Raw genomic sequence first — 70,212 nt, 5'->3', positions numbered from 1 at the left:
AACGAAATTTCGAGTTGGAAGTAATGGATTGGAAACGTTTCTAACATCCACTGGATTGTTAGAGTAGAGCCTTCTAGGGCACGAATCGTCAAGGAAAGTTAACAGCTTATACACGTCAGCTTTACATATTCTTCTGAAAATATATAGTATATTACAGTTACGCTTCATTCTCACCTCTAACAAATTAATTGTCAATTTAATTATAAGAAAATTCTCTCTTTTTTTTTAATTCAGTATTTACCCATTTTTTAAAAGCAATGAATTCTAAAAAATACTTTAAATATTACATTAAATTCTAATATAAAATATTAAATATAATTTTACCAAGTAGTATCTGTAATTTACTCTGCTTATTTTTTTTCAGAAAAAAAATATTTTAAAAGAAGGGGTATTTCTGACCTGTGCATCGAACATGTTGGTGTAAAGCAAGCCGTTGCTCCGATCGGTCCGACCCGAGTTTGGTTGGAACAGGCAGAATGCCAATGTTTCGGGTCCTGGGTTGCTCTGGTACGCGAAGTATGGGTACGGGTTGATCATCAACGGCGATTTGTTATCCTTCAGGAACGCCAGCATCGGCTTCAGCGCGCCCTGCAGTGTTGGGTTGAACAATCCGGACGATGGAGGATCCGACTGTGTCAGCACGGCCATGGAATGTACGGTGGAGACTTTGACTTTACCGCCCAGTGAGGCCGAGCTGAGGGCACTCTGGACATTTCGCATTGCCGGAACAAGCTGCGAGATCAGGTTCTGGTCGCCTGAGGTCATCACCTCGTTCCCGACGGAGATGATGGTGATGTTGGTGGCTGGGTAGTAAGGACGCACATTTGCATTGATCCATTGGGTGGCCGCGGCAGCACCGGAGGCGAGACTCGGAATTTCGCCGTTGGCGGCGGCGATCACGACGCCGATGCCGGAGTTTGCGAGGGCTCTGAGGATCACCGGATCAGCACCGTAAAGCCGGACTTTTGCGATGGTGGTGGACTGCAGGAGCTTGACCGTCGCCTCCGGCGGGGGAAGATTGTCGGCGGCCTGGCCGTAATTCACGCCGACGAAGGATTGCGACTCTGTAAGACGGGAAAACAGAGAGAAGGACCCATGAAATAGAATCGATTTCAACATGGAAAATTGAAGAGAAACGAAGCCGTTTATGAAAGTTGAAACAATTAAAGCATAAGGTTGTGCTTTTTCTCAGTTGCACAGGCTACTTCTAAATTTCAATATTGGATTCCGATCACGTTGTCAGAAATCAGTTCAAAATCCACAATTCACAAGAAATGGAGCTGTTTCCTTAGTGTATGAGAGGTAAACTTGAACAAAAACACGCAGTTGTTGCTAGTTTCAAAAGTTAGAAAAGACCAGCAAATTCAATTTTCATTTGCAAAGCGAAAAGGCTCAAACAAACTTTTAATTATCTTTCCCTAGAAAATTCACAAAGACGGATCCTACAAAGTACTAACATTAGTAGCTTTACAGGTATTCTTAACTTGGCCGAAAACCAATGAAAGCCCAAAAAAGTGATGAGAGAGGGAAATGAAGAACTGACCAGCAAAGGAAAGAGCGAATAGGATGATAAGGGAAAGGCAGAGGAAGACGGAAGATGGAGAAGGAGAAGAAGCCATGGCTGGCTTGAAGTAAATTTGGAAAGTATTGTAGCAGCAAGTCGTTAGAGTTCAAACTTGGAAGTAGATGTGGATTTATAAGGGAAATGTGAAAGCTAAGAAAACAAGGTGGAAGGAAAATAAAAGAGGGATGAGTCGGATGGCGTGAGGAAGGTGGAAAATAGAATAATAGGCAACGGTAGAAAGACTTTGTGAATGAGTGAGACCGTGGAATTGAGTGAAAATAACTTCCAGCTTAGCTGGATTCCTGTCACGGAGTCATGAAATGCCGTATGGGCCCTCTTTCCTCAAATCATACCTCTATACCCATCCAATTCATCAAATTCAAGCAAAATCTAGCCCAAAAAAAAAACAAAAAGAAAAAGAAAAACACTAGCTAGTGGAGTGGAGAAGATTGGACTGTAATGCTAACAGCTGATCCAACAACCAATCAATAAGTTTCTTAAGTTAACCTGAGGAGTTAGTACAAGGATAACAATCAATCAGCCAACTTCTACAACAAAGGTTTTTGGCCCAAAAAAAAAAACTTCTACAACAAAGGGAGTAATTGAATGATCCAGTGTGATAAGAACACTACAATTAACTGGGATTGAATGAATAAATTCTTCAATTTTGGGAGTGAGAGTTAAATGTTTCTCCAATCCCATGTGATACCGAGGCAGAAGCAGAAGCCACTTTATTCCTCTTCTTTTTCGGTGCTGGAAAAGGGGTTCAGCTACATAAAAGCAAACCAGCACGCCATGACTTTCATGCATACATAATTGGGTTTATTTTGTCATTTTTGAAACCCCCTAAACAAGGCAGATCCTATATTTAAACTGTACACTCAAACCCAACCACAAGCCGTTTTTCTTACTCCACCTTTTTATTCTTCCCTATTTTCTACTTGTAAATTGTCCGGATTAAGTCTCACCTCTCAACCATCGAACTTACCTTTAAAAGAGCACAATTGAAATATTTAATAATGGGTAATACCACTTTACACACGATCATTAGGATGAGTGATGATAGACTCGAGTAAAAGAAGTGATCATGAATTCATCCCGGCCTATATGTGAATAAAAGAATATGTGAAGGAGCTTAATCATAAAATAGATAACCCCTCAAATTTTTTTAAATTTCACTGCAAGACTCGATATTGAATTGAAGTTAAATTCACAATAAAAATGATAAAATTGTCTTCATTTAAATAAACGACATATCATAGGTAAGATAACTTGTTGATTTCTATACTATATATTATTTATTTACTTACGGAATGTTGTTCATTTTTTTACTTCACTTATTTAGAGCTCTTGAAATGAAATCAAATGACAGTCGAATTATAAACAAATGAAGTAAAAAAATGAATAACATTCCGTAAGTGAATAAACAATATATAATATGAAAATGAACAAGTTAATGAAATTAAGTAAAATCAGGACTATAAACAAGTGACGTTAGATAATTAATAATATTTTATAAGTAAATGAACAATATACAATATAAGAACGAACAAATTGTTTTACCTACAATATGTTATTTATTTAAATAAAGATAATTTTATCATTTTCGTCACAAATTTAATTTCAATTCAGTATCGAGTCTTGCAATAAAATTTCAAAAATTTTAAAACTTTATTTTTTAATATGTTTGATCAAGGATCTCCACCTAAAATTTTTTCCTTATGTAAAGTCCTAGATGAAATCTAGGCAAGTTGGCAGTGAGATGGTTTGTCAATTAAAAAAAAAAAAAATAGAGAGGGGAGAGGGAATAAAATTTTAAGAATATCCTCAAGATTTGAACTCATAGGGACAAATGATCAAACACATTTCATGCATACGCACTGCTGACCAAAAACACATGAATTCCGGAGTCGCACGGAGTTTCATATTTCAGCACGAGCATTACAAGGAGGAAACAAGAACCATAAGAATTCATGAGCTATTCTAAATGTCTTGTGAGAAAATCTTTGAATCCCCCATTTTCACACTGCAAACTGTTGTGTTGCAAGTGACATTACAGTAACTAAACAAGAATTCATTGCAGAAAGTGAATCAGTAAATCTCGGCAATTCTTTGTGTACCCAATTACTTTAAATGATGGCGAAGGTAAGAGTGAAGGCCTCTAGCCCCAGCGACAGTGAACAATCACATGCGAATTAAGTTTCTTCCTACCTCCATAACTCCATTGATTGACATGCTTCATGGGTACACATTAATCATAACCATTACTCCATCTTCATTCGAACATGACTTGACGGGGTCAAGTCAACTCAAAAGTTTTATTGATATTCATGATTAAATAAATTCAAAAATTCTTAAGGCAAAGTCTTATACTCCCTCTGTTAAAAAAATATAAGATATTTTTTGAGAAGTTATATATTTAAAAATATAAGATATTTTTAGTTTTTAAAGTATAATTATTACTTTTTTTTTTCAAAAGTGTCCTTATTGATAATAATTTTATATTTATTGTATAGTATTTAATAGGGATAAATATAAAAAAATAAAATTAGTTGAAAAGTAGATAATTATTTTATTGAGAATAAAATTTGATTAAAAATGCTTTATATTTTTTAACGAAGGGAGTATGAAATAATTTTTTCATATTCATTGGATCATATTGATATATTCTCAACTACTTCAAGAATTTATGCGATTTAAAGCATCGATAGATTACTAATAAGTACAATTAATTAATTACTCTCTCAGGTCCAAACTATAAGCATTTACAAGCAATTTAATGCATGTTAAAAAAATTTCCATTTTATCTCTTATATCTATTAACCTAAATATTTATTTTTTTATAAAAATTAACCTAGATATTTATGTAAATGTATTTCTCATTAATTATAAAATACATTAGTAATTAGGACTAGGGGTAAAAAAACAATATACATTTTTATAAGAATAAAGACTTTATTGATACACAATTTTTTTCCTAAAACTGCTTCTATTTTGAATTGGAGAGAGTATTTATCAAGGTTAATAGTTGATACATCTTTTGTATTCTTAAATTTACTTTTTTTTATGCTAAATTTTCTGTTTTTATTTATAAGTTACTAGTATTTTATTAGAATTAAAAAAATTAAAACTGGTTAAATTTATCTAAAAATTCAATAAGTTTTTAATTTTATCATTGTCAACTATACAAATTTTAATAACATATTTTCTTATATTAATATTTTAAAAATTTAATACAAATCTAATAATAGATTTATAAATAGAATTAAAAAATATTTTTTCTTTGTCCCAGACAGAGAGAGGACAAAATAAATCGAGAACCTGAGCGTACCTGGAGGCTTGAGTGTACAAAAGATGAAAATGAAAAGTTATGACTCTTAACTAGAGTCCAAGTTTGTTGGAGTTCTCTAGGCCCGAAAAGGGGGGGAGGTGTTTTCAGCCCGAGGCTTGATAAGTTTATTAAACTTTGATTATCTCAAATATCATACAAAACATGAAAAAAAAAAAAACGGGAACAAGTTAATATCTTTATTTTGTTTTATATGTATTAGCAAAATAAACTTCTACTTTAAAGTAAGAGTGTTCATGAGATAAGACATGAAAAAAAAAATGAATGAGACTAAACTTTTTGTCTCATGTCTCATTCTATTTCGAAAGTCGAGATATCCCAATTAAAAAAAAAATAAAACATGAAAGAGAAATTTAGATAATAATATTTATTAAATTACATAGCTTGCTAAGTCAAAAACTAAAATAATATAAGTTTAAAAATTTAATCATCAAGTTATAATAACTACAATTTAAAATAAAAGAACACAATCATAACAACCACAACTTAAATTCAAATGTACGATAACTATAAATGACCTCTAAACTACAAATACTATAACAATAACAAAATTATTGAATTATATAACTTAAGTGAGCAAATGATTTTTTAAAAATAACATTAAATAAATAAACAAAAAATATATACTTTGAATCTAATTAAATAAATAAAGCATTAAATATTAATAAAAATAAAAAACATATAATAATATATTTGGGACAAGATATCCCAATAATAATCCCATATTCCATCCTAAACACATTTTTATCTTATCTTGCAAAGTCCCATATTCCAATCCTGTTTTAATTCAGGACAGAACAGACCCATCCCAAATGATAGGAACGAACCAGGTTGATCGAGAAGAAACAAGTACAAACACTCCTACTTCAAAGCTTCCATATATTTATTTCATACTGGTTTTTAATCACATATTTTAACGGATACAAAATATTTTCAATTATAGTCAGTGAATTATTCTATTTAATTATTCACACATCCATATGAATTTTATCATGAAATATATAAAATATTCTTTTCTTTTGTTGCAACAAAAATATAAAATATTCTAACGCAGGATACTTAAGAAGTCCACAAGTTGTACAATTCTATATCAGTCCAGCCCAGAGAAGCTTTCGTCTCTTCCAAGAAAGAAGGCATTAAAATTAAATGCCTCAAATGGCAACACTGCGAGACGGAAAAAAGAGCCTCATGGAACTTGCTTGAGAAGGAATTCATCTGGACGAGCGTCTAGCGATCTTGAGAAGGATTTCAACCATACTCAAAATATGCAAACCCGAGTATAGAATACATGAAAAATACAAAAATAACTCCGTCGACCCTCTTAAAGCTCAAAACCAGCTGCACAATGCACACTGCAACTCCGGAGTTAAAGACACACTAAAGCAGAAGCCAACTCCGCACCCAAAAACTCACAAAAAGAAAATAAAAATCGCCGGGATGTTTCCAATGGATCAATAAGCCAATGGAAAAACCGACCAGGAATGAATAATATTACACCTCTATGTGATTGAAATGAATCAAAGAAAAAAGCCAGATGAAGCCACACAAATAGCAATCCGTTGAACTGGACTAAGATATACAATCTCTGAATCGCCAGTCAAATTAACCTACAGAGTGGGAAGCTGGAGTAGTTTCAAATCGTCCGTCCTTGAACGCATGAATATATTGTTGTGGCAACGAATGCTCCACCTGAAACAGATGGTACGGTTGTAATCCAGTTTTACTCACACAAGTTTTAGCAATTATATTTGACTAACGTTAATGCATCTAGTTAACACTTTTAGAACAGCCATTCATAATTTCATAATCACCAGAACAATGAATTAACTCCATGTCATAATCTTCAACTTTCAAGTTTTAACGGAAAGCAGACCCATTCAAACTACATCATTAACCACCAAAAACTGCCCTCTTGCTAGAGTAAAGATCGTCATTTGATGTTGTTAATATTTATTTACTCCATCCCTTAGCATACAAGATGAAGTTCCCTTTAACTCTTTTAAGAGAGATAATTTTGCAGCAGAAGCTTTGTGCGAAATATTTTTTAGCCATTAAATAAGTCACATGAATAATTGAATTTGTAGATTGTTCTTGCATTAACAAGAAGGAGAGAATTTCACTACCTATTAAAACGCCAGAGCTAAATAATATTGCCACGTGTTGCAGCATTTTCACTAACTAGTAAAAGGCTGGGGCTAATATTCCGGTTAGACAATTGCGTATCTTATTGCTTCCAAAATATGTCATGCCATTCTAGCGTAACAAGAATACAGGGTAACATACGACTTTGATGATTTCAATAAGCGTCTTATTTGTTCCACACCAGCGACCCAAGCTTTTCAATGCTAAAACACAAAATAGACCAAAAGACAAGATATATATAAGAACATACCCAATCGCTATCGGGCTCAGCACCAGGAACCAGCACATTGATCTCACTTGACTTGGCTGTAGATATGGATGCATCTAAAGAATCTTTGCTCAGATAAAGCTGGCAGCCAGAAGTGTTGTCCACCAAAATTGTTGGAGCTGAACCCTACATTAGTTGAAGGAGCCGTAATTGCAACTAAATCCATATTCGATGAACCAAGTTTTAATCATAGAAGAGTAAGCCCTCAAAAACCACGACAATCATAACAAGAGAAAGCAGGAGAGGGTTACCTGACACTGCACCTCAACCCCATTAGAGTTTACTATCTCAAAAGCTGCCACAACATCCTACATTTCAAGCATATAACACAATGAGCTTAAAATGGCCCTAAATATGGATTGCTTTGTATAACTCTAATGTAAAACTCCCAATCAAGCCATTACTTATTGTGTTTCCATACATACCTTGAATACAACTCCCATTTTTGTGCAGTTGTCAATTGTTATATTGTTAACCTTGCCTGCAAATTGTTTAAAAGTCAACAAGTCAGTGGCCTTTTCATCAAGCATCCATAGTTAGGCAGCATAACATTTTAAAAACCATGGAAAGAAATTTGTCACGTATTTCTAAGTACCTTGAATCTGTAAAACAGAATCTTTGCACCCATAAATGTATACAGACTGCCTTGAATCACAATCATCAATGACTAAACCTTTCTGCCCAATTTGGTTCTCAACAACCCACCTGAAATGGAAAAAGAATAGTCAGGATGATGTTGATGGGATACAGACGAATTGAAATCACACACTTGCTTAGACCTACTTGCGACCCATTTGAAGTTCTAATTTTGGAGGTCCTGCTTTAGAAAATGCTTGTGATCTCACACGGGTGTCTTTTTCACTAGCACCAACAATTCCAGTTCTATCTGCACGATTCTTTGCTTTCATATCATCTGTAACCTTTCTCAAACCTAGCAGAAAAATTTTTGGTTCATACATGCCAAAAAAACAATCAGTAACTGAAAAGATGCGAATGCTACCTGCAGTGACATTCCCTGTGTTAATTTGTTGAAAAACAGCTGACATTCCATCCTTTGGCTTGGAGGATGAAGCTTGAGATGATTCAGAACTGAGGAGAGATGCAGGCGGTGGAGGTGGTGGAGCAGGTGCACTCGGTGCAGGAGCTTTGGGTGGAGCAATTGTTTTTCCTGTTGAACTCCATACAGGGCCTAAAGGATAGAAACTCTTGACATAATCTCTCAGACCAGGTAGATATAACTCTTTCAAAGCTTTGGCCCACTCAACATGATTTGGATCTTTATTTCTATATTCTACAAGTACCTAATTATTACCCAAAAACAAAAGCATGACACAACAACCAAAATGAAATGTCTAGGAGGTTAATACAAGAACAGTAAACACGATTCTGCACCTCATGCATTGCCAAATAAATACAATATAATATTTAAAATCAAATACATTAAATCTATGCACCAAAATATGAGCTTACTGACCACCATTTATTTCTGACCACAGCCACTATGCAGATATAAACTGGTGGCTCAAGCAGAGAGTGGACAAATGTATTGGAATTGATAAAATGTTCAGCAGAATATTTGCTAAACATGTAACAAACAAACAAAAGTACCAAAGCCATTTCACTCAAAAGAGAACTCCTATATCGGTTCCTCCTTGGTGTTAACAATCAAAGACCAAACAACCAGCAAGTCATGAAATTTATTTAGTCTCACAAATCAGCAGGCTTCTGGCATGCGAGGAGAATACCTTGTTGCAATAAAACTCAGCCATTTGCCAACTTTCTTCCACATGTGCAATGGGCATACTCATACCTTGAAACAAAAGAAGTTAAATAAGAAACCCGCAGATAAGAATTCCTGATAGAAACAACTGTGCACACTAACCGCAATCCTTCCCCATATATGCAATCCATGCTAGAGCAGAGAGACTGTCAGCAGCAGCCTTCAAGTGGTTAAAATAATCAAATCTTCGTCCTTCTGTCATTGCATTAGCTTTTACGATCACTTCATTCAATGGTTTCAGAAATTCAGACAATCCAGCAACATCAGGCTTCTGTGCAATGAAGATATGTCAATTATTACTATTTCATGCATATCACCAGGACAGATATTGTAATTAAAAACTTACAACACGAAGAATTATTCATGCATTCCCTTCTACAAATGAAATTCAAATCTCATTCTGTTCATAGTATTCAGAATTCAGATTAACCAACACGGTTACAACATGAAAGAAGAAATCGTTTGCTTCCAGAAAAATTGTAATCTCTACTGTTTCAGGCTCTACACTACAATACTGATCGGCTTATTTCAAGTGATAACCAGTAACAAGGCTCTTTTCCGTCCTCTTTCATTCTTCTAAAACCACCCGTCAAACTTTCACCATGTAAGGGTAAATCCAGGAATTCCATGAAACATGGAGTTTCACTATTATGTCTGGAGGAAAGAAGTTTAAATATTCAGCTAATGCACACGGTCTGTAAATCTTTGCATCCATATTAACATTCTCAGCAAGCTAACTAAGCATGCCATTGCATTTAATTCACTCGCCACTAAACTGTCCAGGGTTAATAGTATGTTATAAAGGATAATATTAAAAATATAAATAACTTTTTCAAAAATTGACCAGATGATGCAAGCCAAATCCGCCATTCTACACCAAAATCAACCGATTCAGACGAACGTTTCCTCATTGCACATAAGCTTAATATACAGCAATAACTGCTCCCCACAGCAGAGATCCATTTATGAAAGGAAAAAATAAAAAATAGAGAGAAATGTCGCTGAAGAACTAACCTGAGTTTCCTTGACTTTAATCAAAAGCTCTTTCTGAACAGCAAAAGCTTCTTGCACAAACTTGGAGACCTGCAGAACTTGTCCTCCAATCTTCTCTGCAGCAGTCGAAAACCTACCGATATACTGGTCCATCAGATCGCCAAAGGCAATTATCGACGGATCCAGCACCACATCGGCGCCAGAGAGAGCGGCAGCGTCTACCCCACGCGAATGGAACCCGATCGACAGCGCCTCCAGGCGCGACACCGCCGACTCCAACCTCTCTATCAGTTTCTGGTCCATAGCTGATAGCTCAGAGCCAATCACTTTGGCAACCAGTGAAATGAAGATGATGAAATAGAAATAGATCGCCCGGAGAGATGAGGCCGTTAACGTGCGTGCTAGCCCTTTTTTCTTTTCTTTTCTTTTCTTTTTATTTTGCCTTTTTTTTGGCCTTTTCCCCAATTTCTTTACATATTATTTATTTTTTATTTAATTACCCTCATAGTTGGCTAAAAAATGTATTCTTTTAATTATTTTTAAATTAAATTAATATTTTAAATTTTCTCAATTTCATTTGTTTAGTTATATTAATTAAAATAATTAAAACATTTGAGTTAATTAATACTACAATTTATTTGTTAATTTAAGTTAGATTAAAATGTATAAGATGTTTAAAAGTTTAAAATTAAATTCTCTAATTTTTAATTTTATTTTTGAAACTATCTAACGTTAATTAACTTCAATATATTATTAATAGAGTTTTTCAAATAAAATCAATCAAACACATGCCACATTACATGAAAAAATATTTTTATTAATTTTTAACACCATTGAAAGAAGGATAAAATTATAATTTTAACACATATTCTCTCCGTTTAAAAATATAAGATATTTTTTAAGAAGTTGAATGTTAAAAAATATAAGATATTTTTAATCTTTTAAGGTATAATCATTGTCTTTTTTTTTAAGTATCCATATTGATAATGATTTTGTATTTATTGTAGGATATTTAATAAATATAAAAAATAAGGTTAGTTAAAAGGTAGATAACTACTTTATTAGGAATAAGATTCAGTTAAAAAATACGTTATATTAACGAAAGGAGTACTATTCTCTTCTTTTTTTGCAATATATTGATACAAATTAAGAAAAAAATTATAATTTCATTATTCTTAATCAATTAAAACAGATTTTTATATTAAATAAATGAAAAGAAAAATATATAAAAATTATCATTGATAAGAATTATATGAATAAAAATTTATCATTTAATATAATAAAATTACGCATCAATGACAACAAAAAAGGCAATAAAACTTATGCAAAAATAAATATTTAAAACTAATATAATAGTAAATATTTAAAATATATACAATTTGTATCCATTTATTATTTTCTTATATAAAATATCACATAATCTTTCATATGACTTTTTTTAATTTAATATAGAAAACTAATATAATAAATTAATTAATAATAGGGACTTTAAAAAATAAAATTAAATACTAAAAAAATAATTTTAAATGTTTAAAGATGAGTAAAATTATATGTAATTACTTTAAAATTCATAAAATTTTATGTATCTTGGCTTTCAAGTTGTTGAGATCATTCAATTAAAAAAAGAATTTTAATTGTGTCAAATTGGATGGACGAGGACGCCGAAAGGGGAAATGGAAAAGTGCGCGTGGGGTTGGAAGGTGAAAATGGAGATGCTCAAAGCGAATTTTGGGATACCCCACGTGTCACTTTGCTAGAGAATCTTGGTTTTTCCTTCGATTGGGGCCACTAGATGCAGTTTGCCGTGTAGGACACATTTCATCATAAATTTCATACGAGTCTCGCACATCGTTAACTCTTAATGGTAATACTAATTGGCTAACGGTTGATGAACATTCATTAAAATTCAAAAGATAAATGTCTATTTTTATTCTTAAAATATTTCAATAAGAACATCCAATGGCTTAAAAGCTTTTGTCATAGCATTTTTGCCCCTTATGCGACTAAAACGGAGCAGATTTGTCCTCACCCTTAAATGATAAGTCACGTCCATTAATTTGAGATATGGGTCCCACAATCATTGATAAGTGGCAAGTGAACTCACATTAATTTAGTCTTAATTCTATCACTTATTTCTCTCTCCATGCATCTTTTTCTTTTTCTTCATCGCCCTGCCTCTCTCTACAAGTCACATGTTGTCACTGTTGTCTCAATAGCCACAACTACTGGCCTCCACAAATTGCATAGCTTTTGTGAGCGTTTGTTTTTTCTTCGGCAAATTTTTTGCTTCCAAGAAAAGCAATGCTAGCACAGAAGCACTTGTTTGACGCACTAGAAGAGGGTGCTTTACACAGTGAGAGGAATCGCCATGGGAAGCTAGACGATGGATTGGACGCCTATTATTGTGCCTAAAACCCTCAACCAACCTAAAATTTTCATGACATGAATTTTCATTAATTGTGTTGTTTCATGATCTTTTTTCTCGTTGCTATGTATTATTGATTAGAGATCGAAGCCCTTTGGAGAGCACCGGTGCCAAAGAAGAGTATGTTAGCTGATTTGTTATTCTAATTTTCTTTCTTTGTTTACTATCCGTATGATTCTTCTCCTTCACTTCCATCAATTATATATGCTGCTATTTTTTATTCAATGTGGACCGGATTCTAAATCTACATGGTCTTTCTATTTCATTATTTTCTCATCTCATTTTACGGCACTTTCTTCAGGATAAATTATGTGGTTTTAGGAGCACTCAAGAATATTGGGGGTGGTTTGAGCTATTCACCATGAGTTCGTATTTGCGTATGGAAAAATGAAATATTGTTTTGTGCTATAACTTGGATTGTTGTTTTATTTACTCATCTTACAGGGAAAAAAATTCTTGTTTGCAATTGTTGAGAAGGATCAAATCTGCTTAGGTTGTGGTTTATGAGTGTAGATGAAGAAGAAACCCACCAATATGCATAAAATGAAGAGGAAGATGAACATGCAAAAACCCCAATGGCAGAAATTTTAGAGAGAAGACGAACACTCTCATCAGAAGGTAGGAAGTGTCTATTGTTTTCATTTTGTCATTTTAATTTCAGTCACTCTTCCACTCAACTCCATATGTTGGATGACACCTGTCATTGTAAGTCAAACTTCTCCTTCTCTCACCCAACTTAAAAGTCAACATTTGGATATTCAATGGATGAAACAAATTTGTTATGTTTTAATTACATAAAGGAAAAAAATATTGCAATAAAGACTTTAAACCACTATATGCTCCTATTAAAATACTTTAAAGATAAAAATAAACCTTTATCCAAATTCAAAATATCGAAATAAATGACCTCATGTTTTGTTTCCTCCTTTGTTAAATAGGTCATTAACTTTTTTTTGGGGGGGGGGGGGGGGATGTCATATAAGTAAAGAGGACAGAAGTGTTGATGTGGGGAACAGCATCCAAAATTACCCAAGTACATGATCAGTTGGAGTATGGCACAGAGGATAATTCTTATCAATTAAAATTGAATTAGATTCCTCTATAGGGCATCATGCACGTACACGTATTCCTTTCCTTTTTTTCCCCCATTTACTTTCATTGCCTTTCTCTTCTCTTTTGATTTAGGAAGCACGTGCTGTCAACAAAGTCTGTCTCTTTTTCATATACATATACATGAAAAAGATTGTCGATTTTATTTTACGCCATTTTGACGTTTGCATTTATCAATCACGTATGAAACTTCAGGGAGCGAAAAGATGGTTATTCAAACAAGTCAAATCAAAGACTTGGATAGAGCATATCATAAATTAGATAGCTCAAAAGGGAAAAGAAATTGGTGAAAGCAAGCCAGAAGGCAATTATTTATCTTACAGCATCAGGTTTGATGGGATGAAGGATGCTTCAAGTTGCAGGCAAATCATAAAAGTTGAAAGAGTACCTGCTTTAGCTCAATGTCAGGGCCAAGAGCTATCATTGTTGAAAAATGGTAATTGAGGTCACAGCAGGCTCTTGTCATTTACCAAACATGACATCGATAGCAACTGAATTATCAGCCAACCTCGAGTCTTTCCACATCTTGAACAGTTTCACTGGGTCGCAACGGCCCATATTATGATCTTTAGACTACTTATGCATTTCATTATTTAAAATAAGAAGTTTCAACACGATTTTTATTTCAAATATGAGGCCACTGGTATTGAGCCCAATTTTGACTTGAAAAAAAATACACATTGGGTTGAGGGTCTAGGATTCTCAAGCTATTAAAATTGTGTAGCCTGTAGAGATACGTGTCTTTACAAGAAGGCTATCTCTTCACAAAACAATGCAATACAACCTATGCACATGTTGGGGGCAACTTCGCTGTAAAAAGATGTATGCACATGCCGGGGGCGTTGTAAAATGATATATGCACAATGGCTCGCAATTAAAGAAATCAAACAACACTAAATTACACTGTGATTAAAAGAACAAACTACATTGCAACAAATAAAATTGCGGTCGCCAGATCAATTGGCACGAGGAGGAAGAATTACAATCATCTCCATCTTGACTGTTCTATAGAATCCACATTCTTAGGGTGATATGGAATTTTACTGGGAATTGCGGAATTTGAGGAAGGAACAGGCTCTTTCTCTCTTATTGTACGAAGTTCCTATCAAGAGAGTAGTAGTTACTTGTTAGATATCAAGGGAAGCTAAAATCAACACTTTCTCCGTAAAAAACTTGAATATATTTATCAAAGATATGTGCGACAGAGACTAGTGAAATAGTAGCACCCATAATAGGTTTTGTTAATTATTCTGACACAATCCCACAACTAACCATCAACATTTTGTGTTGAAATTTCATTAATCTTAGACTTGTATGCGCCAAGTGAGGTATTAAAATTTGTTTTTATCAAGGCACGTTTATGTGAAAGAGTGATTAGGGAAAAAGACTTACAGAACGGAAGGGGAAATCGTCTGCCTCAAGCATATGAACGATTTGGCCCATCTTTGGTCGTTTACTAACATCCAAATCTATACAGCGCAAGCAAACCAGCAAAGCTCGTTTCAAAGATCTTGGAGAGGGCTGAACCTCAATCAAAGGATCTACCAACTCTTCACCGCGACGACTTGCTACCATTCCCTTGAACCAATCAATCAAATTCATCTGAACCACATCAAAGTACAAAATCAGAGTTAAGGTTACAGTGTTTCATGGAATGCTACAAAAGAAAAGCTCGAGAAATCATGGAATCACCTCTCCAGGTGGTCTAGAGTAATCAATGGGACTTCTTCCTGTAACTATCTCCATGAGTAGAACCCCAAAGCTATACACGTCACTTCCCTCATTAAGCATTCCCGTGCTTGCATACTCAGGTGAAACGTATCTGTGGAAAATTAGTGGGAAAAAATAAAATGAAATAAATTATCCGTGTAAATATTCCACTCTAAAGCTTAATCAGTCAAGATCTATGTATAGTTTCACTATGAATCATGATCTCAGTTGAAGCATTGACTACTTGGTTATAAAGAATCTGATGTCATGTGCAGGAGTCAGAAAAACTTAGGCTGTTGAAAGTTTAATTATAATCTCTAATACTATGTAGGAAAAATCATTATTGCAAATGGCTTATAAGGTTGAGGAAAAAACTAACCCAAATGTCCCCATTACACGTGTGGTCACATAGGTCTTCTCAGAGCCTAATAACTTGGCTAGTCCAAAGTCTGATACTTTAGCATTCCACTTTCTATCCAAAAGAATGTTGCTGGATTTTATATCTCGGTGCACAACTTTGGGTTCTAACCCTTCATGCAGATAGGCCAGCCTGTTTCATGATGAAGAACAAACATCAATTTGGTCAATCAAAAAGCGTGATAGTTTTTTTTTTTTTTTCCTTTTTCATTAACAGAATGTATCTCCTATGAATTGAAATGGAGAAATGAAACAACAGACCCTTTTGCTGTCCCAATGGCAATTTTCATCCGTACATCCCATGTCAAGGGACTAACGGGGCCAACATCACCATGCAACCACTGCTCCAAATTTCCATTATCAACATACTCATAAACAAGCATCCTGGATGATCCGTGAGGGCACAATACACATAATTTTAGAGGAATTTCTGTAATCAAAAGGACCTTTAATTGAAAGAGTAATAGTCATGTAAACTGAATAATACCTTTGAGGACCTTCTGCGCAATATCCAACTAAACCCACCAAATTCTTATGCCTCACTTTTCCAATGGCTTCAACTTCCACCTTAAACTCCTTCTCTGCTTGACCCCTTAGTTACAAAGAAAGTAGGAATATCAGATGGGCAATGCAATAAAAAGTAGAAACAAGAAACCCAAAAAGGATTCTAAACAAGTGATAGAATTGCCGAATAAAGCTGCAACCCTTCAATAAATCGTATGCACAGTTTTTATTAGTTTGGAGATCTTTCAATGCTTGTTAAAGCAGTATAAAGAATTCATGTGCTTAGTCAAAGATGTACCCTTGTTGGATTTGTGTTCTCAGTTTTCTTTGAGAGTAATATGAAGTGGTAATTAGTAGTTTTCTCCCAATTTTCTTCCTAAATGGAAATTTATTAAAAAATTGAGAAAAAGTTTAATGGATTCGGCCAAACAAAAATAAGCAAGCCCACTTGCCGAACTAATCACGACTAAATATTGGAGATGTCCAGGAAGAAATTATTGGCATGATTATACGTCTGTAAATAGATGGCTTGGTTACCGTGTTCCCCTTTTGCAGTCAGTCTCTAGGTTACGAGTCGGAAAGACTGACATGCGTATAAAGCTTCCTAACTTGTAAATCTTGAATCAAGACTAAATATTATTCAAATATATTTTTATGTTTCCAAAGAAGACTAAAGCTTTTTCGGGATCAAGATTTATATCTCATATAAAGGAAAAGATGAGATACAGCAATTATGAACAAAAGGATAAGTAATCAAAAAGTAAAAGTAAAGAGAAAAGAAACAACAATCAGGCCCCAGATGAGTAGTAGAACGAAAAGAACAACAACAGAGTGTCCATTTACTTTTCCTAGTTTTCCACGAAACAATTGGTAACGATCAGAAATATCGGTACCAACCGACAACAACTATTTCTTCTAGACTTTAGATCAACGCAATAACCGTTGGTTTTCCCATGTCAATTCATTCCCGCATGAAGTTTGCATCTGTACAAGTTAAGAACTTGAAATACAATGAATGATTTTCCGTAGAAACAGGGAATGGATTAATTTGTATCGGCAAGTCCAAACAAGCATGCAGTAATGCAGGAAACATTAGCAAGCAAAATGAGGATAAACGGAACCTCAAATAATAAATAGTCAAGTTCGCATTAAATTTGAAAAATTTAAGGCATACTTGTTGTTCAGGAGATTCTTCACAGCCACCACCGACCCATCTTCAAGAACTCCTTTGTACACAACGCCATACCCTCCTTCACCGATCACACTTTCTTCCGCAAACCCGCGTGTCGCATCCTCCAGCTCCCTCAAGCTATACCATCGGCCCCACCCTATGTTTGGAGCGTCCGCCGACACGTCACTGCGGTTCCCCCCGGACACATCACTCTCATCGCTCGTCTTCTTCCCTCTTCTCTCGACCTCAAGCTCAACCTTCTCCTTCTTCGGATCCTCATCTTCGATTTTAATCTCTGCTCGCTCACAATTCTGCTCGAGATCCAAGGCTTTGACTTCCACGATCTCCTTGGAGACCAAGGGAATCGTCCCGGAACTGTGCTTCACGCGCATTTTACGCTTCGACAAGATTCGATTCCGACGAACGCAGAGAAAGATCAGAAGCAAAATTACCAGCACGATTAGAAGGAAAATGCCGATAACGAAGTAGAGCTTTAAACCCAGGAATGGAGTTCTTTTGGAGAGCTGAGGAAGACCATGACCGGGAGAATCGTCGGAGGCCATTGCTTCCGACGAGGTGAGTGCAGACAGAGGGAGGGAGGGGGAGAGTGAAATTTCCCGGGGAAAAGTGATGATAACGAAAGTGAAAGAGAGATAGAGAGAGAGACGTTGGAGAGCGTTTGGTTAACGAGAAAATGGTAGGGAATTGTGAGAGGAGGGTGAAAATAAAGCATCGGCGAGAATGGCCTTTGGGAAAGGGACAGAGTGGAGAGGCTGTTGTTAAGGGTGGGGTTTCAACGGATACAAAGCTTAAAAAAGCCGAGGAACGAAGGAAAAGATTACAAAGGAAAGGAGTTCAGTTGTTGTTTTCTGGGGTTGGACGCTGCATATTATTACGAAAATGCCACTCTCTCTCCAGCGACTTGGTGGGCCAGGGTGGCAGGACTCAATCCTGGGAGAAAATTTAGAAGCATTTGTTTATATATATATATATATATATATATATATTTTTTTTTTTTTCATGTAACATGGCTGCAAAAGTGCAAATGGGATTTGTACATCTTTCGTCAGTGCATGGCCAGTTTGAAAATCCGTTCTCAAAATAATTTTTTATTTTTTAAAATAAAAGAATAAAAATTTTTGTTTGATAATATATTTTTAAAAAGTATTTTGAAAATAAAGAAAATAAAATATTATTTTAAATCATAAAAAAATAAAAATAACTTTTAAATGTTTTAGGATTATTATTCTAGAAAATAAATAAGAATGAAAAAAAAATATTTTTATTTTTTTCAGAACATATTTTATAAAATATCAATTTTTAAATGATAAAATAAAAATAATTTTAAATTCTTCCATCTCCTCATTGGAAGTTACTTTTAATTTCTTCACACCGGAGTTGGGAAATATTTTTTGAATATGTTGCATTCTCTATCATGAAAAACAAGTTTTGATTTGATAAGCCATATAAAAATATTAAATTAAAATTAAATTCTCTTTTTAGTTATTTGCAATGAAGTAAGATCAGAAAATGTTACTTAATAATTTTGCATGTGACTTATATTGAGAATAAAAAAAAATAGAAGATACATAATAATAAGAATAGAAGGGAATAAATAATCAAAATATTCATGCATCTTACACAAATAGACAAAAAATATTCATGCATCTTAGAAGTGGTAAGCAAAAATTTCTAGAAATGGCATCGAAAGAATAAGCATGAATATTCAACTAATCAATATATTTATTTGCTCCCATGAAAGCGAGAGGGCATATTAACTTTAATTTTAATATGAGATTATTTGAAATTTGTCAAGGGATTCACTGTTTTAAATTTAAATATTAGATGAGTTTTAAACTGAGATGTATGGATTGATGAGCATATTATGACCATATATATGGAAAAATAGGTTGTGAAAGAGACAAAGGCAGGGGCTGAGGTGAGATGGAAAGTGTTCGTAAGTAATCCCCATTAGGAATGAGGAGTTGAAGACGATGAGGCAGCAATAAAAGATTAAGAGCTTGTGTTGATCTTGCAACACGCCACCAAACCCCTTGATAAAAAGGGTGGGTCCAATCGGTGTTACATTTTTGCTTCAGCGTTTGATTTCACCTGCCAGAATTGTTCCCTCTTTCTTATCTCTACCAATTTCTCATGATAGCTATTCTTGGATACGTGTGCCCTTTTCCATTATTATTCCCTTCCTTTCAACCTCGCCTGAAAGCTCTCCCCACACTTTCTTGCCCCTCTACAATCAATTCCGCTATTTCATTCCCAACCACGACACTTAATAGCCTGTTTGGTTCAATCCATTATAGGAACGGCATGGTAATCGATGGCAATTAATATTTCATTACAATTGAAAAAGTTGTTTGATTAGCTTTTAGGCGAGTACATGATGCTCTTTCAGTTTAAAAATATAAAATATTTTTTAAAAAAATTAATTTTTTTTTAAGTATCTATATTAAGTCAATTATTTTATATTTATTTTATAGTGTTTAATAGAAATAAATATAAAAATATATAGTTAATTTAAAAATAAATAACTATTTTATTAAAGGATAAAATCTGATTAAAAATATCTTTTATTTTTAACTAGAAAGAATACTCATTATTACATGTCATTACCAAAGCAATGGTGATACTCATTTATAGCTCTTCCATGTGAATTTTCATTACACTTCATTACCATTACCTTGTTCCAAAAATGCACTTCTGTCCTCGCTATCTCTCCCTGCTTCTCCTCCAGCTCTGCTCCCAATCATCTCTTCCGTCATCTTTGTAGCCATTGTCCACCTCTCCCCTCATCTCCACTGCCAGTTGTTCTTGTCATCTCTACCACCACTGTCGCCCCTAATCTGCAACCCCCATTGGCCTCTTCGTTCGTCTTCTCTGCTACTAGCTGCCTCTTCCTTCTTCATCTCTTTCACCATCATTGACCTCTTCATCTTCTCCACTACCAGCCCCTTCCTTCTCCATGTTCAGTGATTCCATTGTCTTTATGTTTAGTGAGGAGGGTTTTAAGGGTAGACATTGAAATTGGAGCTTGGAGGGAAAACCAGCAAGTACTCATTCTTGCCGTTGAGTAGGAAGGTTGTTGACTGCGACCAATGGCAAGTGGATTGTTAAACTAAGGGTTCCTCTTTTTCTTTTTGTTGAAATATTTAAGAAAAATTTATATATATTTTATAGATTTACATTAATTAATTAAATATAAATATATTAATCTTTATAATCTTGTGTGGATTGTGATAAGTGGAGCATATAAGTGAACCCAATGGCAGGGGCCTAACTTATAACTTTGTAACTGTCAATTATTTCCTATCTCATAACTGATTGAGTCAAGAATAATAATGTGAGATTTTATTATTTACTTAATTAATTATTAAGGTGGTTATTTGATGTGATTCATATAATACGATCAGTCAATAACTAATACATACAACTCTTTTACATCCTTTCTATTATCTCTGCACTCACTGAAAAATTACAAGGGCCTAATATGTTGTATGTCTGTCTATACTTGAGGTAATTAAGATATCACAATCAATCATGAATTATTCAAATACGCATATTGCTTTACTCAAATCTTATTTAATTTATATGAATTAAGATATTAACGTTAACATTTTCTTCATTTGAAGAATTAAAAAAGATCCTCATAGTTCCAGGCACCATTCCATAAACTCCAATGGCACTCCATGATTGATGATATGAAAGAAACCCACTACAAGCTTTTGTTACCTGTTTTGTGGCTTTTGATTTGCCATCTCCATCTCCTTGCTTCAAGAAAGTAGAGGGGTCAATGTTGAGAAGGGAGAATGGGAGGCTGATTTTTGTAGTGAATGATCAATGAGGAAGGTGAAGGAAGGAGGAGGGAAGAGGAAAGAAGGAATTTGGTATAGGATAATTTAGTAATTTTATATTTATATTTATTTATTTTGATATAAACATAAATTTTCTACCTACCATATTTAATACTGTACCAAACGTCTCATGGTAATATGGATTGCATTGTATTGGATTGCTTTACAATGCATTGCAATGTCATAGGAACTTACAATTGAAGCAAACGGGCCCTTCAAAATATTCTTCAAGTTCTTGTTTACATTAATCAACTTGAATTTAATTTTTATATTTGAAAAATCATACCTAAAATCTCATATTTAAATTGAAATAGTGCAAATAATCTTTTTAAGAAAATAAATGAGAAGAATTGAGATTTGAAACATAAGTGAAAGATTGAGAATAATAATTAAATTTATCTCTACTCTTCAACAAGCAAAAGATGAAAGTGACAGAAATGGCAAAGAAGAAAAAAGCACTGGCAATTAAATGCGCTAAAAGAGAATGAGAGAATTAAAATAATTGAATAAATGAGTTATAATAAAAAATGTAGCTGGATGAATCTAACTCCATATATTTTTCATATATTCAAATAAAAGCTTAAATCCAAATTCAAGCACTCCTACCATGCCAAATATCAAAATAAGACATTATGACAAAAATAATATTTTATTAATAATGTTCTTCTAATGTTACAATTCACATATATTATCCCTCTTTATTTATTTATTTATAAATAAAGTATCACCAAAAGCATATTTTTAAAATTTTATATTTTTGTTCGAGAAAAATAAAGTTATAAAATATATTTAATGACTTTTATTTAATATATGTAATTTTTTCTAAAAGTGTGGTGGAAATATAAATTTATACTAATTCAAGGCACAACACAAGCTATTAACAACACCCTTATGAGTATGAGTTATTGCATTTTTTTTTTTTTGGATTGGACAAACATTCGTATGGTTATTAATTTCGACCTCGTTTTAATTACTCTACCATATAACTAGATAGTACATCACGTGGAGCCCAAAAAAAAAAAAAAAACCAAATATTGCCATCTGATTTCGTAACTTCATCTGCGGGTCTGGTTTGAGCATGGATATGATTCTACATATTCTGCTGGCCATGACATGTCACTTTCTTATTTCAAATTGTCAACATGTTTGATGCGCAATTACTGAGGGAAGGTGACTATTTTTAAACAGAGTCTCTTCTGACGAATATTTACCAATCACCGACGAGCTTGAAATGTTTTCAGGTCTGGTTTTAGTATTGGCACTGGCATGATGTGTAAAAACTAAAAATGAATATTATACGAAAGTCAGACAAACTTGGATCTCTTTCTCAAAAGCGATAGCGATAAAATTTCATTTCTTTAAAAATATTAATATGTGAACTCAAAGCTCGTGAAACATTATGAGGCGCTGGGGCTGGTGCTGTCGCGGCCTATTTAATGTTTTCATGGAAATTGCATATTTCATTAATATTTCTAAAAAATATTTAAATTCAAATTAAGTGAACAATTATATTTGAATTTAAATTGCAACTACTCTTGTTCAATGCATACAGCACCAGTTTTCCAATGTCAAATGTTTAGTTTAAAATGTCGTCGTTTTAAATTTTAGATCACAGAATTTGTTTTTTGAGGCTATAAAGGTTCTCAGTTTTAACTCAAGTTAATGCAAGTGACGAGTTTCGTGTAATGCGAGAGGTGAGGATCAAGTTTTGGGTGAGATTGTAAGACAATTTAACCCCGGTATTTGTACATGCATGTTAAAAAATCATCAATGGTTGCGCAAAAAGTCAAAACATCTTGAAGGTCACGAATCTTGTAAAGCAATTTACATGAGTAAACTCTTATTTATGCAACTAATAAAATGTCCATAAATTAAATTATGTAAAACATATTTTTTTATGTTAAGTATTTTTTTCAATCATCGATCTTAGTTCCTATTTTTTTATTAAAACACTTCAGTCTCGTACATATATTATAACTTACTGATTATTGATTCATAACTCGAACAAAGATTAAATTGTCGGTCAATCAAGAAAAGAAAGGGAGTTATGGATTTCAAAGCGATATGTTTTTTTTTTTTTATACCAAAGTTGTGCCTATTCAGGTATGATAAAATAAATACGATGATGTAAGTTGATGAACATTTTGACTTTGGAATCCTAGTCATATCTTGAACTACAGCGTCTTGTCTCCCATGTGCCGTAAGATGCCGCGAGTATTTCATTGCGTTTTTGAATTTTGAGGCCAATCAGATTTGCATTGTCATGTAGAAGCATGATTAGGTTAAATTGACCAACAATTAATCGTGCGGATAATTGTGCAAATGAATTATTTAATTTTAAGTTCTATATTATACAATAATAGACACTCAGCCTCCACCGATTTTGTCAAGCAATTAACTGGCTAGATATAAGTATCATACCAAAACAAAAACCAAAAAAAAAAAACGACGGATTGTTTAAAATTTATCAAATAAAAATAAAAGTAGATTAAATTTAGAACATCCAAAACTCAGTAGAAAAGATGACGAGTTCTCACTCTGGGTGTCTTAATATAACTCAACTTAAAATTTCTTCACAGTAATGGCATCAGTAAAGCCGTCTTCTATTGTATTATACGAACTCCAGTTAGATAAATTTTGATTAACTTCCGCATTCAATGTTTTTAGTGATGGTAGTTAAATTTACCATGGAAAAACATACTTCAAAATCTTTAAATGTAACCGCCAAATCTAACTTAGATAGTTTAAATTTTATCACAGTGATAAACACGTTATGCTCATTGCTCTGATGAACATTAATGAACGTGAATCCCCTACATTCTTTGTCATTGCGGGGAAGATAATGAGTTATTTAATTGACGAATTCCCAGTTTAGTGATAAGTTTATCTATTCCTCGCACAAATTCACCTAGTTGCCTCACATTTCTCTGAGTTGTTTTGGACTTCATGTTTGTATGACACGGAATATTGTTTAGATTATTGGCTAAACAAAAAATATTAGACTACTTATATAAATATTACAAGCCGTACCATTCGTGAAACATGAACAATATTAGTATAAGAAAGATGTGAAATTTTTATTGGCTGGGAAATACTTTAAGGCAGAGGTCACTGACAGAAAACGGGATTGAAGCAAAAAGGGTACACGGATGCTGAGTGGAGAAGTGGAGTGCACAGAAAGAAGACATTGAATTCATTTTTTTTAAAAACAATGGGTTGTTTGATAATGGAGGGGTGTAAGTCAAGCAGGTTTGGGTCAGGTTTAGATGCAAATCACTGATCAATACCAAGACACGTTTTGTAGATGCTATAACCATTTTGTCTTCTTTATATAGTAATGATTCAATATTCAGCTTTTGATCGGGATGATTGATATTAAAAGTTACGCAAATCAAACTAAACTTTTTTTTTTATTTTTTACATGGCCAGAGACACCAACCTATTTTCATGTCCCTCAATCTACAGTTGATTTGGACGCAATCTTCTATAGACCCTAGATTCTGGGAGAGTTCTTTGAAATGATTTTTTTTTTTTTTTTAACATGTATGTAGACTTGAACCCCAATATATTATCGTGCATAGGTGAACAATGCCTCTTGGTACAATCCAATCAAACAAACAACCCTGTATTTTTTTGAATATAGGATTATGAATAAATCGTACAAACAAAAGTAACTGCCTCATGTCAAAATCAAAAAGGTTTATGCACTCATGAAGTGGATCATTGAAAATTGTAAGGTTATAATTATCACTACATGTTTGCGGAGCAAGTGAATCAACATATCTATTTATTTCTTTGAACACATAATTGAATGTAATCATCCACGCTCATATGATAAGATAATTGGTTTTGTTGATAGTTTTCATATGGGGGAACATTCCTATATTTTGCTAGGGGCCAATCATTCCCCTGATCTTGAAGGCATCTTATTTTTTAATTGTTTATAGGTTTTTTTTTATTGACAGTAATTACTTACAAGGCAAGAGCGAGTATTAAGTGTGAGTATTTTTTAATAAAAATTTAAATTTAAATTTATCATATTAAAAATTTTACATCTTACTTGTGAACAACAGGCTTGGAGGAGCTTCTCCATCCACTTGCATTCACTCTCCTGGTTGTGCTGCGCGCCCACACTTGCATTTGGGTATCAGTCAATCCTATTTTTTCGGGCCACGTCTTGAAACATGAAGTGGAAGGCCCGTTATCTATCTCTCTCGCAATTCCTTCTGGTCTCGGTCTGTCTAGCATCTTTTTCCACTTCAAGTACCATGGAGAGAGTACATAAGCATTCATTTTAGAGAAAAAAATTATAACCGTTAAAGAAAATGCGAAAAACAACCGTGAAGAGAGCATATGAAATGCGACGTGTATGAGAGCAACTATCCTATCCAGGTTCAATAATAGTATGGTTTACTCCAGATTAATTAATAGAATGCTAACTCAATTTTTTTGCCAGCCGAGCTCAAATAAATACTCCAACAGGCTTTACGAAAAATAATAATAAAATTATAATTATCCTATTAAAACATGGTACTATTCTGTTCTTATTTTCTTCACGATGGCGTCATAATGGATTTCTCTGGTTTTCTCTTTTTTGTCCTGTCTGATGTGGGGACGGTATTGAAAATGAGATGGTTGGTCTCCACACGTGGCATGTTGTGAGTTGTTTGATTCACCGCATGCGGCTAAGGAGGTTGTCAGGTGATTTTTTCTCCCTTGCCTGAGGCTGAGGAGGGATCGAGTGTGGAGGAACCAGATCCTGGAAACATTGAATGAAGGGATGTTCTAGGCCTGCTACACATTAAATTGAGAAATTTAGCAGGAGTCGAGATTAATCGGATCGAGTTGGGATTGTATTTTTAAAATTTGAAGTCGAACTTTTTAATTAAAATAATACGACTCTTTTATTAATTCAAACCAAATGACCAATGACAATGTGTTTTTACTTTTTTATCACGTGTGCAAGTGGCTTGATGTGATGTGGGACGGTTATGAAACTACACCTGAATGGACAAAATCCATTCTCATGCTGGAAAACCAGTGAATTAATCAATACTCTCCTATTTGCGTGCTTTTTTATTTTTTAATTTTTAATTTTTGAACGTACTTATCCACTTCGGGTGCACTACAAGTTTAGATTGGCCGTGTCACCCCACCATGAAAGCATGATGTTGATCATCAATCACTCGGACTCTCTGGATAAAAATCGCTTTTTGGCTTGGCACCAAAAAATTATCAACCAACTTTTTTTTTTTGGTGGAATGCATGAGAAATTAAATCAAATTAAATACATTTCTACTAATGAGAGTTGGATATGATAAAAGTAATTGATCCCTCACAATATACTAAATTAATATTTAAATTTTTATTAAAAAAATGCTCATATATAATATCTAATTGTATTTTGAATATGATTATTTTAGATAATACTTATGGTCAATTAATATTATGCATGCGAATAATCCTCAATAATCATATTTTATAATTTTACTTTTTTAAAATAAAAATATAAATTTTTAAAAATATTTTTTATTTAAATTCACACACTTGATTATTACATTGTAACCATTTCATTTATTGGTGTAATATTGAAAAACATCATTAATAAATTTTTTTTTTTCAATTAACATCTATTTTGGGATAACGAAATATATTCAAAATTTTCTTATAGACTCATATAGTTATACTCCATTTAAATCATAATATAAATCTTTTTTAGAAAATTTTGTTTAATCCAAAATATAGTTAATTAGGTAGTTATTGTAATTTTATTTTCATTACACCCTTACTATTTATTGTACTCAAGAGTATGATTAGGAAAATGAAAAAAAATTTAAAAAATCAAATTTTTAACTAATTTTGTTAAAAATATAAATTAATTAATAATAATTTATAATCTTATGTTGTGACTCGAAGGAGTAATTTGGGACTAAGGGAGTACATTCCTTTACATTTAAATTCCCTAATAAATATGAACAATACATGCAGTTTTCAAATGATTTCCTACAAGATTTTCACTGGAAGAATGATAAAGGTTTTAAAAGGACTAATTAATTTATATTAGATTTTAAGTATTAAATTTTATAAATTTATAATTTAATTTCTTAATTTTATAATTTCGTTATGAAAAATTTATAACTTATATTTTAAATTTCAATATGAAAAATATTTTTTTATTTTTTAATTATATTAAAATTTAAAAAATAAATAAAAAATTCATTATGATATATTTATAAAATTAAAAAATTGAGTTAAAAATTTTTAAAATTCAACACTTAAAACTTAATTTAAATTAATTAATTTTTTTATCATTCTCCCTTGTTACTTGACAACTACTTTGGACTGATCCAGATTCATCACCGGGCCCATTTTCTCAGTAAATGAGTTACGGTTTAACCCAGCACTCATTTAAATATTTAAATATATTTTACAAAGTTTCAAAAAAATGAGCTATGTAATTCACGATGATTAAAAAAAAAAAATCAAAACGAGGTTTTATACTCATAAAAAAAGGTTTCATCCAAAAAAAAAAAATCGGAATACTAAGTTTGGAGGGTGGGATTCTGCATAGAAGAGTAGTCCACGTTAAAAATCACAATCTGGAATTCTGGGCGTTCCTGCGTTGAATTTCACGGAGAAGGCCACAAAATCCATCAACGAGAATTGTTCGTTCATCTTTCCAATTCCAGCCAATTCCTCAGGCCGTTACCCTACAACTAAAACTCTGTAATTGACTTTATCTTCAATTCGTTTCTCGTTGATTTTCGTCTACTTCCCTCTCCCAAATGATCACCGGCGGCACAAAGAAGAGGCTTCGCGCCATCCCCACTCGAAAAAGTACTTCCAGCTGTGCCGTCATTGACGGTTCCTTCTCTGATGAATCCCTCTGTGTAGTTTTCCAAAAACCTCGTACCTGTCGTTCTCCCTGCATTGGCGACAGTAGCGCCACCACCCCCTTTTTCAATGACTCTTCCACCGCCGACGTCATCCTCCGCCTTTTCGTCGATAGCGCCTCTCCGCTTGGATCTTCATTTTCCTCCGATTCTGGCTCCGTCGACCCCGCCGTGTCTACCTCCGACCTCCACGTGTACCTTCACTCTGACATTCTTCGCCGCGCTAAATACTTCTCGGTTATTCTATCGGATCGATGGAGTGGCCAGTCTCGTCCTCAAGAATCTGATGGTTTGTTGAAGCTTAATCTTGGTGTCCCACTTGCTTCGGGTGCCATTCAGTCTCATCTGACGGTGCTGGAATTGCTTTACACTGATGATTTTGCTAATACCATCGATAGTGCGTCGACTGCTCTTGATCTTCTTCCAGTTGCCCTAGAATTGCTATTCGAGGAATGCGTTCGTTCGTGCGTTACTTTCCTGGAAGCAGTGCCTTGGTCCGAAGAGGAAGAGAGGAGAGTGTTGAATTTGATCCCTTTCCTTCGTGAGGAAGAGTCAAAAGAGCTTCTTGCTAGGGTTTCTCCTGCGAGGGAAGATTCTTGCGAAGTGATGCTTGAAGGTTTGATTTCCTCTGCTATTCACAATTATCAGAACACGGCATTTGTCAAGGCGTTTGTGGCCAAGATTCTGCGGGATTTCTCTTCGAGGGAATCAGCCAAGAGAGTGCTGGAAAAGGCGTTCAACGCGTCCTTGCAGACAGCGAAGGAGTGCTTGGAGGAGTATTCCAGTCCCGATTTTAGAGGGGGGCATAACGAAACAGAGGCGTTACAGAGATCGAATTTACACGAAGCGATGACGCGTGGGAGGCATTTGCAGTGGTTGCTGGACAGAATGATCGAGCTGAGGGTGGCTGATGCAGCCGTTATAGAGTGGAGTGAGCAAGCGGCGTTCACAGCTGATTTACAGAGGGCGTTCCGGGATGATGCCTGGAGGAATATTGTCCCGGGTCTTCCTGCGGTTTTGCTTCGGTGCACTTACAGGTTAGCGAAGGCTGTCTCTGCGGGCGCTATTTTGGCTGCTAGACAGGTAAATGATTCTCTGCCTTGAAGCTTTTTCATTCTCAGTTTTAATCCTTCTACTCAGAACGTTGCATAGCATGATTTTGAGACAAAATGTTTTATATTATGTGCTGATTAAATTCCTAACGTACTTTCTACTTGCGAGGAATTTATCTGCATTCGGGTCATTGTTTTCATTCAAGGTTGTGTCTATATAAAGTATGGAGTTTCTTCGTTGCTCCTATATGTGAACCTGTTGGGGCTTATGGAATGCAGCCATGGGCCACTGCCCACTGGTACTGATATGAAGTTGCCAATCTTATTGCTTAGATATTCTCTAAAGGTGTTCTTTTGGTCTAGCTATCTCTATGGCTCTGTTCCTTTTCTTTTCTCAAATATCTAATGGTTAAGTGAATGGTCCTCAGATTCTTCTTTGGCAGTGGGTCTCATCTACATGCATTTAGTTAGGTATATTAAGGTTTAAGGATTCTTTTAAAATATCAGCTACTCATTCGGATATTAAGTTTTATTTATGTATAATTGAAATGCCTTGTCTCTCTCTGTTTTTTTTTTTTTTTTTTTTTTTGAAGAGAGGTGAAAGAAGAAATGCCTTAACTCTTGGACTGTTGAACTTGTTGAGTAAAGCAATAATTTATCGCCCTCAATATGCTTAGGTTTACTCCTGAAAATGGAGTGTTGTGTTTGATGCATCAAATTCAAACGAATGATAAGTCAGAAACGCAAATCAAGTAGGCTTCTCTAGATATTATAGCTTGGTGTCCTTACTGTGCGTATATTTTATGTTGTTCATTAGCCATATATTTTGAGAGTCTGATTTTCTGTGATTTGTGAATCAGTTTGAGACTGTATTTGTGTCGGTATTGTCTCTGATTTTTGTTCTTTGTTTAGGAATTAGAGGCAATTCAGCATAACTAGCTGAGTTGTGATAGAAGCAGTACAACTTAGTTGAGTCACATACTCACATTGAGTTTGTATCATTTGTTAGTTGTCACATTATGTTATTGATCACCTAAAAGCTGAGTTGGGTCAATATGAGTGATGATGAATGCTTGTGTTAGATATGAAGATCAGGGGTTGCTTTATACCCCAACCTTCACAAAAAGGATGTCTTCTGCATCTTTGAGGGGGGAAAAAAAAATACAGGCTCAAGGAAGTATCTGTGATCCGGTTTAGCTGCGGAGTTAAACGAACTACATATTATCATGGACTAAGACTTGCATTAGCACATAGTTCCCTTGCATTTGAGGCAGATTGTGAATCCTTGTTTCTCTTTTCACAGCAGCATTCTGACGTATGCTATCGTGTTTTGTCCATTTTAACTCTACTGCACGTTCATGTGCCTAACAGCCTAAGTCTTGAACAATAATACTAGTTCGCATTTAATGTAGACGTGGAAGTGACTAGAACTTTGCAGTTGTGAATGCATTAGAATGCTAATGGCTGCATCTTCATGTTGTGTTTAGGTGAGAAGGAAGCTTGTGGAAGGCTGGCTTCCTGTTCTGGTTGTATGCAAAGACAGTGTTTCACCAATGTCACCCTACAAAGCATTGTATCTGGAGCTCGAGGAAACGTTCTTGAGAATTATCTCCACACTTCCTATGTCAGATGCTCAAGAATTGTTGCCGAAGTGTCTCAGCTTCTCAACCCGAAATGTCGAAGATTGTCCTCACCTGGTCACAGCATTCAATACCTGGTTCCGGCGTGCAGCCCAACCTGTGAAACCAGACTATGCTGATAACCCTGGTGAATGAGTGGCTGCTACCATGCGTCTTTGTTGCCTGCCTTCTGATAAAGTGTTGTGCATTTGGATACCGAGTGATTGGGAGGTGTTTTAACAGCGTATGGCGCGTGTATATATATGTGTAGATATAAACTAACAATCATGTAGGTTAGCTGCTGGCCCCTTTGACATTATCTTTGAGTCTGCTCTTGTATGCTCCTCACTACTTTGGTAATGGTCTGATCTGACTGTTTTCCGGATGGGTGTACGGCTATCAAGTTGCGAACACAGTTTGCCTGTTTGTTCTTTCTTCCTATTTCTAGACAATCACTCCCTATTTATAAAAGGTGATATCATAGTTAGAATCAAGACTAGTGGTTGGGCTTGACATATCACTTGTTTAAGCTTGTTTTTTTAAAGACTCGAGCTTTAAAAAAAAATGGCTTTTTTCAAGAAACTTGGCTTTAAAGTTTGGTTCTAATAATTCTTGAAAAAATGGATTAAGTGGCTTGTTTAGGCTTGTTTTTGTTTTATTCCTAAACAATAAATTTTTTTCAATTTTTAAGTTAAATTGAAACATATATGATTATACTTTAAATAGTTTGTTCTATTGTCTACATGTGAATGTTTGGATCATTTTAATCAAAGGTCAAAGCGAGAAGTTAGATGTTCTAAAATTTGGAATTTGGGACTTGTCATACCCATTGCTATCATGACTTGTTAGCCATAACGGAAAGCCACATCGGCCATGGCGGATGGTGCTTCACGAGTTGGCCACAACATATAGTATGTTTAGCCGCAAGTGGCTTCTGTGTTGCAAGCCATGGTGAACATACTCTTTAGCTGCAATGGATTAGTCTAGTTTTGCAAAAATGAAATTTACCCTGTTTGACTTGTTAAACGAATTCCTATGCTTTTGTAGTTAATTGTACTCTGATTTTAAAGGGCTTAAATACTTGTTTCCATACTTAAGTAATTTTTTTAGGATCCAATTTTTTTAAAGTGTTCTAAAATTAATCTTTGAAATTTTCTAATAGTCAAGTTTGATCCTTTCTTCCTTTAGTACCATTCTTAATCAAATTGTTTGGCTTTAACTACCATTGTTAGTTGGGGTTAATGTCCTAGATATTGCATCTTGTATTGTGCACATGTTCAAAGTCTAAAATGGCACTTATGTGCATCACACTGTTTAAAGCCTAAAAATTGGATTGGCTAATTGTAAGAATAGAAACTTGATATTTATTGCATCTTTGATATTAATAGCAAATTACAAGTTCTCTTTTGCAAATTTTAGTCACTTAAGCCTAACAACTGCATACTAGTGACTATTTTTCTTTTAAAAATGATTAAAATGGAGTAGCAGATTACAAGTTTTCTCTTGCAAATGTTTTAATCATTAAAGTCCAATATATATATATATATATATATATATTTGACTAGAACTGAATAAAAAATGACAAGTTCCTCTGTTCAAATTTTTTTATTAATTAAGTTAAACTACTAAAAGTCAATGACTATTTTGTATAAGAAAGTAACTAAAATTGCATAACAAATAACAAGTTTTGCTTTGCAAATTTTTGTTTATTAGAGGAGATTGAACAAATTGCTTTCGCTTTGACTAACTACAATGATACATTCTTAATCTTAACCACATCATGTATCAGGAATAGGAAAGAACGATTGTGGAGAATATCCACATGTCAATATTTTGCAGGCATTTTTTCGGCAACCAAATTAGGAATGAAAGGAAGCTCGATCGAATTTCAAAATTTAGAGGAATTAGCGAGTAAATAAACATGGCCCAGCTTGAGAAAATCAAGGATTCTAGAGAAAATCAATTGCAAACTTACTGAGAAAAAAAATAAAACTCACCCTACCCACAATTCCGTGGGCGAGTGAAAAGCTTCCTGAGGACAAAGAGCCACGGCGAGACAACGACGACGCTGTTTCCCGAGGTAGCACAAGCGAGGAGAGCAAAAATTGATCAAAAGTTGGAGATTCATACGAAAATGAGTAATCAAACCAGTTATCTTTTTTATTTTATGTTGGGAGCAATACAGTGATATTCATTTCACAAAAAAAAAAAAATCAGAAAGTGTCCGAAAACTTAAGAAGAATTATTATACGTCACAATACTTAATTATCATTTACATATTTTTTTTAAAAAATTCTCCATGATTCTCTTATTTTTCTTTTCATTTAGTATAAGATCAGTCCTCGAGTTCCATGTCCTAATAATTAAGGTTGAGATATTTTAAATTTTTTATATTATTTTCGACTACAAGATAAACATAAGGCCCTCCCCCGCATCTCTCTCAAGCTTACCCCAACCATTGGATAGTTGAAGTTCCCACTGTTATATCTTTATCACTTCATTGAAGATTGATAGATTATCATTATTCACCGCCAAAATCGAAACAAAAATACCCATCGCCTCAAATTTTATCTGATTAAGCATGTTAAACCCAATGGTGATATTGGATGCGTGACAATCATAACTTTGCCAACAATTTATAAAGGCATGAAAGTCCAAAAGTGTCCAAAATCTTCCATACATATCATACTCGAATTTTCGATGAACAGACCTTCAAGCACTCAAAAAAATTAAGACATTCACAACAAACGTCACCCAGAGATTGAATACAAGAGAGGCATGTATCAAGAACATATCGTATCGCCTGGATGGAGATGGAGGTGAAGATACACTGTATATATATCTAATACAAGCAAAACAAGAAAAACAAAACAATTATTTTGAAAACCATTATTGTGTTTGCTGTGGAAAGGGCCAAAAAAGAAGAGCTGAAACAAAAGAGAGTCATTTACAAAAGGCGTCTTCTAAAGTGGCGAGTGGTTCCTTGGTAAGTTTTAATGAGCAGTCCAACTCCAATGCCAATACCAAGGCACACACTGAGGCCAATACCTACACCAACCCTCACACCAGCATTGAACCATGAAAGTTCTCCGTCTTCCACCTCCTCTTGACATCCTCTTCTTGTGTACAGTCCGTTGTAATCCTCTTCTTCTGGTTTCTGCCGCAAATAATCTGGGCCCTGTACAATTGGCATCTCATATTCAAGCATATGTGCTCTTCCTCTTGTTAAAACATCAATGATCTTTTTCAAAATTTCCCTATATATTTATACTTTTTTGTGGATTGGACGGATTATCGGTCATGGATCTGATTTGCTACCCTAATTAGAGGAGCAGTTTCTGTGTGCGCCTAGCAAAAACACCGAACCGTCCAGATTGGCTTTGCTTATGTGCTTTAGCCAGTAAATTGTATGTGCTGTGGGGATGGAAGAAAATTTCCTAGTTATAGAGAAGCCAAGTAATGAACTGAAAGTGCTCAAGGGGGAAGTAAAGTTAACTCATGATCCAAGGGTTCATGAGAGAGAGAAACGCCCTTTAGCTGTCCTACAAAGCCTAAACGCAATGTAACTACTTCAAAGAAACACCCAAAAAAAAAAAATCAAGTATGGCAAACAATGACCGGTGAATCTATAGACTGAGTTTGTACAAGCACACCCAAAAGTAATCCTCAAATACACAAGCGTGGTGTCTAAATACACCATGGTTTCATCAAGTTCCCTTTTCAACTATCCTAAGTTCTGATGTTCATTGATAGCATTTTTTAATTCTTGTGAATGCAGATCATCATTCAAAAATTTCAAATGATTGAATAACAAAAGCCAAAGCAAGGCAATACAAACCATATCACTCAAGGAAAAACGGCCACTATGTCAACTTGGCTAATGGATCAACAAAGCTAAATATAAGGAACACGTCAACATCATAACAGAAATGAAGTTGAAGAATCAATTAGCATTAGTTACCTGCAAATGCAAAGCGAGACTTGAGGGAACATGTTTCTGGTTTACATCAGCTTCATGCTCCGGAATCGCATCCAACACTCCCTTCCTCATGATTTTTTTCTTAGAACTTAGCATCAGTGTCTTTGTTAATATAATTGGAATCCCCAAGAAGGACCCAGCAATGTAGACCTCAATTGTAGGTGAAGCTGAATCAGGCAACATGAATTGCTTCCCCTTGAAGAAGCTAGCGCCTGGAGTTAAATCTGATTCACAGTTCATGATCCACTTTTTTCCATCCAAACTTGAATCCCTTTCAAGACCCTTGCTATCATTACATAGTTCTAAAACCCCAGAAAGCAGAAGGACATCATTATCAAACACCTCATACTTCACACTACCAGTCGTCCTTAATCTATCAGTGCTCACAAATGTCACTTCTTCTGATTTTCTATCCACTCTGTCTCTTCTGAGAAGCGTTGAAACCCCATCGGAATATATACTAGTTCGTACACCGTTAACTTCAAGAAGAGTATCAGGATTCAAAGGAATGTGGTTCAGTGTAAGAACCTCAGGAGTAGTATCATCAAGTTCACATTTGCAAACTCTTACATAGAATACTCTTATGTCAAGCCAAGGTAATGAGCCCTTCATGGATGGTTGATAAGAGTGTCTAGCAACAATGTGTCCATTATCAGTTGCTCCATTTCCATTAGCCTTGTGATAATCCTCCATCATCCGGCAACGTTAATTCTCCTCCTCGATGAGATTCTTACATTTCAATTCCACTAAAACTTGTGCCAACATCAATCCACGGAAATGATCTTGAATCATAAAACGGGTAGCAATATCAGTGATGTGAAATCTGGCCAGTTCCAAGCAAACATTTATAGATTATTGTCAACAGAAAGGGGAAAGTCTGAAATCCAACGTCAATAGAGATATAGGAAATAATTCTGCCAACTTGAGATCATGGATGCAACTGCTAGTGAAAAAATTAATGATACATCAACAAATTAGAAATTATGCAAAGCTCATAGCTATCCAAAGATAGAGAAGAGGCAAGAACCTCAGCTCAATAAGATAAGATAAACATCAAAAGCTATGGTTTTAGAATCAGGAGGCCAAAACCACAGAAAAAAAAAAGAAGTAAAAAAAGAAATAATTTTCAGAGCCAAAAGAAAAGTGATTAAAGAACCCAAAAAAGAAACGAACAAACAAAAGAGGGAACCCAGTAGAAAAGTCTTCTGGTATCAAAGGCTGAACTTGGAGAAAGTGCTCTCCAGATTTTGACCAATTTTCAAATAAACAGAAAAGTGTACCATACTAAGGTCAATTAACCAATTTCCCAACAAGGTAATTGAAACAATCAAAAGAAAAAAAGAAGGGAATTCGAAGAGCCAGAGAGCAGGATAATCGTCACTGAAGAAAAGGTTAGATTTGCGGTGGAATTGTGAATAGGAAAGATTGAAATACAGACTATGACAAACTTGTCGCAATACACGACAGAGACCCAGCGTCAAAGGAGCGGACAAAACGACGAATCGCGAGAATTCGAAGCCACAAATAATAATTTAACAGCAAAACAAACTCACCAAGAAAAATCTTGGGTTTTGAAGGTGCCAAATGATTCGAATATTGATCTTACAGCTAGTTCCGTTTTTGATTCCTCCAATAGAACAAAAATAATCTTTTGGCTCGTAACCAGAATCGCTGCTACCAGAAGAACCTAATCTAACAGTCACTAACACAAGTCTATGGACTATTCTTCTTTCATTTTGAAATCGTCACTTACATCAAAACATGAGGAAAATCCAAATACTCAAATCTTCAGACAACATGGTATATGGATTCTTCTCTCAGTTTTGCAGTTTGCTGTAATTTTTTGAGGCACAGAGAAGTTGTAGAAGATCCGGATCGATTCTAATTGGGATAGAGGACTCGGTTTGCACCAATATTCTTGAGATCTTATCCACAACAGAGAGAAAATGCACTTTCACAGGGACATCGTATTAAAAGCACGGACACGCTAATTATTTTCTGTCTTTTTTTTTTTTTGGTGGCCAACGCTTATTATTTTCTGTCTGTATGATACTAAGTTGACGCCGAATCGCAATGTATATTAAGTATTAACTAAGATTTTTTTCTCAGCCACGTTAAACCCTCAAAATTTGTTTCCTATTTTTTAAATCATTTTATTCATTTATTTAAAAGAAAATTAAGACCTCCGTCCATTGCACGGGCTTCGCTGGTTACTTGCAAAATCGTCCTTATCCTAATCGCAAATATCTTCTCCTTCCTTGCCTGACTTTGCATGCTTAAATAAATCGGGTGTCTGTCTCTGGCAAAGTTTAATATTTCTCAGCTACTATACTTTTAATATATAACTTCAATTTGTATATCCATAGAGAATCATGCGCTATAAACTATGTAATTGATTTTTCAGTCTCTACAGCAAAGAAATCCACATCTATGAACAATTTTAAGCATGCAAATTCAAAGCTTGCCATATTCATTTCCATCAAAAAACTTTGAGAAAATACTATTTTTTATTCTCATAATTCACTCAAGTTTTGATATAGGTCTATGCTTTTTATTTTTAATGTTTCAAATTTTTACACTTTTTTTCGTTTGCAATATTAGTTTTTAAATTTTTAGAGTGACATTGATGTGATACAAATAGTGTTAATAATAATCATATGTCAATTAAGAATATTAATTTTGTGTTTACATGTCAAACTTATATTAATATGAAAATTTTAATAAGATTTAAAAAAAAAAACTTGCATGGAATTTGCACATTTTGCTTATCATTTAAAAAGCTTAGGTTGGGCTTTTTATTTCATCTTATGTAATTTTTTTTAATTTTTCTTATTAAAAAATTTTATATCAATATCAGTTTGACACATAAGTATAAAATTAACGATATTAATTAATATGTTTCTATTATTAACACTGTTTACACCACGTCAACATCCTTATGAAAATGTAGGGACTAATAATGTTATAGATGAAAGAAAGTTTAGGGACCTGAAATACCAAAAATAAAGTGTAGGAATTTATATCAAAGTTCAAATACAGAGCAAGAACCAAAAGTAGTGTTTTTCTAAAAAGTTTTTATATTCAAATTACTTTTATAGGTGAACTTTCTATTAATTAGGTCTCATTTGATTACTAAAGTGAAATAAATTAAAAAAATAAATATAAAAATAAAATGATCAAAATATGAAGAGGGATGGGTGAACCATATATTCATGAGAGATAAAATAATTTATAACATTAGAAGTCATAATTCATGAGATTTTTTAAAGTTGTGATAATTTTACATTTATAGTGTATAACATTGGAGTTTATCATACTTACAATACGATAAGAGTTATTTAGTTTATTTTTTATTTAAATTTTTTTTAATTCATTCTATTTTCATCCTTCTTGGCAAACCAAACACAATCTTAAAGTTTTTTTTTTCCTTCATGGCCAAAAAATAAATAAATAGTTCTTTAAAATAGTTGTATTGTGTAGAGGCTTAAGACTCATAATGTAAAAAAGAAAGAAAAAAAATCTAGTAATGATATAGAAAGTTTACACCAATTACAGATAAAAAGAAACAAAATCTAGTAATGATATAGAGCCTGTTTGGATACCCATTGAGAATCAATTCTGGAATTAAAATCATGATTTTGTAAAAGTTTATTCAAACACCCTCATTTTATAAAACTTCATTTGGTTTGGTAAACTCCATTTTAGAGAAGCTGAAATTTCTTTCATTTGCAAAACTCCATTTGGCTTCTTTTCTCTATATCATTTATTTGCACATTCAAAATTAATTTTCAAAAAATCATCCAAACATATTCAATTTATCAAAATTAATTTCTAAAAATTTATCCAAACATCATCATGTTCTAATAATCAATTTTTTCTATAATTAATTTTTTCTAATTGAAATCCAAACACACCCATAAAAAGTTTACACCAATTACAGATAAAAAGAAACAACTTTGCATGTCGACTTTCTACTAATCAATTTAAGTTGAGGAAAAAAATTGCAATTTATTTTCAGGCTGGAAAATATTGAAATTTATTTGAGTAATGCAATATTATTAATTAATTAGTGATAAATTTAATTAAATTAAAACATCAGAAATTGAGGATAACTCAATTAAGATGATTTAGTTCACAAGTGAACTGAATTGTGATGCTTATCCTTTTAAAACATGCAAGGTCGATGTTTTACATTATACATTATCAGTTTAGCATGAAAAACTGGAGATCATGAGCTAAGCTAAAGCAGCATGCGTAAGAATGTTAAGAAATTAAAGAGGAAATGACACGTGGTAGGCTGTCGGGACGGGAAGGGACGGTGGAGTAGATAGATAGGAATGCCATTTTTAACATCGACAAGTTTATTGATAAATTTAGGAAAGCCCTTCCTAGTATTCTTTCTGATGTTATTTATAAATAATTTTTATTAATTTTATTAATATTAATATAATAAAAATATAATGAATAAAAGTAAGTTAAATTTTAAATATAACTTTAAAATAAAAAATAAATAAATAAATAATATAATATAATATTAATTTTTTATTTTTTCTCTTATTTTTCAAATGTAGTTTAAATATTTTAATTTAAAATAAAATAATTATATCAATTAATAACTTATAAAATAAATTAGATTATACCTTTAGAAGGTGCTTAATGCAGGGCACCGGAGGGAGCACCAGACTACTAGTCAATTAAAAATAGTGGCCACATTAAAGAATTTGAAATACACGTGCCCCAACATGCCGGCCTATCACGTGCAAACTCATATGGCACAAGATAATGTCAATATAGTCAATGCATCCATTAGTTCTTCATACTTGTGGAGTTAGTGCAAAATATACAAGTTGACAAAGAACATACGGTTGAACTCATCTTCATCCTCCTCCAGTCATGAAAAAAAGGAGAAATTATCATAATGGCTACTAGAAGTGAGAGATGGCAAGGTTGGAGAATCAAGTGATGGCATTATAGATATTGAAATTCCATTAGAGTTATTGATTACTTCATATAAGGATCCTTTGGCTATCATTATCTCATCTACATATCCAGACTTATGGGATAATATATACAACACTGACATACTTTAATGACATGGCTATCCTTGCATCAACTATTGAGTGTGTTTACTCAATAAATAATTTCATGTGTGGAATCTTACCTAGGGAACTAGTAGAATATCTTAATTGTGACTCTATTTGCAAATCATCACAAGACAATGACTCATTTGGGATCTTTATACAATTTAGTTTCTTAACACGATTAAATAGTTATGGTTTACCTTCACATAAGCTTACACAAAAAATTGTTGCACTTGTAATGCTTTTTAGGTATGTTGACCAAGCTTCAAGATTATGTAATAGTACAAGATTGCAGATCACATAGCTTGGCAAATGTGTAATTAAAGCAGTGACACTAAATGGTTCTTATTCGAATCAAAAGGTTCTTATGCACAAAGTGATATAAATCCTTCAAACAGTATATGGCCCTTCCGCATGCAAAGAAGATAATTTCTAATCATTCTTTCTTTTGCAATGACAATAAACAAAAGTCAAGGCCAGTCACTATACAACATTGGTCTTTATCTTCCAAAACTAGTTTTCACACATGGCCAACTCTATGTTGCAATTTCTAGAGTTAGAAGCATAGATAGGTTGAGAATACTAATTCATGACATTGATAAACAACCCAAAGTGACCGCTTCTAATATGGTCTTCCATGAGATCTTCTAAAAGCTCTAAGCTATAAATGCATGATTTTTTATTGTGAGATTTGTTTTTCAATTGCCTATGTAGTGACGAATGACATTCTTATTAAATATTTTTTGCTAGATACAATAATTTTTATCAAGCAATGCTTCATTTCCTTACTGACCAAGTGCTACATATTATAGTTATAATTATCTGAACTATACTATTATTACTTAAATTTGTGTCTTTTAAATTGACCAACCCGTGCAACATACATGATTGTGGCTAGTTGTAGAAAATAGTGAATGAAAGTGTTGTCACTTGAAAGAGAGAGAAGAGAACTTCAAAGAGAAAATGTAATTAGAAGCAAGTCAACCACCTATTCTCATCCAAATAAAGAATTTCAACTATATCAGTCTATAATAGTTGAATTATGAAATGTACAAAAACTCTTCCTAACTTCTAAATTTTGAGAACATGAAACCTCACAATTAAATTAGGGAAAACAACCATCATTTTTGTAATTATGCGGCCCAGTTGCATAATGATGTGGCATTCATCTTGACCCTTAAAAATAATGATTGTTTTCTCCAACTTAACAGTAGAGTTTCAGGCACTTGAAATTTAAAAATTGAGGAGATTTTTGCATATTTTAAGAGTTTAAAGTCAAGGATGATATTCGAGTAATAGTTTAAGATCTAAAATGCTTATTAATCCTTTATTTTAAAGGATTTTCTCTACAAGGGCATAAACTTTTGGGTATGTTGAAGGTGCTTGAAGCTTGATTTGACCTAGGTATGCCTTTTTTATCTCTTCTTCTTCCCTCTATACTTTTTGAAAGTAAGATTTAAGGTTGAGAGTTAATGATTTTCGAATTTAAGGCTATAGGGCTGAACCCATTAGATTGTTAGGTGTTATATTAGTGATTATTTAACTTAATAGAAGCTAAATGGAGTTAATAAGAATTAATAAACCTAATGGTCATGCTTAAGTACAAGAGATTAAAATTTTGGGTAATTAAAGTGTTGATTTATGGAAGTTGGAAGAGTACTTATGATGATATTAATGATGATTAGTATGATTAATTATAAATTAATTATCTTGTACACCATTCAAGCTTTGTTATAGCTTGTGAAGAACTTTTATTAAAGGGTAAACATTTAACCTCTCAAAGGTTTGAGGTAATCAAGGGAAACCTAATTTGTATAGTTAGATATTAATTATTTATTGATTGAAATTGTTGTTTTAAAAGCATGATTGATATTTTGAACTCTTTGATGCAAATTTAGCATTTTTGAAAGTTCTGTTGAATGGTTGTAAATAATATGCATGTTTTACATGTGTGAAATCATTTTGGAAAAATGAAAAACCCTATATATGATGCATATATGAGATTAATGCTTATGTTTGATGGCATGTCATTGTGAAAATTGATGAAAATGTGGTAATTGACATGTGGAATGTAATGAGTATGTGAGTGAGGATTTGTGAATTCATATGAGATGAATTGTTGACTAAATTGCATAATATATGTAAGTTGTACATAGCATGATCATTGGCAGGAGTTTTTTTAGGGAGAGGAGTAGATTAGTAAACCTATATGGTACTGGCGACTTATCGTTGGAATCAAAAGCTTGCCTTGGCATCCTAGTTGGAATCTAGAAGTAGCCTTTATCTCATGTTTAATTCGAGACTGTCCTACTTATTTTATAAGAGACTCGAACCTAACTAGTCTCCACCACTTTATGAAGAGGCTAGCTTAGAGGTACGATACCTCATGATTGTTAGTATTAGAGAAACCCCGGTACATAAGTGAGTGAGTTCACCTTAATTCGATAGCTCCTCATAAATGAAAAGCTGGGTTAGTTTGTGTTATGAATGTAGCCACTTAATAGTTATTGGTTTTATGTTGGTGGTAATAGGAGAGTATAAGGTTGGCATTAATCATCAATTTAGATCTGACCACATAGTTGTTATTATTATGATCCGACATGCGTTAGGGGTGTATGATTGTTAGTTTTGCAACCTCGTATTGTGCATAATTGGTAAATACATAATTATATGTGTTTAATACCTAGTTGTATGGTTGTTCTTGTTATGCCCGTGGCTATGTTTGTTATATATGTGAAAAAAAATATGTGTGCGCTATTGTCAATTGCATTTATTTTTAATTAATATGCAACTGTATAGATTAGGTGAAATTTGATTACTGAGTGATTGTACTTACCCCTCATTCTTCAATATTTTTAAGGCCTAGCTCATTAGATCTACATCGAGGAAAACATGCTAAGGTTTAGAATTGTAGAGTAAATTCTACTTGTATGCCTTATTGTGTTGTTTACGTGTATTAATATTGTTAATTTGTCAACTAGGAATCATATGATTATTTTGAGCTACTTGCATTATTATTATGTATAACTTATGTATTTTGTACCTTGAGTTAGTGAATTATAGTTGTAAAATCTTATATAGGGTCAAAATACTTGTGCAAGTAGTATAAAGTGTATTTTGAATTGTTATTGATGAATGTGGATTATTTGTACAACAATTTTCTCCCCTTTATGTTTTATGAAATTAGGAGTTGAGCCTTAAAAATGTGTTGTACGTGTTATTAGAATATTGTGATTTGTTATACAGGTTTTGTTAAGTTTATTGAGTGTAGTTTAGGGGTGGTTGTGAGTTTATAGCACTTGGTTGTGATTTTGGACACTCTTGTTATGTTTTGAAAACATAAATGGGTAATTTTGTATTTTGGTATCCAGCTTTTGATTGAGAAATAATTTGAATGTGAAATAGTTTCATTAGTTAGAGCTTGGAGAAATCTTTCTGTAGACACCTAAATTACCTCAATTTGATATCGGACGAAGATTTAAGGAGTATTAGAAGTTCGATCAAAAAATCTACCATAACAACAAAAAGCTATCATAGGCTTCTGCATTTTATGTCGCAGCATAAAATTTTATACTGCAGCGTATTATGGTAGAATCAACTATTGCTCTTTTAATTCCAATTTGATGTTATCTTATTTTGTATGATGTCCATGCTTTTGTATATATGTTTTCCTCTTATTTTTGTTTATGCAATGGTTTGTTTTAAGCATGTTAAGTTTAAAAAGCTTAAGATTCCATTTATATAAATTTTATAAAGTTGGTGATTCAATCAGGTTAGTCCCATGATTACCTTGATTTTGGAGTTAATGGTGGACTAGTAAGGGTGACCTTATAGCAAGCACCATACACAGTGACGTGTTATGCGTTTTATGACAGAAACTTTGTTGTCACATGACAACAATTTCTGGGCAATTTTTGACGTGTCCTATTTCTCCATTCGAATGAGATGATCTTGGTGTCTACAAAAAACTCTTTCTATAAACTAACTAATGGCATGAGTTTTACTTTCAAATTAAGTTATATAAGAAAGTTAGACACCCAAATACATTTTGACAACGTTTCATAACTTTCACAACTAAAAGGTGTTCCAAAACCTCATACATGTGCCAATTCCCATTTCTAACACCCGAACCAGATTCATTAGACTTGAGATTATCTATATAATACACCACAAGCATATGTATACCACTATATCAAATTTTCATCCCTCAACCCCTTTAATACCAAAAATAGAAATGGAAGGTTTTAGCATTGCATTTCAAAATCAACATTCACAATTATAATCCAATGAAAATTATACTTGCACTAGTATTTTGGCCATATATATATTTTAACAATTCACATACAATATTCTAAGGCTTAAAATATATCACAATGTCAATAACAATCACGTAGTGCAAGTATATGCAAAACACATCCTAATTAGCAATATTTACTCTATTACACAAAATAAATAAATCAAGGAGACATTAAAATAAGAATACTCATATTCCTAAGCCTCCTGAGCCTTCTCCCTTTTTGCATCAGAGCTAAAACCTATAAAATATTGAAATAGAGGGGTGAGTCTAGCCACTTAGTAACTAAAGTATACTTACCTTATGTAGTTATATATCAATTAATTTAAACATATAAAGTGAGTTAATTACTCAAAAACACTTACTTGCAAGTGATACTAGTTATTATTTCACAATTCATTTTACTTTCACACATATCATCTCAGGTCATAGAGTACATTATCACAAGACATACAGATATGTGGCAATGACCTAAATTATTTTCGCAACTTGTCACAAGCTTAAACAACCATATGACATATCAGACGATTATATATGCATGATCAAACCACCTTATACCCTCTTTATATCTTCTGATTGAAATTGTGGACTATAATATCAAATGGGACTTCATTTATGAGACTAGACTACCTAAGCTCACTAATTGTGAGATGTGACTCGACCGAAGATCACAGGGCTTACTCTTGGACCACGATTTTCCCTACTCTCAAAATCTCTGGGGTGTCATATACTCTAAGTTAATGTAATATCCTTTTCCTTGTAATCCTATTATTAACTTTAATTCTTAAGTAATAAGGAAATGGGATTAAGATAATTAACATAATACCAAGTTTCAAACAATTAGAAAAGTTAGGATCTCAATTTTATAAAATTAAAACCATTTTCAAAATCCTTTCAATAGATAAATTAGAGTTTATAAATATGCGAAAGCATGAGATCATTTCAAACATGAGCGCATTAGCACAAGAATTTGAAGACTAGAAAATTATGAAAAGTTTTAGGGCATACGCCTTGACTCGTTAAACATACGTTGAGGCATGTTCGCCTCTGTGACATATGCCATACTCGTGGCACCATGCGTCGCAGCGTAGTTGCACGAATTTTGACAGTAAATGCTACTGTCAATTTGACAGCTTTTGAGGTAACTTTTAATGCGTTCAAATTCTTTGTTTGTTGTCTGATTAACATGAATTAGATGTTTACCAAAAGCTCTTTTCAAGCTCTAACTAATAACTTTGGTTCTATAATCAAATTATTATTTAATCAAAATTTGGACACTTTTTTCAAAACTTACACTTTTTCTACAAAGTCATAAAACTAAATGCCTAAACCATTTACTATAGGCCTTTAACCATTGACACTCATTTGACCACTTGCAAAATATCAGCACTAACTCGTGCAATGTACCATATCATAGTAAATACTTATAAATTACAATTTCATTACTCAACCCCTTAACCTTAAAAACATATAAGGGGGAATTTAAGCACATTTTCACCAAATGATCCATAATCAACATCTAATGAGCTCTACTCTTATTTGCATTAGTATTTTAACCCTATCACATATTTCACACAATATTAACTCACTCCTTAGGGCCCAAAATACACTTACAACTCACAAATATATAATGCAAGTAAAAACTAAAAATGAATAAAACCTAGTTGGCAATTTAAATTGTCAAATACACATAATGACTCAAAAATAAAGAGGCATACAAAATAGGATCACAGTCCTAAACCTCTGGGAGCTTTCCTCTTTTCAATCCTCTTAAGTTATTCCCTATAATATTAAAAATAATGGTGCAAATACAACCACTCAGTAATTAAGGTCCAACTAACCTATAATAATGCATGTCAATTAGTTTAAGTGCAAGTGACATATATAAACAATTCTTCAAACCATGTAAAACATTTGAGAATCTATATTCAATCTTCCAAGCATAATAGCACATATTTGGAAAATATATCTTTTTAGCAATTTTTATGTTAAAGGAGGTTTATCACATGATTTAATAATATATGATTAAAAGTGATTAAGACTCAACTTATAATTATCATCATCAGGGTCACAATACAGACAATCATATGCCCTTACTCACTATATATATGATCACACCTCCCTTATATCCTCCTTATTCCTCTGACATGAAACCATAGGCTATAACACACTGGAATAGTCTATAATCCATGACTTCTCTAGCGTAAATACTTGTGACAGGATTACTCGATTAAGGCATACCCAACTTACTTATAGAACACGGTTTCCCCTGTTTCTCTCACTATAGAGTATCATACACCCTAAACTAGCTTCCTTATTGAATAAGTGGATAGCTAGCTAGGTTTGAGTCTCTTATTGAACCAGTGAGACAATTCCTCATTGAATAAGTGGGAGAATATGAATATAATTAATTCGGGTAAGCCATCACTCAAATGGAAGCCTTATCATGTAGATTTAATGTTTTACTCCTCTTCCCAAGCAAACTCTTGCCTTTCAGATCATGCAATGCATATTCATGCAAAATTCACATTTAACATATTCATAGCATTCTACTTAACCAATTTCATTGAACTCCACCATTTTACAAATCATTAAACTTCTTAAATACATTTTCGTTGAACTTTAAATTTCAAAATCATTGTACCTCACAAATTCATAATCATTGAACTCTATAGATTTTTAAAATCATTGAACTCTTAGCAACTCAAATCATTAAACTCCTAATTACATAAATCATTGTACTCTAATTTTTCATAATTGTTGTACCTTACTCATTGGAAATCATTAGACTATAATAAATCACCACTTCAATAGTAGGCTTTTCAAATAAAATAAGCCATGTTTGTATTTTAATAAATTTCACACAATTCAATCATCAAATATCAATCAATAACTAATAAATACACAAAAGTCTAAGTTAGAATTCTCTTGATTACCTCAAACATTTGAGAGGTCAAAAGTTTCACCCCTCAAATACTCACACCTAAAGCTTTCGAGAGGTTAGAATGATGCCAATGATAATCACTCTAATAGCATTTATAATGCAATTCATCAATATCCATGTTTGAGCTAATTTTTACTAATAAGTCACATTTTTTAATATTTAAGATTTATTCTTGACTCATGTAAAAATACCTATAAGGTTTCTTAACTTTTTTTAACCCTCATTAATATCATGGAGCTCTATAATGGTTATTAATAGAGCCATATTGTCCCCAACTAACCTATTTATAATGATTTTCAAATACTTAATGCTCCTCAACCATCATATAATCATAAATATTAAGTTTTCTTAGCTCAATCTACTCCTATTAACTATATTTAAGTTGATAGATTTAAACCTATAACCTCTATGGACCAAAAAACACCATCATTAATCAAATCCTAACTTCTATCGTCAAGGAAATGGAAGGAGAGAGAAAGATTTAAGTATACCTTTAATGTTTAGGAGCTTCAAGATACTCTCAATACTCAGTTTCTCTAAGCCCTAGCATAGTCCTTTAACTGCTCTCTCGTGTTCTTCATTTCTTTTGCTTCTCTCTTGCATCAGATTCGCAACTTATTATAGTAAAAAAGTGACCATGTGTCACGATAGACGCACAATACGCCACGGCGCATGGCATAGAGAGCCTTTCTCAAGCGTGTTGCCATACATGGGTTACAGCAGCTTATTTACAAGTTGCTACACGTGGCATAGAATCTTCCTCTTCAAAATTTCTTCCTCTTTCATTCCCGGTGACCCGATTCTCCTTCAAACTAGTATTTAGGGTTGAAATTGAGACTAAACACGCCCGTTAAGCATTTTTAGCCACACACCTCACTAATACACTTAATTTGATTAGAATTATTTAATCTTGTTTAAAAAATCAAGGATGTTACAGCTAACCTTCTCAATAAACTAGTAGAAATAGCTAGGTTTTAGTCTTTCAATAAACTGTGGGATAGTCTCTTGACAAACTATAAGACAGGGCTATACCCTCGTGCATTAAAAGGTAACTAAAAATACTATATAGATTTTAACTACTTCTCTTCCCAGGCAAACTCCTACCAACTGATCATGCAATGTATGATATTCACTCAATTCACAATTTCTTTATTTTAATATTAACATGTTGGGTTTACGATAATATGCTACCCAAGTGAGCATTAATCTCATTATCACATATATCACATACTGTAAACACTGTATTTTGTCTGGGCTTTCAAGTGTAAATTAAAAATTAATAAATACATAATAAATAAAATAAAGGAATAAAAAAAGGAGGGGCTTTTGTGATAATAATAACAATAATATAATTTTTTACCCCAAATCCCCTTAATTACTATTAAAGTTAATTTTTTCAAAAAAGAAAATTTAGAATATTTGAAATCTAATTTGAAAAAATTATGCCTTGATCGGGATTTATTTTTAAGGAAAAAATATAAAATCTAAAATAATGAAAAAGATTCAAAATAAAAATTTTCTTTTTGTTTGATCCTATCATTAAATAAGAGAACCCTAGTTAGAACCTATAAAAGAGATAGCTGCAAAGGAGAGAAGGAGGGATTGAGGAAAATTTAGAGTGAAAAAGCATGGACGAAGGGACAGTGAAGCAAAGCATATAATAAGTCACTAGGTATGTTGTTATGATACGTATAAATTCTTGTTCATGTGTGCCATCTGTGTTTTTCATCTCTAATGAATAGCCCTTACTTTTTCCTTCCTTCAACAAGAAATTATTATGCTCAAATAAAGGCTACAAAGTATGGTTTAGCATAGGAATTCATTGAGTGTGGAGCTGACACAGGTTTCACATATTGTGTATGATTTGTTTCTTTGTTATTACAAAATAAAAATTTGAAAGTGTGGCCATTAAGATTGCTTGAATGATGAAGAAAAGCCATGGGGGTTGCTGACATAGAAATCATTGAGATTGCTTTTTTTTTTATTCTTTTGATGGCTATTGATTATAAAATATATTGATAAGAATGCTGGTGCATTTACGTAGGTTAGAAAGATGAGAATATAATTTTTTTTAATCTCTTCCTACTTCATGGTATTGTCAGTAATAAGAAGAGTAAAGTGTGATTTTTAAATTTATTTATGATTATAATTTTATTAATTTTTCATAAGTGATACTAAATCACTGTGAATTTTTAAAAATGTCAAATTTGATACCTTGAATAACACTAAGTCATCGTAGGTATCAAATTTTATATTTAAAATTTTAAAATTTAATTATTTTATAGAAAATTCACTTTGAAAATTTTTTTTAAGGTTTTTCATGAGTAATATTAAATTATCGTGTATACATAGAAGTATCAACTAGTGAACCATGAGTGATATTAAATCACTGTAGGTTTCAATATTTGTTAAATTTTCCTCTCTTATGCATTATTTAAAAAATAATAAAATAATAAAACTGTTAGCATATTTTAGGTTACCCCATGAGTGATACTAAATCATCATGAATTCTTAAAAATATCAAATGAGATACCATGAATGACATTAAGTCATCACAAGTATCTAATTTTATATTTAAAGTTTCAAAATTAACTTATTTTATATGCCATGAGTGATATTAAATCACCATGTACACTTAGAATGTCAACTAGCGAACTATGAGTAATACTAAATCACCATAAGTTTCAATACTAGTTATTTTCCTTTTATCTAAATGTACTTCCTTATGTCAATTTTTTTATTTAAAAATAAATATATTATGCAACACAAAATACCCTCTCTTCATAAAATAAATTAATAAATAATTAAAAGAAAACTTAAATAATAATATTTCGAACTATGTGGGCTTTGATAATCACAGGATACATAAGCCCTAGGCTTCGATCCTAAGTTAAGTATTTCCATGTAAATAAATAATTTATTTTTCTTCTTTTATCTTTATTTTTCGTGTGCAATAAAGGATAACTAAGATATTATTAAAAAGTCAATTAAATTTACACTATCAACTTAGGGTGACTGTTCTTATGAACGGGTATCGTGAGATGCCTAATATCTTTCTCATACACAACTGACTCTCGAACCTTATTCTGGTTATTATAGACCATTTTATTTTTTAAAAAGTTTCTAAAATTATCCTTTTAAATTTTGGTGGCGGCTCCTATATTTATTAATTTTTTCTTTTCAAGGAGATCACGATTTGGGCACGACACATACATATACTATTTTCAATATCAACACAATTGTCTTTATCCCATTACACTTAATTACAATTCAAATTTATCATACCAATCATCAACTGCTCATTCCAATACCATATTGTAATTGAAAATTCATTTCGAATTTACTTTTACATCTTTAGTTCAAATCAAAGCAAATATATTATCTCATATTTCACAGCATGTGTATACATTCACAAATCACAATTGTACATGCAAATAAACACATTTCACATCACAAAGCAATTAATAAATAACTACTCAAGATAAGGTTCCTCTAGTTACTTCAAATCTTTGATAGGTTAAAGGTTTACCCCTCAATAGTTAACTTCCAAACTTAATTCCTAAGCTAAATATGGTGCTCGAACAATTAACCTATAATTAATCAAGTCTAAACTTATCATACTGTCAAGAACACATGTCCAATCTCACATTTCACTTCTACAATACTCAATACCCTTATTTCACACATTTGAGCTTACCTATTTGGTACACCAAGGCTCTTTAACTCATATTGTTATTAATAAGTTATTAAACCTCCATTAAAGGCATTTAAACTCCTCCAAAAACCTTCATTAATGCCACTTTTAGATATTAATGATATTCACCGACCAAAAACCTCTACAACCACTAATACGAAGTTTAATTACTCTAAACAAATCTCATTGATTCTATTTAAGCTAATGGGTTTGAACTCATAGCTTATATTGACTGAAAATCATTATCTAATCTCAAACCTTAACCAAAAATTTCAAGAAATGGAAGAGAAAGGGAGATTAGGGCTTGGGGAACTTACCTCGAGTGATTGAAAGGTCTAAAATGCTCCCAAAGCTTCGAATTTTCACACCTTAATAGAGGAATGTTGCTTTCTCTTCATTTTCTCCCTTTTCTCCTTCTAATTTTTTGCCTGTTCACGACCATTTTATCAGAAAGTTCACAGTGCATGGCACAAAGAGGTCATTTTCCTTCATTTATCATCTGTGCGCTGCACGGACGTGTTGTAAGCCGTGACATATGACACAAACAATCCCTTCATGTTTTTCCCCCTTTTGATACTCGGGTGGCTTGACTTTACTTCGAACCCCTAATTAGGGCTAAAATCATATTCAAATACACTTATTAAACTTCTCTAGCCATACACCACATCAAATAACTAAATCATCATAATTAAACTTGATTAATTCTTTAATAATTTAAGGATTAAAATTTAGGATGTTACAGTTAATTAGCACATGCTTGCTTGTTAAATATACATAGATACTTGTAAATTAACAAATGAACACTTGTTGAAACAGGTCCCACCCCATAACCAAGTCTTGTTAGATTTTTGAACTTGTTAATTGACACATGCTTACCTGTTAAATGTACACTTATTAATTAATGAATATATATTTGTTAAAATAAATAAATGATTTGAAAATTTAAAAGTTAAATAGACAATCAAAATATATATATATATATATTTATATTTATATATATCAATTTTTGCACTACATGGCTAAAAGAACATGATGATTTTGTGGTTATATATATATATATTGTGGCTAAAAAGTCTTAGGTAACCCTTGACCACCTTGGGTCTTTGGTGGCAGCTCCAATGATAAAAAATCAATGACCTTATGTTATAGGACACTTTTCTTTTAAAGGAAAAATGCATTTATTAGTTTCTATAATTTTATCAAATTTTATTTTTAATTTATGTAATTTATTTTTAGCCGTTACAGTCCTTTCAATTTAACATCATTAGGAACTTGAGCAACGAATGTCATCCAATCTTGCTAAAAATATATAAACTAAAAACATTAAAAAATATTAATTATAAGAATTAATGATTGTATTTTTTCCTTTTTTAAAAAAATATATCAAGGATAATTATATATTTTCACAAAAAATCTTAATTACATTTAAATCTTTTGGATCTACGAAGCAAATTCAAAATTATCGACTCCTTTTTCGTAATAAATATCCCAGGGAGTTTCCAAAGAAGGAAAAAGAAAGAAGGAAATAATTGTTAAAATTAGATCTAACTTCATATCGTTACAATATTTTTATAAATTTTATTTTAATATGTATGGAATTTAAAATGAACATAGTTTTTAATTTTTTATCAGAGTTTTTAATTTTTTTATTAAAACTATTTAAACATTTCGAATCTAAATTAAACTGTTGATATCTCACATTTAGATTTGCTAAAAGGTTGAATCAAATTTGGTTCACTTCGAATTCGGTTCCTTAAATTCCTTTGTAAAAAATGTTGATATCTCACTTTTTAAAATAATTTAAAAAATGTATTTTAAAATACTTTAATGCAAAGATATGCTATGTTTTAAGACATGAATTGTGTTTTAAGCCTCAAAGATGAATATTTTTATTATGTTTACTTTAAAGTAAAATTTAATTTAAAAAATTATTATATTTTAAGAATGAAAGATAAAGTCTTTCAAGAAATTTTCAAAAACATAAATTGGAAAAATTTTATTGTCAGAATTAAATTATATTTTAACACTTGAAGGTAAATTTGTTTTAAACATCAATTTAAATCAAATGTGAAGATAATTCACTTAGGAAATTTAAATAACTTTCAAATGACGCAAAAATATATTTCAAGGCCTAAAAATAAAAGTTTTATTTGAAAGAGTTTAGTGCAAAAATATATTTGAAGACTTAAAATTAAATTTTAAGATTTTCTTTCAGACGTAAAAAAACTTAATGTATTTTATCAAAAAATTTTTTATCGTAAATATCTTTTAAAAACAATAATTTTAAAATCAATGATTGTGTTTTTTCATTTTTTTAAAAAAATATATCAAGGATAATTATATCTTTTCACAAAAAATCTTAATCACATTCAAATCTTTTGGATCTACGAAGAAAATTCAAAATTATCTACTCCTTTTTCGTAATAAATATCCCAGGGAGTTTCCAAAGAAGGAAAAAGAAAGAAGGAAAGAATTGTTAAAATTAGATCTAACTTTATATTGTTACAATATTTTTATAAATTTTATTTTAATATGTATGGAATTTAAAATAAAGATAGTTTTTAATTTTTTTATCAGAGTTTTTAATTTTTTATTAAAAATATTTAAACCTTTCGAATCTAAATTAAACAGTTGATATCTCACATTTAGATTTGCTAAAAGGTTGCATCAAATTCGGTTCACTTGGAATTCGGTTCCTTAAATTCCTTTTGAATTCGATTCCCCGTAGTGCTCGTCTTTTTGGAATTTTGTACGTTCCTAGATTTTAAAGATAAAATGAAATTAGAAACGATATAAAAAAATTTATATAACTAAATCTAACTCTAATAACTTGAACTTTCAAACTAATTTAAACCACCCTAAATATTTGAATTGTTATATTAACATATATTGTATATTCATGTACTTTATAAGTTAGCTTTTAAATTTTAAATAATTTATAATTTATAAAGTGCACGAGCTAATAAATTATACTATAAAAGGCCGTTTCCTTTTTGAAAAAGAATGAATTGAAATAGATTAAAAAATAAAAATAAAATGATGTTTTTTGTCAAAATAAAAATATAATGATTAAGACATAAAAGAGAGATAAGTTATTATACTCCCATCTTTTCGCCTAGCGAGCTAACCAACTTTTTATTATCATCGGGGGTGAACTGGGCCGGCCCATTAAAAAGTATAAAAAATAATGGAGTTTAATAGTTAAATGGAATATGGACCCAAAAAAAAAAAATAACAATGAATGCTCGAATGGAATAATAGAAAGATCGGTCGGGGGCCGAATCAGTCTACATTTTGCCCTGGCCTGTGTTCTCTCCCTGTATCGTCTCAAGGGAAGCGCGGAGTTGGATTGAGAATGGCGGAAGAAGCAATCCTCAGTTACCTGGAAAAGGGCGAAGTAATTTCAGATTCTGGTGTCTTTGCTTCTGAACGTGGAATTGACCACAATGAGATCGTCAATGTCATCAAGAGCCTCCACGGTTTTAGATATGTCGATGCTGAGGTGCCACACCCCCCTTCCTTCCTCCTAGTTATTGCCATCTTTTTGTTTTACTTGCTGTTTCTGCATTCACGAGAGTTCTTGCTTGTCTCCAAGAGCTTGTCATAATGGTTATAAATTTCAGTTTTCACTACACATAGTTGTCTAGTTACTGTTTCTGTTACATTTGCTGCATTGCAAACCGTGGCTATGCACAAGAAAGGTCCTTAATTTATATGAAAAATAGTATGGTAAACCAGGATGGATAGGTTAAGCTTAAGCAGGATATTTGTAATTATTCGGTATATGATCTTTTCAAACCTTGTTTGTTTTCGAAATGATTTATTTTTTTTTTAAATTATGTCGTGTGCAAGTTTTAGTAGTCTGATTGAATTTGCTCGGAGTAGCTCCAATGACGGGTTCGTACATCAGGTCGAAGTCACCTCCGCTATGACTTTGTCTTCGTGCAGGACATTAAGAGGGAGGCATGGGTGCTAACAGACGAGGGGAAGACATATGCTGCGGCAGGATCACCCGAAGTGCAATTGTTCTTGGCAATACCGCCAGAAGGCATCTCTAAAGAGGAGCTTCAGGTTATTATTCCACACTTAGGTTTATTATAACTTTAATTGTTCTTACTATTAGTTGTAATAGCCCTTTTAAGGGATTGTATTGAATTTTGTTTTTGTACTGTACCAGTAAATTTTGGTAAAAAAAGTTGTCGTCTCCTTGCAGAAAAAGCTAGACCCCTCTGCCTTCAAAATAGGCTGTGCTCAGGCTGCAAAGAATAAATGGGTGGAGTTAGGGAAACAACTTATATCCCGGAAGGTTTGCTATGGTCGACTTATTGCCTTAATCTGAAGATGTTCAAGTTCATTAGTCTTCTTTTTCTAACTTGCCATTGCCATTTATGATTTTGACACTCATATTGATACACTAAACCCAAGTAAATGACAGCTATAAGTTCCACTTGGACGTCTGAGTTTGTTTGTCAGAAGTTTCACCTGTTAGGGCTCAATGTTGCTGTTTATTTGTTAGAGCTTTACTCATGCATCTAGTGTTTTCTGCTGCTTTTGTAATAAAATTTGGTCAATGACATTGCTACTGTATGGTGTCAGTTTTGCTCTTTCTTTCTCTCCTGTTCTGTATAATTCTCCCTCCGTTAAAGGAATATTCATATCTGAAAATGAAATTGCAGTGATGATGCAAACTATGCACCTTTTGTGCACATGGCCTGGTAATGACTTTATTATGCACTAATTATTGTTGACAAACCTATGTTTTTTTGTCAGGTCCAACATGTGGAAGATAGAGTTAAAGATTGGCTCCTTAAAATACAAGAGGGACAGGTGGGTGTGCTATTGTGAAAGTTTCTTGTTATAGTTCTGAGTCAGTAACCTGTCCTTTCACCCTTTAGGTCCAAGTGATTACTGGTTGTGGGCTTTAAGCTTGTTCCCTGCTCTCTGCCATTTTCCTACTTATGTTTTCTTTCTTCTAAGTTTTTTCTTTGAAATTTGGATACCTCATTAAAGATTTTCCTACATGCCGTTAATTCAGGTTATTGGTTCAGATGATATTAAGGCCCTTAAAGCGCGAAAGCTTATTGTTCCACAGTAATAATAATTTCTTTGCTGTCTTTTTAGTTTCTTGTCAACTCAAGTTTATTTTACCTTGCTAGAGAGCTTTTAAGACATAATACATTTGCCATGATTGTATATTCTGTTTTGATTTGGAAAAATGTCTTATGATTTAGGACATGGAAGGGCTACTCAGTGAAAAAAGGCCCTAACTATGCTCCAAGAAGAAAGAAAGTTGTCACCGATCTAACTCGAGAAAATCTCCAGAGGTATTATTTTAATTAAGGAAAACTAAGTATTAGAACCTCTGCATTCAAACTGTTACTTGGTGCCAGTGTCTCAGCAATACTCGGTGTGTCAAGTGTACTACTTTTCTATAGATGTTTTTATTTTGTCTGAACTTCTGTGTTTGTTATTTTGTTTTATATCAGTGGAGAGTGGAAGGAATTAGAGTTCAAAGAGTACAACTATAGTGCTAAAGGTCAGCCACTTGAGGGTGGTTATCTTCATCCACTACTGAAGGCAAGAAGATTTTCCCTCCTTTCCTCTCTTCCTCCTTCCTCTTACCAACAGGAAGATTGTCCCAGAAAAGTTCTCTTTGATTTATGTACATTAGAAATGCCTGAAGTCTGATTTTACTGGGGCAATGTTCTTATTTTACTTATTCTGAAAGTCATTGTATATTTACAGGTGCGTCATCAACTAAAACAAATTTTCCTCTGCATGGGGTAAGCCTTATGATTGTCATGTGAAATTGATTATGTTTTCTGGGTAATACATTGAGTTTAAATAGTTATTAGTTCTGAATATCAATCTGGTATATGCTGCAGGTTTGAGGAGATGCCAACCAACAATTTTGTTGAAAGCAGGTAAATTTTTTTGCTAGGCGTATCAATTCCATTCTATTGTTAATTGTTGATTGATCACTACTGAAAAATCTTGTGATGGGTTTTGATTTTGTGGCTTCATCTATCCTACCAGTATAATGTTGGTAAAGATGCTTTGATCATTTTCTAGATGTTTTATCTAAATTTTTTCATGTTAAAAATTTTAATGACTTTTGGCGGTAGCTAATTGGGGTGGGTCTTGTAAGGTTTTGAACTTCAGGTCATTAAATTTTAGATCTTAATTGATAACATTTTGAGCTTGCTGGCATGTTTTCAACCAATTATCGTTCTTTCATTTTCCTTTTCATCTCTTATCGGTTTATTTCTTGTCTTTCTTTTTTAATTGAACTGTTGGAGGATAACAAAAGAATTCATGATATTGGCAACCAAGAACTGTGGCTTCATCCACAAATCACTAATTTTGCCTATCAACTCTCGATGAACTTGAGACATTCCATCAACTGGAATGTCAAACCTTTTGTTTGTCTTCAAAGAGATGCAATAAAAATCTTCACTGTCTTAATATTTAAAAAGAAATGGATACTTTCTGAGTCAAGTCAATTTATGATTATTGGTTCTTAAATTTGTTCTTCCTTTGATATTAAAATTCAAAATATTGTACCCCTCATTTGCATCACAAGTAGCAGCTAATTTCAACTTGCAATATTATTTTTACCTTGAAATTAAAGTGGTCTTGCATTTGAATAGAGTCCAATATGAGATTGATATTGATGTTTTAATTTGTAGCTTCTGGAACTTTGATGTGTTGTTCCAGCCCCAACAACACCCAGCTCGTGATTCTCATGACACATTTTTTTTGTCAGGTCTGTAAAAATGACTTTATTATTTTTCTTTGAAGTCAAATATATATCTTATTCTGATTTGTGCCAAACATAAACCTGCAGCTCCTTCAACGGCAAAGGATCTGCCAGAAGATTATGTTAAGAGAGTGAAGGATGTTCATGAAGTTGGTGGTTATGGATCTAGGGGGTATTACCTCCTGAAGACTCACAATCAGTTCTTTTTATAGGCTATATAACAATTCACCTTTAAGGTTTACTAATTTTTCTGAGGAAAGCCGTACAATTTGTTGTCTGGCAGATATGCTTATGATTGGAAAAGAGAGGAGGCAAACAAAAACATCCTTCGAACACACACAACTGCTGTTTCCTCTAGGATGCTTTACCAGCTGGCACAGGTTTGCACCCAGTGCCTGAATTTATTATCATGTTCTTTTATGTACATACAATTTTACTGTTTTGTGCTATTTACTCATTGAGGCATCATGCCCTACTGTTGTCCTTTTTGCAATGATTTTTCACAAGAAAAATTTCCAAATGACGGTTATTAATGTTTTAAGCAAGTTTGAGCTATTTTGCATCTTGCTGATATGTTCCTGTTTTATTTTCCCTTTTCTTTTCTCTGCCATCGGAAAAGTCATTACACTTGTCAAGTTTATCTCTAAATTAGTTTTTCCCATTCCAATATCTTTGCAGAAACCATTTGCTCCAAAAAAATATTTCTCTATAGATCGTGTATTTAGAAATGAAGCAGTTGATCGAACTCATCTTGCTGAATTTCACCAAATCGAAGGTATGTACCTGTCTGTCAGCTAATTTATTTCTGGGGCGAGCAAAAAAATTTTCACACCAGTCAATATTTGGATGGTGGAATAGATTTTGATTGCAAAACAATTTGACCTCCGTACAAATTGATCATGTTCTTGATACTGAAACTGCTACATCTATACTCAACTTTTATCCCATCAAATTGAAAACCCTTCTTATTCTCTAATCTAACTTATTCTGCATCTGGTTTTTTGTTTGCCAATTAGTAATTATTAATGTGAAGTTTTAATTGTTTTGCCCTATTCACTTTAATCTTAGGACGTAGATCTACCAAAAAGGGTCATACACTTATCTTTGCTAATCCCTCCTTTCTTGCATTTGGATTCAGGTCTTGTATGTGATCGGGGACTCACACTTCGTGACTTGATTGGAGTTTTGCACGATTTCTTCTCGCGCATGGGTAATGCTTTCTCCTGTAAAAAGCTTGTGTCCTTAAATGTCAGGCGAAACCAGGAAAATTTATGTAGCCCAGAGCTAAGTTCGGGAAAAACAGAGATCAATAGCATTATTTTTCGTGATATTGAATTCAGGTATGACTAAGCTGAAGTTCAAGCCTGCTTACAATCCATACACTGAACCTAGCATGGAGATTTTCAGGTATTAGTTTGTCTTCAGGTAGTGAGGTTTTTAGGCACTTCCTTCTGTTTACTGTTCTGAGGCATTAACATCTGTCTAATCATTTCTTCAGTTATCATGAAGGCCTTAAAAAATGGTTTGAGGTTGGAAACTCTGGCGTGTTCAGACCTGAGATGCTGCGTCCTATGGGACTTCCTGAAGATGTTCAGGTTATCGCTTGGGGTCTTTCCCTTGAAAGGTAAGATGAATTTGATGCCCATCATTCCTCATTGATTTTTTATTTTTTTTATTTTTTGAATGCCGAGTTTTCATGTGATACTTGTATTCTTGTTTTGGGGTTTTAGTTTTGAAGTAAAAGATATGATGTAACTATAATATGTTCAGTACAATATGTTACTGGGCATTACTGTATGCATAATCATTTTTTTCGTGTTGTTTTTCCCCTTGAAATCAGACCAACAATGATACTATACGGAATAGATAATATCAGGGATCTCTTTGGACACAAGGTAATGACTAAATCCTAATATGTAGGAAATGTAAAATCAAGTATTTCTTTTCCTTTCATTCTCAATTTAAAAATGCTTCAAAGCTATGATGCAGTGTTGTCCTAATCTCTCTACTTTCTCATGTTCTCTTGCAGGTGGATCTTGGCCTCATTAAGAGAAATCCAATCTGCCGCCTTGGAATTGAGTAAACTCAGCAGTTTCATCTGTTGCACTTTTGCAGGTAAGAAATTTTCTCAGATGACTCCTGCCCGTTTGTATTATTGTATTATTGTAATAACATTTGATCGAGACACTCTAATTTATTGTAATAGCATTATAGTTTTTACTTGTATAAGCATTTGGGGTTACCTGCACTTGATGTTTTATTATTATGAATTGGATGTCAAATTACAGATACAAAATAATGGCGTGTAAAACCAACTATTCTTTGCAAGGTATAATTGAGTTATTAATTCATTCTTCATATGAGCTAATAATGTCTTTGGATTAATGAAAGATGAGGATCTGAATTTGAATCAAATCTTTCATTTGAGTGGACAAAAATTTATTTTAAATTATAATTCTTTTATAATTTTAAATTCTCTTTGCCTCTTAATCATTTAAAATTATAATCACTTTAAATATATTATTTTTACATCTTTATTATCGATATTTTTATAACTTCGGTATTGTTTTTTTTTTACCTTTTGTCAGTTAAAAAATAAAAACAAATTTACCAATTCTAATTTTTTTTATTTTGAATTTTAATTCATTCTTTTTTTTATTTGAAATTTTTTAAACTATTCAAACAAAAAATTTTAAATACTTGAATTTGAAATATAAGATTCAAATTCAAATCCATGAAGAATTGTCTTGCTACACGAGTCTGTGCAATATAACCCCAAGCAGTGACGAATTTAAGGGGGGCCAGCCCCTGTTGGTCCTCCCACCCCAAATTTTTTTAAAAATAAATATAATTTGTTCATAAAAAAATGCAAACAATTACAGTTAGCTTCTCACATTTGAATAAAATTTCAGTTAACGCCCCCCACATTTAGATGAAATTTCAATTATAGCCCCCCATGTGATGAATTCTGAATTCGTCCCCGACCCCAAGCCCCCACATCTGCAACAATGAGGAAAAGAATGACCAATCTAAGAAAAGAACAAGAAAGAAATACCAAAAAGAAAAATTATCATGACAATTAATGTGGCTAAATGGTCATATGGGAACGAAGTAATAACTAATGAACCCTACCTCAACCGTCTCATAACACGCAATTTGTTCATACCTTCCTCATCTTTACTCTTTCACCATTTCATGAAGATATGGGACCTCCAGCTCCTCCACTAGCATGATATACGCTACCAAGATATGTCACTTAGCATCTACATTTTTTATGAATTCGTGAGAATTACTTGTCTCGCTGTCAATAGAGACAAGATATTTGACCATTTTGCTTCACTTCCCACAAACCCAACCAATAATTCATATCCCAGAAAGACATCAATTTGTCTGGGGGTCTGTAATATCAGCACCCGTGCCTGCAGATGGCAGCATGTGTCGCTTTCTAATTTTAGAGTCTACCAATTTTCTGAATTCTTCATCAGAACAGGCTAACATATACCGCAGCTTCAAATTAATCCGATTCTCCACCAGAACCTTGTGCCTTGGAATAATTCGGCCATTGAGAGAATAACTGAAAAACCTGACAATAATGAGGGGGCTTAACTAAATGAAGACAACCATGTCATGAATTCAAACCACGGAGAGCTCACAAGCATTTTTACGAGGTCAACGAGATCCTCCAAGCAAATACCTAGAAAAACTTGGCCAAATTTTTATCTTTCTATAATTACCTTGGAAACTCAATGAGATCTTCCAAAGGCCGGACCATGGTTCGTCGCAAATAACTATACTTGGGACGAAGGATATCTATGTTGTATCTGAGCAGCATCGGGAAATCCGCAATCATCTCACCCAATTGCTTAAAACGTATGCCCAGTGACAGATAATATTTTACATTCACTTCAAGCTTATGCGTTATGCTGCATCCCAAGAGCTCTGGTCCCAGAGCAATAGCCTTTGCAATATCTTTATCGCTGACCCCAGCTTTGGTCATCAAGAATATGACCTATATGGCATTCAAATGAGTGTTAGTCAAATTATGGATACACCATGTAATCAATTCACTCGCTACCTTATCGATAGTTAATAGCGATTTCCTCTGGTCCTAAATGTAGTAGTTAGTCGAAATGTTAACTTTGGTCCTAAATATAAGACCTCGTTGTCTCCTATATTTATATTTTTCTTCCCAAAATATCCCAACTGATTGCACATATTAAGAGGGGTTTCTAACAGTAAGGATAGGTTCCCATGTAAATGATTCAAGGAGGCATTTTAGGGAAAGCAACACCCATTTTTGGCAAACAACTGACCTAACCAATTTCTTTAACCTTTGAAAATTAATTATATAGTTTCTACATTTAGAACCGAAGGGAGAATTTGAAAGGATGGAGAGAGCAGTATCTCTCTAGGCACAAATCCCCATCAAACTCAAGTGTAACTAGTCCTGTAGGAAAATATAAAATTAGGAAAGGTCCTAAGGTTTGTTGTTGTTGTTGTATCCTAAGGTAGACCTACGGTACATAAAGCAAGCAAATGATTAATGAACATAAAGACATGTCACTGAATGTCCACCTCAAATTGGCCTCGTATCTGTATACATATATGATCTAGATACTAATCTCTTAAGAATCAGTTATTGATAAAACACTGATCACTATACAAGTACTGCTCCTACGAAGTCCTTAGATGGTCTTACTAGTTAAGTCTTAACTGCTCTTGTCAAAAGCATAACCTGAAGGAAGTCTTATTTTTATTTCTTTCTTTTTCTTCTACTCTTAAATCTTAACAGAACAAGGCATTGGCTGCCAAAAAAAAAAAAGGTGATAAATCCCAAAGCCACAGATGAAAAAGACAAACCACTGGCCTAATCTTCTTGTAGAGGCTGTACGTGAGCAGAGTAGGAAACTTCACAAGCATGTTTCCAATTGCATCATCTCGAATCCCTATATCTTGAAAAAACTTTACCTACGTAAAAGAATAGGTGATTGGCCATCAGTTATTTGAATAAATTAATGTTTTCTTGGCCAAAAATAATTAATGTTTGAATCCTTCCAACATGCACTTGAGAATGAGTAACATGTCATTCATTCATGAGAGTGATAAAGGGAACGAACCAAATGTAGCTGAAATCACAAACCTTACCAGACTTCAGCTTCAAACATGAAACAGATAAAAGCGGAGGTGGCCTACCTTAGGCACAATAGTTGTCTGCAAATCGATACAAAAGACCATTGGTTTGATCATAAGCATTCTCCTCATACCATCTCGGGTAATCCCAAAATAATACAAATACTTAGCAAGAGGCTTCCATCCTTCTTCAATGCTACATCCCATCAATTGTGGCTTAAATGCTAGCAATCTACCAACATCCTCAGTTTTGAGCCCAAACTCCTTTAAGTAACTAACCTGGAAATTACTAAAAAGATATCATGATTTGCGTATAAGCTTGCCATTCCAAATATCTTAAATTAAATTTGACAAAAGTTATCTCTGCCCTTGTGCTTCGCTCGGTCCTACTTCTAAACAAGAAAATTACTATAATACAAAGCATGCAATGAAGATATGTTCTGAGATGTATCTTAGACTTCATAAAGTGCATTAGAATCTAATGTACCTTTTGATTCATTTCTTCTAGAGTAAAGTGACCAAGAACTTTAGGATAATCAAAAACCATCGTGCCAAAATCATGATCATTTAAACCCATATCTATGTAGAATTTCACACGAGTCTTCACTTCTTCCATGCTGTAAGATAACAATTGAGGACATCGACTTATGACATAACCCATCCAATCCCTCCTGACTCCCTTGCTCTCTAAATACTCAACAATCTCATCCAGCTCCTCATCGCTGCGTTCCAGAACATTATCTCCAGCATTCACAAGTGTAACCCCAAGAAATTCTCCTTTCACGTGTACTGACTTCAACCACTCAGCAAGGCGTCTTATAGACTCAAGGTTTCCTCTTGACATCAAAATGAGCTTTGATATCCGATGATATGACAGTGCATTATGCTTCAACCATCTAGATTGAGGGAAGACAATCTGTTGATGAGTCTCCAAGTTGACCGTATCACAAGCACTTTCGATTTCACACTCATAACTTCTTCAGAAATAATTATAACTCGGAAAAAAAAAAAATTCTTGAGTAAACAAATAATTTGGTCTTTGAATTGTTCGTCCTATTAGCTACCAAAACGAATTTTGTAGTCCGTGAGTTAACCTTAAAAATGACAAATTAATTGTATATTAGCCACTTGTTAAGTGACCAGAATGCTGGAAGGACCAAGGCATAAAGAGTTTGATATTTTCAGGGCTTTAAGTTGAACAAGTCTAACAATTCAGAGACCAAATTACTAGTTCAAAACACTTTATGAGTTTTTTCCCCCCTTTTAATAACTACAAATGGTTCAAAGACATTTATGGTCGAACCCGTTTAACAGACATGTTAATTTCATATAAAAAAGAAAGCAAACACCTTACCAGCAACTTCAAACATACCAATTTGTATCACTCCTACCTGATAAGATGCACAACTTGTGAGTCGTCTATAACAGTTTTGGCGCGTAAATTGAACGTGGAATGCGAATACTCAGGTATCCTTTTCATCGAAGCAGCTTCAATCATAATATAATCGATAAAACCAGTCAATCGATTGACCAAATTGGTAGCATACGTGATTCCAAACTTGCCCTTTCGCATAGCTTGTATAAAAATCTCTCGCGTCACCTTCCTTCGAATCTCAATCGCACGCATTATCATCTCCTCCTCATCTGCACCTTCACCTTCAACTTTTTCTCTAAACAGAGTTCGCAGAGGCGGCAAAGAAGAACCCACATCGGGATCACTGGGAGATTGAACATAGATGGACCCGGGAAACTGAGGGGTCCTTTTCCTTACCAGAGAAAGCTCTAACAGCTTAATCTTTTCTTCATCGGGCATGTTGTGTTGAAGGTCATTGGATTTGAGGTTGAAGTGCTGAGAATGATGGTTTTCTTGGTCAAGAGAAAGTTGGTGAAGGAGAAAGGCGCTGGATTTGGAGTTCTGCTTGCGAAGAATGAGGTTCTGGGAATCCGGGCTATGTGGATTCTGGCAATTAACGATGGTGGAAATTGGGGTGGTGAGGGATTGGAGAAGGAGAGAGCGCGGAGAGTGAAGCTTGTATTTCTGGCACGAAAGCATTTCCAATATGTCGAAGACGGAAGATGGCGCTTGCAACGGGTAAGAGGGAGTGTCAATGGATAAACAGTTAGTTCGCTCTCTTCGGCTTCGGCGTATCAAAACTTCGTTGACCTTGTAGAGACGAGGCGAGTCAAAGACTGAACAAGCTGGCCCAACCGATTTTTTTTTTTTTTTGGGGGGGGGGGTGGTGTTTAGATGTTGGGGGGAGGAGAACAAGGACCTGCATAAATACCTCGACAATACCGATTCTTGAAGTATTTTGAGCAGACAAAAATGATAAAAGAAATGAAAAGGAAAACAACTGAAATTTAATCAAGCTTTAACATATTTACTTGTTATATTTTATTTCACAAAGCAACAGACTGATTCTTAGTATCATTTTTCCCCTTGCTCTTTTGATGCTTTACTTTATGCAGAACAACAAATCTGATTAATGGATGGGAAAAAAAAAATCTGATAAATCAATTAAAAATATACTTTATACAAAATGACTTGAAACAGAGCAGAAAGGAAAAAAAAAAAAATCAATTACATGTGAAGAAATTGTGGCTTGTTTGTGAATAAACAAGCAGCCAAAGAAGAATAAGAATCCATATCTGCCATGTCCCTCTCCATACCTCTGGAATTTCTTAGTCCAAAACCACAGGAAAAACAAAACAAGACAATCGTACAAAGAATCTGAACGCCAGTTTTGTCTCCTCGAATTGTACAAAGGCTTGAAGCTTCCTCTAGTACTACTCCAGCTTCTCCACCTCTCGAATGCTACCAGAAGGTTCCGGAACTATCTCAGTCGAATGACGCCTGCGGGACAATGAAAACTCACCTTCTTCAGCTCTTGCACCAGAAGCTGCTGCAATTACTGTTACATTAGAATTCTGACGCCAACTAGAAAATAAAGCAGCATTCCAAGAGCCTCTGGAAGAGGTTGTTCTAAGCCTTGCAGAACTGTAACTCTCTTCCCTTATGACTTTTAGAGGGTTTTCAAGAGCCTTGAGGACATTTCTCATCTGGGGTCGTTTTGAAGGTTTAGGGTTCAGGCAAGACCTCGCGATGATAGCCACTGCCCACACTTCCTCTAAGAAATCCTCATCAACAACCATGGATGGATCCATAATCTTTGTCACAAGCTCCTTGTCATAAATACTAATGTAAGGTAGTGTCTGTTCCAACCATTCTTTTACTTCTGCATCACCAGATGCACCAATTCCCAGTTTACCGGTTACCATCTCAAGCAATACTTTCCCAAAGCAATAGACATCATAGGCACAAACTGCTGGTGATGAACCTGTTTTCAGTGTACAAAGCTTGTGTTATGATTATATAATAAGAGAAACTGACATAAATCTGATTCTGTAAGGGCTGCATAATGAGCTAACAAATTTGCTGCATACATGATGATGGAAGATGCTCACTTAAAATGACATTAAGAGATAGACAGAGAATGCTTCATGTAAATAGGGCAAAGAGCTAATATCAAATCTCCGTCAGCAATTAAATTTAGTGATTCTACTCACCAGATGAGCCTTGATCAGATGACCTGCACAAGCAAGATAAATGGGAAATTAGACAACTTTAAATGACAAATGTTATGCATCTCTAGTTATAGTACAAAACTACTAAAAAATTCACAATGCAGCTGAACCATGAATCATTAAATTTAATACAACAGTAAACAACAATCTGGTAGAAAGAAACGCGTCGAACTTCAGCACTGTCGCATATAACTCGGCATTATGGAAGCCAATACACAAGACTCGCTAACCAAAATGGAGATTCGAGAGTCAAAATTGCAAGGAATAAACATTTTAACCACATGTAATTTTACTGCGAAGGAATCATACTACACCAAAAATAAGTCTATACTTAGGAAATGATTAATTTGTTCCCCTACTAAAGAACTAATCAGAAAAAGATGTAGAGGGTAACATCAACCCAAGATCATAGATATGTAGTCTAGAGATGTCCATTAAGTAAAATCCGACAGACAATATGGCATTCCATTGAATATCTTTTTTCAACTAAGCTGCCAAAAGAATCAAATTAAACAAAGCACAGTTTATCATGAAAGATCTTGCAGACATGATGAGATTCATAAAAATAAAATTTATTAGCAGAGTACTTACTGGGGTAACCGTAGCAACCTTGAGATTTTCCTTTGATGACTATCCCCTTCCTGAGTGCAGGCTTCACTTAGACTCCCTAACCGAACTTCATATTTATCATCTAGAAGTATACTGGTTGCTTTAATGTCTCTACGGTATCCAAAACACAGACAAGTCACTCCATGTATACTTCTGTGTACTCAGACAGCATGTATATTGAAAGAACAAAAAATTTAAGTATGAGCTAGAGGTAAACCCGGACCTGTGAACAAAGGGTGGATTGCATTCATGATGCAAATAACATAGGGCCTCCGCAGTTCCAATAGAAATTTTCAATCTTGTTATCCAATCCAATGACTGCGATGTCCCATCTTCATGTGTAGTTTCTCGGTTGTGCAAGCAATTCAACAAGTCCCCATTTGGCAAATGTTTATAAACCAGGAAATTCTCATTGTCATTTTCTAAGCAATGACCCAACAGGGGAACCAATCTTGTGTGAGAAACTTTACTGAAAAGGTCTAGTTCTGACATGTAAGCATTCTCATTTTTTGTTGAACGCAAATCAACCCTTTTTATGACTACAGATATCCCACTTTCCAAAACACCATTGAAGAGATCACCCGTGTGACCGTGTTTGATAAGATTTGCATCACTGAAATCAACTGTAGCCTTGAGCAGCTGCTGAAATGTAAATGAGTCTCCTAATTTTGATAATTCTATCAATGCATCAGCAGGTGCAGGACTGCCTCCAGCAAGTGCAGCGCCCACACGAGCCCCTGTGTTATTTGACTTGCTCCGCTTACCAGTACACAGGAGCAACAACACCAGCAGCAGCGCCAAAACTGCAATGAAACCAACTCCACCTAAAATTCCTGCTAGTACAAACTTTCTTCTACTGTGCTTCCTAGAGCTTTCTGCTGCACGAGCTCTTGTCATGTTTGCTTGCCCAAAATTATGAAAAGAGAGGCCTCTCTTGGAATAGAATGAGGCACATTCTTCTGTCGTCCTCTGATCTGATGCGTTCTGGAGGCAGTTGCTACCCAGTGATGCATTCACTGCGAAATCCAGAACCTTGCCTTCAAAATAATTGCTTGACAGATCAATGAAACTGAACTTTTTGAGCAGAGGAGTGATGCTTCCGTAAAAAAGATTATGCGAAAAATTGGCCTTAACTGCAGGATTAGCATTAGCAGTAGAACTAGAACTAGGAAGCACACCAGTGAAGTTATTACTGGAGACATCTAGAAAGCTCAATCTTGGAAGATACCACAACTTATCAGGCAAGGTCCCAGTAAAATTATTTTGTCTCAGCTCTATGATCTGCAACTGCAATGTAGTATGAAACGAGTTCTGCGGCAAAGGTCCATCAAGAATGTTGTTCCCAAGCTTCATTCTCCGCAAACTCCTCAGCCCCATTAAACCCGGAGGCACCAGACCGTACAAGGAATTATCGCTTAGATCAAGGTCAACTAGGTTACTAAGATCCCCGAGTTGAGCAGGTATAGAAGAAGTTAGACCATTGCTGGAAAGATTCAAGTATTGTAACTTAGAAAGTGCCCCAATTCCTTGAGGAATCGACCCGGATAAATAGTTGGAAGAAATGTCAAAGAAAGAAAGATTCCCAAGAAAGGCAAAGGATGTGGGCAAGGATCCTGAGAGAAAATTCCGCGAAAGATCAAGAACAGAAAGGCCTAAAAGTTGGCTAAGACTATCAGGGACGATCCCAGTGAGGTTATTATTAGATAAATAGAGAGTATTTAGGCTTATTAGATTCCCAAGACTCGAAGGAATTGCACCAGTGATGGAGCAAGAACGAAGATCAAGCACTCTAAGTGAAGAAAGCTTTTGACCAAACCAGTGAGGAATAGGACCAGGAAGAAGAAACTTGGACGCATTGAAGGATTGCAGGAAGGTCAAATTGGCTAAAGCGTCGATAGAGAATTGTGGGTTTCGCCTCCCAAGTCTTGTTCTTCTAAACCCAGAAATATTGATCCCAGTGACTCTACCATTTTCACAGCTCAGGCCATTCCAGATTAAGCAAGGGTCGGCTTTTATTGGCCATTCCCTGCTTCTCAAGCCCAAAGAAGATCGAAGTTGAAGTAGGGCGACTCGCTCAGCGGATGAACTCAGAGGCTCGAGCTGTTGAAATGTGAACTGAAAAAGCAACAAGAGCAAGAACCCAAGAGACACTATATTTCGCCGATGGTCCACCATGTCTCAAGATCCAAACATTCTCATCTTGTTCTCAACGATGCATGAATTTCGTGTGCATTTGATCGTCTGCAACAACAATTTGAGGCACGCAATGCAGAATAAGACATTTCTGCCTCTCTAACAAGAGGAATGCAAAACGAAAGAACAATCTCTTGCCTCAAGAAAAAATGCTTGGTCTTTATTGCATCTCTGCTCTTTCCCTGTCTATTCTTCTCTCTGTTTCTGACGGAAGACGGGGGAAAAGCGGAAGTTTTAAAATTGAGAAAACTGAAAAGAACCCAAAAAAAAAAAAATTGTCCTGGAAAATAAAAATTATGGAGTGAGCATCAAGGTTGGGTTGTTTCCCCCAGTGTTCAAAGACGACAGAAAGAACAACCCACGATTGACAGTCCTAGAAAAAAAAATTGGGGGGTGGAGTGGAGGAACAAGAAAATGCAGTGGCATGTGTCTTGCAAAGCAGAGTGATGAATTAAGATAGGAAGTTGAGAGGCTCTGACACAGTGATGGTGGAGGTTTGACCTCCGTTAAAACCGGCCGGTCCAGCTAAGCCCACACAGCGACACTAGCGTCCCTCTTCCATTGCTGCTTTCTTTGCCTTCTCTATCTTTCTCTTCATGAAATCTAGCAATGAAGGTGGTAACTGTAGGTTGAAGAAGACTGGTTGGCAATTTTATCGACCCACCAATATGCTACCTGCATACTGTAATTAATGAATGAGAGGCAGATTTCGCGTTTCACTTCACTGTGGAAGCATTGGATTTTATGAAGAAAAAATTACTTTAAAATTTTACACCACACAATTAAATATTATTAGGTTGATTAACATCTAAATAAAAGTAAATGATAACTAAATAGGTTAGTAATTTTCTTTTGTTAAGTTGCGGAGAGACCTAAACATATTATGTGGTACTTGTATGTAACTATCCTTTTTTTGAATATAAAAACATTACATGCATCTTAACAAGTTTTAACACTGTTCAGAATTCAAAGGGCTGATGGGCGGCCCAAAAAACACTGTGTAGAGTTGACAGAAAAGGTAATTTTGTCTATAATTAACCGTTTGGATTAATTATTATGCATTTTTTATTACTTATAAAT

General features: G+C 33.7%; 8 protein-coding genes across 18 annotated transcripts in view; 2 read left to right on the top strand and 6 right to left on the bottom strand.

The window, feature by feature from the left end:
* The window catches only part of LOC129285226 (glucan endo-1,3-beta-glucosidase 7-like), a 3,904-nt gene extending 2,138 nt beyond the window's left edge, over positions 1-1,766 (bottom strand). The window contains exons 1-2 of the mRNA XM_054920815.1: positions 1,544-1,766; positions 400-1,064 (exon numbers count right to left, since the gene is read on the bottom strand). Coding sequence (XP_054776790.1) covers positions 400-1,064; positions 1,544-1,619 — 741 coding nt within the window. The 5' untranslated portion in view covers positions 1,620-1,766. The remainder of the gene's footprint in view (positions 1-399; positions 1,065-1,543) is intronic.
* A 4,206-nt stretch (positions 1,767-5,972) lies between these two features.
* On the bottom strand, positions 5,973-10,481 carry LOC129287126 (cyclase-associated protein 1). Its single transcript, XM_054923284.1, has 10 exons — positions 10,118-10,481; positions 9,206-9,374; positions 9,069-9,133; positions 8,324-8,624; positions 8,107-8,254; positions 7,919-8,028; positions 7,749-7,804; positions 7,575-7,631; positions 7,306-7,449; positions 5,973-6,602 (listed from the first exon to the last, which is right to left on the bottom strand). Exons 1-10 carry the CDS (start codon positions 10,397-10,399, stop codon positions 6,516-6,518), a joined length of 1,419 nt encoding a protein of 472 aa, XP_054779259.1. The 5' UTR covers positions 10,400-10,481; the 3' UTR covers positions 5,973-6,515.
* A 3,835-nt stretch (positions 10,482-14,316) lies between these two features.
* Positions 14,317-18,248, bottom strand: LOC129285049 (probable receptor-like serine/threonine-protein kinase At4g34500). The gene is made up of 7 exons (XM_054920595.1): positions 17,437-18,248; positions 16,246-16,350; positions 16,020-16,142; positions 15,721-15,891; positions 15,324-15,453; positions 15,024-15,233; positions 14,317-14,733 (listed from the first exon to the last, which is right to left on the bottom strand). The coding sequence occupies exons 1-7, from the start codon at positions 17,994-17,996 to the stop codon at positions 14,617-14,619; spliced, it is 1,416 nt and encodes a 471-aa protein (XP_054776570.1). The 5' UTR covers positions 17,997-18,248; the 3' UTR covers positions 14,317-14,616.
* A 9,589-nt stretch (positions 18,249-27,837) lies between these two features.
* LOC129284842 (BTB/POZ domain-containing protein At1g63850-like) lies at positions 27,838-31,357 on the top strand. Its single transcript, XM_054920333.1, has 2 exons — positions 27,838-29,275; positions 30,732-31,357. The coding sequence occupies exons 1-2, from the start codon at positions 28,085-28,087 to the stop codon at positions 31,017-31,019; spliced, it is 1,479 nt and encodes a 492-aa protein (XP_054776308.1). The 5' UTR covers positions 27,838-28,084; the 3' UTR covers positions 31,020-31,357.
* Positions 31,358-33,524: 2,167 nt separating this feature from the next.
* On the bottom strand, positions 33,525-36,814 carry LOC129286619 (uncharacterized protein At1g01500-like). Of its 7 annotated transcripts, none has more exons than XM_054922574.1 (3): positions 36,396-36,801; positions 34,825-35,782; positions 33,525-34,041 (listed from the first exon to the last, which is right to left on the bottom strand). In XM_054922574.1, the coding sequence occupies exons 2-3, from the start codon at positions 35,536-35,538 to the stop codon at positions 33,811-33,813; spliced, it is 945 nt and encodes a 314-aa protein (XP_054778549.1). In that variant the 5' UTR covers positions 35,539-35,782; positions 36,396-36,801; the 3' UTR covers positions 33,525-33,810. The 7 variants fall into 7 exon arrangements, with proteins under 7 accessions (XP_054778549.1, XP_054778548.1, XP_054778550.1 ...); XM_054922573.1 differs by having other exon boundaries at positions 34,825-35,665; XM_054922575.1 differs by having other exon boundaries at positions 34,825-35,624.
* Positions 36,815-54,137: 17,323 nt separating this feature from the next.
* Positions 54,138-59,973, top strand: LOC129285882 (phenylalanine--tRNA ligase alpha subunit, cytoplasmic). The gene is made up of 18 exons (XM_054921833.1): positions 54,138-54,357; positions 54,804-54,926; positions 55,069-55,161; positions 55,626-55,682; positions 55,891-55,946; positions 56,087-56,179; positions 56,342-56,432; positions 56,601-56,638; positions 56,741-56,779; positions 57,545-57,621; positions 57,703-57,787; positions 57,899-57,995; positions 58,294-58,390; positions 58,754-58,825; positions 58,956-59,022; positions 59,114-59,239; positions 59,456-59,510; positions 59,645-59,973. Exons 1-18 carry the CDS (start codon positions 54,211-54,213, stop codon positions 59,696-59,698), a joined length of 1,467 nt encoding a protein of 488 aa, XP_054777808.1. The 5' UTR covers positions 54,138-54,210; the 3' UTR covers positions 59,699-59,973.
* Positions 59,974-60,305: 332 nt separating this feature from the next.
* Positions 60,306-64,957, bottom strand: LOC129284985 (transcription termination factor MTERF2, chloroplastic). 4 transcript variants are annotated; one of them, XR_008587044.1, is made up of 7 exons: positions 64,137-64,957; positions 63,233-63,641; positions 62,809-63,024; positions 62,476-62,583; positions 61,350-61,624; positions 60,748-61,198; positions 60,306-60,615 (listed from the first exon to the last, which is right to left on the bottom strand). XR_008587044.1 is itself a non-coding variant. In XM_054920520.1 (6 exons), exons 1-6 carry the CDS (start codon positions 64,796-64,798, stop codon positions 60,997-60,999), a joined length of 1,872 nt encoding a protein of 623 aa, XP_054776495.1. In that variant the 5' UTR covers positions 64,799-64,957; the 3' UTR covers positions 60,646-60,996. The 4 variants fall into 4 exon arrangements, 2 of the variants coding, with proteins under 2 accessions (XP_054776495.1, XP_054776496.1); XR_008587045.1 differs by having other exon boundaries at positions 60,782-61,198; XM_054920520.1 differs by lacking the exon at positions 60,306-60,615 and having other exon boundaries at positions 60,646-61,198.
* A 282-nt stretch (positions 64,958-65,239) lies between these two features.
* LOC129285364 (probable LRR receptor-like serine/threonine-protein kinase At2g16250) lies at positions 65,240-69,828 on the bottom strand. Of its 2 annotated transcripts, XM_054921018.1 has the most exons (5): positions 69,612-69,828; positions 67,163-69,412; positions 66,922-67,050; positions 66,313-66,335; positions 65,240-66,083 (listed from the first exon to the last, which is right to left on the bottom strand). In XM_054921018.1, exons 2-5 carry the CDS (start codon positions 69,112-69,114, stop codon positions 65,533-65,535), a joined length of 2,655 nt encoding a protein of 884 aa, XP_054776993.1. In that variant the 5' UTR covers positions 69,115-69,412; positions 69,612-69,828; the 3' UTR covers positions 65,240-65,532. The 2 variants fall into 2 exon arrangements, with proteins under 2 accessions (XP_054776993.1, XP_054776992.1); XM_054921017.1 differs by having other exon boundaries at positions 67,163-69,828.
* Positions 69,829-70,212: the final 384 nt, after the last annotated feature.

This window comes from Prosopis cineraria, unplaced genomic scaffold (genome assembly GCF_029017545.1).
Source record: "Prosopis cineraria cultivar Desert tree isolate PC_DT_omini unplaced genomic scaffold, ASM2901754v1 PC11, whole genome shotgun sequence".
Classification (NCBI taxonomy): Eukaryota; Viridiplantae; Streptophyta; class Magnoliopsida; order Fabales; family Fabaceae; genus Prosopis; species Prosopis cineraria.
This window is presented reverse-complemented; position numbering and strand designations above follow the sequence as displayed.

Bases quoted from the DNA above. Each gene is read 5' to 3' on its own strand.
- LOC129287126 (XM_054923284.1), bottom strand. From the start codon at position 10,399: ATGGACCAGAAACTGATAGAGAGGTTGGAGTCGGCGGTGTCGCGCCTG. The intron at 9,375-10,117 runs GTTAGTTCTTCA...TTCATTGCACAG, and splicing joins TTAAAGTCAAGGAAACTCAG to AAGCCTGATGTTGCTGGATT. The intron at 7,632-7,748 runs GTATGTATGGAA...CTTGAAATGTAG, and splicing joins AAATGGGAGTTGTATTCAAG to GATGTTGTGGCAGCTTTTGA.
- LOC129285049 (XM_054920595.1), bottom strand. From the start codon at position 17,996: ATGGCCTCCGACGATTCTCCCGGTCATGGTCTTCCTCAGCTCTCCAAA. The intron at 16,351-17,436 runs GTATGCCTTAAA...TTTGTAACTAAG, and splicing joins AAGAATCTCCTGAACAACAA to GGGTCAAGCAGAGAAGGAGT. The intron at 14,734-15,023 runs GTAAGTCTTTTT...CTCTCTTGATAG, and splicing joins ACGATTTCCCCTTCCGTTCT to GAACTTCGTACAATAAGAGA.
- LOC129284842 (XM_054920333.1), top strand. From the start codon at position 28,085: ATGATCACCGGCGGCACAAAGAAGAGGCTTCGCGCCATCCCCACTCGA. The intron at 29,276-30,731 runs GTAAATGATTCT...TGTTGTGTTTAG, and splicing joins CTATTTTGGCTGCTAGACAG to GTGAGAAGGAAGCTTGTGGA.
- LOC129286619 (XM_054922574.1), bottom strand. From the start codon at position 35,538: ATGATGGAGGATTATCACAAGGCTAATGGAAATGGAGCAACTGATAAT. The intron at 34,042-34,824 runs GTAACTAATGCT...CCAATTGTACAG, and splicing joins GTCTCGCTTTGCATTTGCAG to GGCCCAGATTATTTGCGGCA.
- LOC129285882 (XM_054921833.1), top strand. From the start codon at position 54,211: ATGGCGGAAGAAGCAATCCTCAGTTACCTGGAAAAGGGCGAAGTAATT. The intron at 58,826-58,955 runs GTAATGCTTTCT...TATTGAATTCAG, and splicing joins CGATTTCTTCTCGCGCATGG to GTATGACTAAGCTGAAGTTC. The intron at 59,240-59,455 runs GTAAGATGAATT...CCTTGAAATCAG, and splicing joins TGGGGTCTTTCCCTTGAAAG to ACCAACAATGATACTATACG.
- LOC129284985 (XM_054920520.1), bottom strand. From the start codon at position 64,798: ATGCTTTCGTGCCAGAAATACAAGCTTCACTCTCCGCGCTCTCTCCTT. The intron at 63,025-63,232 runs GTACATTAGATT...AGTAATTTCCAG, and splicing joins TAGAAGAAATGAATCAAAAG to GTTAGTTACTTAAAGGAGTT. The intron at 61,199-61,349 runs GTAATTATAGAA...CATTATTGTCAG, and splicing joins GATCTCATTGAGTTTCCAAG to GTTTTTCAGTTATTCTCTCA.
- LOC129285364 (XM_054921017.1), bottom strand. From the start codon at position 69,114: ATGGTGGACCATCGGCGAAATATAGTGTCTCTTGGGTTCTTGCTCTTG. The intron at 67,051-67,162 runs GTCCGGGTTTAC...TGGATACCGTAG, and splicing joins AATCCACCCTTTGTTCACAG to AGACATTAAAGCAACCAGTA. The intron at 66,084-66,312 runs GTGAGTAGAATC...CACTGAAAACAG, and splicing joins ATCTGATCAAGGCTCATCTG to GTTCATCACCAGCAGTTTGT.